This window comes from Rhinolophus sinicus, chromosome 16, assembly GCF_057876585.1.
Source record: "Rhinolophus sinicus isolate RSI-liver-muscle chromosome 16, RSI-T2T, whole genome shotgun sequence".
Taxonomy (NCBI): Eukaryota; Metazoa; Chordata; class Mammalia; order Chiroptera; family Rhinolophidae; genus Rhinolophus; species Rhinolophus sinicus.
Window position 1 is genome coordinate 78541071 of NC_142516.1, and position 72089 is coordinate 78613159.

At 41.7% G+C, this 72089-nt stretch overlaps 1 protein-coding gene and 1 pseudogene across 1 annotated transcript; both read left to right on the forward strand.

The window, feature by feature from the left end:
- The first annotated feature begins 29852 nt into the window (after nt 1-29852).
- On the forward strand, nt 29853-36277 carry LOC141571259 (NUT family member 2G-like). The gene is made up of 7 exons (XM_074331513.2): nt 29853-29886; nt 31929-32646; nt 33330-33458; nt 33690-33826; nt 34286-34581; nt 34854-34970; nt 35498-36277. The coding sequence occupies exons 1-7, from the start codon at nt 29853-29855 to the stop codon at nt 36275-36277; spliced, it is 2211 nt and encodes a 736-aa protein (XP_074187614.2).
- Nucleotides 36278-57157: 20880 nt separating this feature from the next.
- Nucleotides 57158-58523, forward strand: LOC148755051 (uncharacterized; annotated as a pseudogene).
- Nucleotides 58524-72089: the final 13566 nt, after the last annotated feature.

Sequence of the window (72089 nt, forward strand, 5' to 3'; positions counted from 1 at the left end):
CTTTAGGTGGCTACAGAATATGTAGTGATATCTTGTTTCATTTTTCATACTGGTAATTTGTGTCTACTTGCTTTTACTTAGTCTTGCTAGAGATTTGCCAGTTTTATTGTTTTCAAAGAAGCAGCTCTTAATTTCACTGATTTTCTGTATTTTATTTTCAATTTCATTGATTTCTACCTTTATCACCATTATTTCCTTCCATTTGTTCCTTCTGAGTTTATTTTGCTCTTATTTTTCTAGATTCTTGAGGCAAAAGCTTAGGTTACTGATAAATGTTGATTAGATTCTGTTGGTTGATAGTGTTGAGTTCTTACTGATTTGGGGTCTGATTATTCTATTAATATCACTGAGAGAAGGGTGTTGAAGTCTCCAATCATTGATTTGCCTTTCCCCTTTCAAATTTTCTGTTCACATATTCTGAAGCTGTTATTTGATGCACACACAGTGAGGATTACTGTGTCTTTCAGGTGAACTGACCTATTCATCACCCTCTGTGACTGGTGACTCTCTTTGCTTTGAAGTCTACCTAACTTGATACTAATATAGCCACACTTGCTTTACTTTGATTAATGTTTGAGTGATGCATCTTGTTTTTAGACTTTTACTTTTGCCTACACTGTATTTGAAGTTTCATTTAGGTAGCATTTGGGTATTTTTTTAATCCACTATGCCAGTATCACTTTTAGTTGGTGTATTTAGACAATTCTACATTTGTTTGTTCTTTTTGTTTCTCAATTTTCTTATTACTGGCTTCTTATGGGTTACTTGAACTTTTTAGAATTCTATTTTGATTTATCTACAGTGTTTTTCACTGTATCTCTTTGTATAGCTTTTAAAGTGGTTGTTACAGGCACTACATTATGTATACATAACTTATCAGTCTACTGCTCTTGTCATTTTACCAGTTGAATGATGTATAGAAACCTTACCTCCCAATATATTCTCTTGCCCTTCCTGCTTAAAATTTAATTTTCTTAAGTATTTCCTCTGTATACATTTAGAATAACATCAGACTATGTAATAATTTTAATTATTTCAAAATTAGGTTAGAAAATTTATGTGTAGGAGTACCTACTGTATTTACCCATATTTTTCTTTACTGTGTTTTCGTTCACCCTGATTGTGTCAAGGATCCCCTCAGGTTTGATGTTCATTAAGAGGACTCACAAGACTCATCATATAGTTGTACGCATTGCTATAATTACAACAAAAGCATGCAAAGCAATATCAACAAAAGGAAATGGTATTCTCAAGAAACAAAGTCCGGAGGAAACCAGGAACAAGCTTCCTAGAATCCTCTCCCAGGGAAGTCACACATGGCCTATTTAATTCCCCCAGTGATGACTTCTGACATGTGTTAAATGCTTTCTAGCAATGAGGCTCAGTACCCAACTTTTTTGGTGGGGACTAGTCACACAGGCACCTTCTGCCCGACACATACCAAAATTTGAGACCCCAGAAGGAGAGCAGGTGGTCAGCATAAGCCAGTTTGTGTAGTTTTAGGCACAGTAAGCTATTCACATCCGTTCTGGGAATGGTGCCAACCATCCTGAAATGCAAGATCCTGATGCCAGCCAAAAGTTAATCTAGCAAGCAGTACTTTCTAAGGAGAGCAGTCTTAAGCCTGCTATGTTAACTCTTCACTGCGCACAGGTGTTTCAAGGTTTCCTATTTTATTGTTCCCCTTTTGTTTATAAAATCGCCTTGAATCTTTCTCCTGGAGACAAATTCTCAGTTTTCCTTCATCTGAGAATGTCCTGATTTCCCCTTTATTCCTGAAGCTGGATGCCAGCCATTGACGCCGACTGCCAGCTGCCAGCCAGCGCAGCCGCTCACGGTAGCACACAACAGCACACAGCAGCCCACGGCAGCCCATGGCAGCTCACACTGAGCTCCAGCTGTTCACAGCAGCCCCGCTCCAGGGAGAGCCGTTGTTCACAGTCTTAGCTGTACAGGGAACATTTCATGGGCCCATGTGGAATCGAACCGGCAGCCTTCGGCGTTAGGAGCACGGCGCTCCAATCGCCGGAGCCACCAGGCTGCCCTTCTTTCTTAACATATGCATTTACAGCTATAAATTTCCCTCTAAGTACTGCTTTTGCTATATTCCATAAATTTTGGTATGTCATGTTTTCATTACCATTTGTCTCAAGATATTTTCTACTTTCTCTTGTGATTTTTCCTCTTTGAAGCATTAAGAGTGTGTTACTTAACTTCCACATATTTGTGAATTTTCCAGAGTTCTTTGTTATTCATTTCTAGTTTCACTCCACTGTGGCAAGAAGTTACTTTGTATGACTTCAATCATTCCAAATTTATTAAGATAACTTGTCGCATAACATAGGGTCTATCCTGGAGAACATCCCATGTGCAGTTGAGTGGAATATATATTTGCTGTTATTGGGTGTTCTCTCTCTCTCAGTCTCTCTCTCTCTCTCTCTCTCTCTCTCTCTCTCTCTCTCTCAATCCATATATATATATATATATATATATATATATGCAATTATTTTACAGTGTAGTCCAAGTTCTTTTCTTTTTTCTTTTTAGTTTCAGGTGTACAAAACAATGCAATAGACATTTTACCCCTCACAAAGTGATAGCCCGCTCCCCCAATCTATTGCCCCTCTGAAATTGTATATATCTATTACAATTCCATTGATTCTATTCCCTATGCTATACTCCATATCCTGTGACTATATATAAATTAAATTATAGTTGATATACAATATTATTCAGCTTCAGCTTCAGGTGCACAGTGCAATGGTCAAGCATCTACACCGTCCATGAAGTGATCTCCTTAATAAGACATGTGCCCATTTGACACCCTACAAAGTCTTTACAACATTATTGATTATATCCCCCAAACTGTCTTTCATATCCCCTTGGCAATATTGTAGTTACCAAATTATTCTGTCTAATCCCTTCCTTTTCTCCCTCATTCCCACCCCACGCCCTTCTAGCAACCATCAGTTTTTCCTCTATATCTCTGACACTATTTCTGTTTACTTTGCTCATTCAGTTTTTTAGATTCCACATATAAGTGAGATCATATGATATTTGCCTTTCTCTGACTGACTTATTTCACTTAGGATAATGTTCTCTAGGTCCCTCCATATCATTGCAAATATTTCATTCTTTTTTATAGCTGAGTAATACTCCATTGTATAAATGTACCACAGTTTCTTAATCCAGTCATCCACTGATGGGCATTTTGGTTGTTTCCAAGTCTTGGCTATTGTAAATAGCGCTGCAATAAACATAGGAATGCATATATTTTTTCAAATTAGCGTCTTGGATTTCTCTGGATAGATACCTAAGAATGGAATTGCGGGGTCATAAGGTAGTTCCATTTCCAGTTTTTTAAGATATCTCCATACTGATTTCCATAATGGCTGCACCAATCTGCAATCCCACCAACAGTGCACCAGGGTTCCCTTTTCTCCACAACCTCGCCAGCACTTGTTTTTTGTTGATTTATTGATGATAGCCATAGTGTAAGTCCAAGCTCTATATTTCCTTGTTGATCTCCCGCCTTCTACCCATTATAGAAAGTCAAGTATTAAAGACTCCAACCATTACTATAGAACTATTTTCTTTCTTTGATTCCTCTCATTTCTACTCCATATGTTTTGGGACAATATTGTTAAGTGTGTATATATTTATAATTTTAAAATCTTCCCCCTGTAGTGAACATTTTATCAACATATGATGACCTTAATCTTTTATAACCTTTTCTTAAAGTATTTTGTTTCATGATACAGCTATCCCAGCTTTCTCTTATGGTTCATATTTGTATGGAATATCTTTTTCCATCCTTTTACTTGCAACATTTTTATGTCCTTATATCTAAAGTGAGTCTCCTATAGGCAGCATGTACATAGATCTTGGTTTTTTGTTTTTATTTTCAATCCAGTCTGCTAATTTGTGCTTTTTGATTGGGAGTTTATTCCATTTACATGTAATATGATTACTAAAAAGGATTTACTTCTGCCATTTGGCTATTTGTTTTCTGGGTCTGTATGTCTTTTGTTCTTCAGTTCCTCCATTGCTGCCTTTTAAAATATTTATTGAATTTTTTTTTATATATAGTGTAACACTTCTTTCCCTTCTTTCCTTTTCTGTATATTTTTCCTAGTGGTTGCCTTGCAGATTACAATTAACATGTTGAACTTGTAAAAATCTACCAAATTAGTTTCACTAGTATACAAACACTCTGCTCCTATACTTTTCCATCCCTCTTCCCTTATTTTGTAATTATCACAGATTACATCCTTATATGTTGTATGCTCATTAACATAGTTATAATTTTTGTGTTTGCCTTAAATTATAAAATTTAAATTATAAAATTATTAAAAAAGCAAAAGTTATAAACCAAACAAAAAGTAAAATATTGGCTTCAATATTTACTTATGAAGTTACCTTTATTAGTGTTCACTTTTCTTTCTTATGGTTTAGAGTTACTGTCTAGAGTCCTTTCATTTCAACCTGAAGCATTTTTGTGGTTAGCATTAATGGTTTTATCTAGAAACATCTTAATTTCTCCTTCATTCTTGACAGCTTTTCTGTTGACAGTTTTTCCTCCAAGACTTAAATATGTCATGCCACTGACTGGTGGCCTCCATGATTTCAGATGACACCAAGTCAGCACCCTCACCTCTACACAGAGAAAACTGATGTGACCAAAGGCCACTGGCTGCTCCAAGCTTCCCACATGGTGAGGAACAGCCTGCCAGTCACCCAGTGTCTGAGCCTAAGCTCCCTGCCCCATTCTCACAGGAATACCTTACCTCAGCTGTTCAACTTGCTAAGTCCATCAGGAGCAGCTCAGTCACCTCCTCCCTCAAAAGGCTTCCTTCACTTTGTTAAAAAGCATTCCTTCACTTTGTTAGGCCCTGGGAATTGCTGGGCACATAAGCATGAATGTGTTATATTTGTATTTCAACTGTGCTGATCACAATTTACTACTTGATGAATACCTGAGTCATGAATGAAACAGAGGAATCTGAGAAAAGGCTACAGGTAAGACAGGCCACACCTCCAAGATCAGGGCTAGAATACAAGCAAGGCAAGTCCAGGACAAGGAAAGGTGATGGTCCATCCGGCAGGAGCTAGAAATAAATTTCAGGACTCACCTTGTCCCTGGTTGTCAGGAGCCCTGGGGCCATATTCCTGGCCTGCTGAATGCTCTTCCTAGAGAACAGTCAAGTTGCAGAGGCAGAGCTGGGGAAAGAAAAGTGAGGGGATGCCTAGCAGGAGTTCCATCTAACCTCCCAGTTCAGCAGGAATGAGGGGAATACATGTTGCAGAGAGCATCACAGCAGCTCAGTTTTAACCAGTGTCCTGTAAATAAGACCCCCAACAGCTGGGTGAGATTTTGTCACTGTGTGGACTCTATTAAGAGGACAAGAGCCCCAGAGTGGTCAGTGGTGAACATTCATGCTGAGAAATAAAGTCACTATCATAGTGAAAACAGAAGTTCCCCATCCACATCTGCCCTGAGGCCAAAGGACAAGGCCCAGGAAATTCAAAACAGAAAGTGATAAAGGCTCCACAGAATGTACATTTTGGAGGTAACTTGAAGCAGGGTAGAAGCCATAACCTGGTTTCACAATCCCCTCCACTTACATATGCAAGACTAGGTTCCCAAGATTTACAATTTAAGAATGGGCAGTCAGCAAATGACCAGGTCTTCAACAAGTAAATTCCATAAGGAAATATTTAAGAGGGGAGATTTTCCTTAATGAAAGGTACTTAAGAGATAAACCATTCTTTAGATGTGAAAGAACAGAAACTTATTTTCTCATAGTTTTTGACACAAGAAGTCCAAGATCAATGTACAGACATTTTGGTGTCTACTGAAGCCTCTCTCCTTGGCTTGAAAATGGGACTTCATGCTTGCTATGTCCTCACATGGCCTTTACTTGTGTGCGTGCTTTCCTGGTATCCCTCCCTCTTTTAAGGACACCAGAGATATTGGGTTAGGGACCTCATAACATTTACCTTTTAAAGATCCTGCCATTAAATAACTCACATTGTAGGTTATGGCTTCAACATATGAATTTGGAAGAACATTCAGCCCATAGCAGTCAGCCTGCTGAAGCCCCACATTCATATTCTCACATGCAAAACACATCCACTCTGTCTTAAGAGCCCCAAAAACCCTAATACATTCCAGCATCAACTGTATGTCCAGAATCTCACCTAAATCAAGTGTGGGTGAGACCAGAGGTGCATTTCATCCTTAGGCACAACTTCTCTTCAGCCGTGTTACCTGTAAAGCAGACAAGTTACCTGCTCCCAAAATACAGCGGTGAGACAGGCCTAGAATTCACATTCCCATTCCAAAAGTGGGTTGGAGGCTCAAGAATGATTTCTGATTAGATCCTCTGCCCTGTGGGCCCACGAGTGGCAGGGGTGGTACCGGGCCCACTAAAACCATGGAGAAATACTGGACCCCAGACTCCTACTCTCGGGGCCCACTGTGGCACCAGCAGACCTGCTCATCTCTGTGTCACCTTTGGGGTCATTCTCCCCTCTCGATGCATAACACGTTTGCAGCCGGATCATTCTGTTCTCCTTCCTGTTGAATTCCTTCGTTTTATCCCATCTACCTCACTGTTAGTCCAACCTGTCAGTGTTTCTGCTAAGATAGTTGACTGGTTCCAAACTAATCTCTATCAAATGATTGTCTAGCCATACTGTGGTGCTCTCTCCAGAACATGCTTCCTCATATTTTGCAATATGGATAGGCTGAGAATTTTCCAAATCTTCAAGTTCTGGTTCCTTTTTGTTTAACAGTTCCTCCAATTTATAATTCTACTCTCACATTTTCCTGTGAGGAGAAGGAGAAGCCAGGCTGCACCTTCACCACCTTCCTTAGTAATCTCCTTAGCTAAACATGTCACTTCTGCCCTCTGGATACGCCAATTTCATATCTGGCCAACAACTCTTGCCATAAAGGGGTGTTCTGGCCTTCCCTTCCCTTTCCCCATGATTGTGACGATGGTAGAAATTACTAGGAAATGTTCTGCTTCCCTGAAATGGAATGGAGGAAAAACAATGTCGCTTTCTTTCAGTGTTCGTAAGATAGTTGGTTTAGGGCTTACTTTCTAAGCAGCAGTCCTTTATGTTTTATGTTCTTTCATTTTCCGTAACTGCTTCTTTACAAGTTTGCACACCTGATTGTGTGCCTTATTCTGTCAAGAACCCCAAATTATTCAAGATCTTGGGGGACATGGGCAAGTCACTCTACATTTGTTCTAGACTCCGGTTCTACAGGAGAACAATATTATAATGGCCTTCATCCTCACCCCTTCCTAAGTCCTCCAGCAGCCGTGTGAGATCCCAAACCACATACTCAGCCTCCCCCAACAGCAAAGTGAAGGGCACCTATTAACACCTGAGCTTGCAGCCCAAGGCCCTGTGCCATGAGTTGTGAATACGTACAAAGATCCAGCCTGAGCATTCAGGCCTTCAGCCACAACACACCCTCGTACACAGCACCCACCTTCATATGCAGGCAAGACACTGCCCCTTTAGCCATTGCATTTGTGCTTTCTAATCCCCAGAGCCTACACATACCAGCACAGGACTGGCCATGTCCCCTTGCCGTGGGTACTGAATGTTCACTAGAAGATAATATTCACCAGGCCCAGATGCTTTGCTGGCTTAAAATCCAGAGATAATAAAAGATTAATAACGTTTAATATACAAAAAACAAACAAACAAAAAACAAAAAAAACTTTGCATGGCAAAAATACCGTATCATTAAAAGACAAATGACTGGAAGAAAATTATAAAACATATAAATCAATATATCTCACATAAAGGGTTAATATCCCCACTTTATAGGAACTTTTAAGTGTCAAGGAGAAAAGAACAGAAAGCCTATAGAAAAGTGGGCAAAGGACCTGATCAGCCAGTTTAGCAAAAAGTGTATAAACAAAAGAAAAGACATCCCAGCCTCACTCATGATAAGAGAAATGCAAATTGCAATTTCACTGAGATTCCATTTCTCACTCATCAGCCGGTAAAACTTCAGAAACTCGACAGTACTCCGTATTGGTTGGTCTGTGAAGAAACCAGCATTTTCATACACTGTTGGTGGGAATGCAAAATGGTAAAGCCTTTTACAGGGATATTTGGCAATACTTAGACTGTAACATGTACCTATTGACACAGCAAGCACACTTCTAAGAATCTATCCTGCAGGGTCAATTGCAATTTTATGACTCTACACAACATGCACATGGTTATTTTTCACAGCATTATTTATAGTTGCAAAATATTGAAAACTGCTTGAATGTTTAAACATAGTCAATGGTATAAACTGGAGCATAGACACAATGGAGTAAAATGCATCTGAGAAAAAGGCTGGGGAAGAAGATACTAATGAAACACTATGGAGGAAATGTTATTAACTGAAAAGAGCCAAGTGCCAAAAGCATATATAGCTTGTTACCTTTTGCCTGACCACGGTGTTGTATATCTGAAGCTGAAGGTGAATACTATTGAATGTCAACTATAGTCAAATATATATACAGAGTGTCAAAAAAATTTATACACATTTTAAGACAAGAAAAACTTATTAAAATTGTCATAATATATACCGATAACAAAAGATGAATCCAAGTCATGTGTGTACAATTTTGGCATATATATGTGTGTGTGTGTGTGTGTGTGTGTGTGTGTGTGTATTTTTTCCAGGTATGTGGAGTGCAGCATGGGGAATAGTGTCGATGGAATTGTAACAGCTATTTATGATGTTATTTATGATGTTAGAGGGATAGTAAATTGGGGGAGAGGGTTATCACTTTGTGAGGGGTGTCTAACTGTTACATTCTTTTGTACATCTGAAACTAATAAAACATAAAAATGACCAAATATATTTTAAATAGACCATATTAAAAGAAAAGAAAGAAAGAAAGAAAGAAAGAAAGAAAGAAAGAAAGAAAGAAAGAAAGAAAGAAAGAAAGAAAGAAAGAAAGAGAAAGAAAGAAAGAGAAAAAAAGAAAGAGAAAATAACAGTATTTGACCACATATCCTCAGTCTTGGGCAGCATCTATTTTTATATGTGTATTAGAATTACAAACAAATCCTAAACTCTTTCGTAGGTTTGTTTCTTGTAGCAGTATGTGAAGCAATTCTGAAACTATTTCGGATGGCTTACAGGACTGAGCAAATGTGTATGTTGTTGGGAGCCAGGGTCTCTCTGCGCAAGGAAAGCCATGTAAATGCAGAATTGGACAAAGCAAGGAAGAATCCTGTGAGGATGGACTGGGATCAGAAGTTCAGAAGTACTGGTGTGAATTTAAGATTGCTAAGATTTGTGCATGTGTGTCTGTACATGTTTCTGTGCTCGTGCATATTTGTGTGTATGTGTATATACTTGTACATATTTCCTACCTCTGTCTGCTGAAAAGACCAAGAAGCAAGGACACTCCAGTAGCAGTGAGCACGCCTGCCATCCAGATCTTAATCCTAACACCATTTTTCCATTAATGCAAACCCCGGCTTCTTGGATTAAGGGCTCCTTCCAGAGTTAGGGCAGTGAAGGTATGCGATGATCCTGTAACATACCGTAATGCCAGAAAGTAAGGAAGTGCTAAAAAAGAACATGATGGAGCATGGAACCAGTTTGCAGGAGTTCCCACTCACTGGACAAATCTGGGAAAATTTGAGCACCAAACTAATTGAGTACACTGAGTTATAAACCACTGGGAAAAGAGGAAACTTATGAGTCTACAACAATAGCAGTATATAATTAAATGAAGTCTGCTGCTTATACTTGTAGTACAATGTCAACAGCAACTGGTAACTTCGCTTATTCCTCCTAATAGTAGCCTCTTATATAATCATAGTGCATTTATTAAAGTTAAGGAATTAACATTGGGACAACACTATTAGGAACTGCACAATGTATTCGGACTTTCCACTATTGTCCTTTTTCTGATGTAGAATCCGATCTAGGACCCCACATTGTTTCTGGTCATTATCTCTTTAGTATCCTCCTATCTGACAGTTTCTCAGTCTTTCTTTGTCTTTCATGACCATAACACTTGAAGAGAGCTGGTCAGGTATTGTATTGAATGCTCTTCAATTTGGGATGTCTGATTACTGGATTTGAATTACGGACATTTTGGAAGAAATCCATAGAAGTGCAACGTCCTGACTATATCTCATCCAAAGGTACATGATGCCAACAGGACTTATTCCTGGTGATGTTAATGCTGATCACTTGGTCAAGGTGATGTCTGCCAGGTTTCTCCACCATAAACTTAACCATTTACTCTGCAGACCCCATTCATTAAAAGTAGTCAGGCAGTCCAGCCCATGGTTTAAGGGTTGGGAATTAAGCTCTCTCTCCTGGAGAGTGGCCCTTGTGAGTACAAGAGCAACATAGTGACAGTGCTTCTTTCAAGCCCCACAAAAGAGAGTGGCCTGGTGGTTCTTGGATCCCAAATTAGCAAAGACAGTCCAGGTGGGTCATTCCTGCCTGGATGGAGCATAAGTTCTGCTGATAACACCAGGTGAGTCCAGCAGCACCAGAAGATGGAATCGAGTAGGATCCCTGCTACCAGTAAGTGGTGAAGGGACGTGCTCTCTTTTCTCACAGGATTGACAGTCCTCTCATCTAGAGACAGCAGGCAGTTAGGTGCACCAGCCACGGGGTTCCTGCCACAGAAATACCTGTCCCCACAGACCTCAGACTCCCCACCTTATTGCAAGACACCTGGCAGCCAAGTGGTACCGGAAATGACATCCTCCCTAAACAGTGCAGTCCAGGAAGGGACTGCCCTGGCCCCAACTGACAGATATCAGGTAGCCAGGAGGTACTGGGAATGGGAATCTTGACACATCAGTGGCTCAGTCTGTGAAGTTTTACCTCCACTTCGGGCTAGAGCTTCCATTTCCCTATCTAGAGACAAAGCATCCCGTTTTGTGAAGTTCCCAACACATTCCCCAACAACAGCAGGGAAAAGTGCAAGCAATAGTGTCACCACATAAGCTAAGGAGCTAACTAGGTGACGTCATAGGAATGGCGGCAGTGAGGTGGTCTTCTTGAGTTCTCCTCTGGAACTTACCACAAATTGGACATCTATAACCCACCTAAGGACTCTGCTCATCACACAGAACAGCTAAGAGACTCGTACGAGGATTACTTGAAGGTGGGCAAACTGGGAGAGCAGGGGAAGAGGGAAGGGAGTAGAGTGGAGACACAGAGGGTCCCAGGACAGAATGGAGATAACAAGAGCCAGGAGGTGGGCTCTTTCCCTGAGTCCCACAGCTGATCTCTCCTGCTGAGAGAGCAGCATATCCAGTGTTTGAGGCAGTAATGACAGCTGAGACCTCCAGCTGGGCCCTAGGTCGGACAAAGGACATTAACACCTTATCTGGGCCCCTCCCCCCATCTCCCAATCCTACCCTTGCCCTTCCAGAGACCCAAGCTGGCCCTTGAACTGAGAAGTAGTGTCAGATTACAGAAGAACAGTAGCGCTCAGGATCTAGGCGGACCCGGTTTGCAGCTGCTGTGACCCAGGGAAGAGGCTTTGAAGAGTATAACATTGCTGGGCTGGGAGAAAGAAGACTGCTCCATCCCCAGCCACCACCCTTTCTGGCCTGCCTAGGGCAGGGCAATTACAACTGCAGAGACACTCCCAGGGGTCAGCGGCAGGTAGCAGAGGCAGCTCGAGGCTTTCAGCAGCTCAGAAATGTCCCCCCCCCCACACACACACACACACAAGAAGTGCCCTAAGACTCAGGACACCTGGGCACAGGGCTGGCTGTGTTACTCTCAGTGCGCATATGTGCAGGCAAGAGCAGAAACTGCACTGACTGTAGAAACCACCATCCAGACCCCATAGCCCCACCCATCTAGAACTGCAGTCCAGGGTCACTCTGGGCACCAGGTGACCGGCTCTGCCTGCACAAGACCCAGAGATCTCTTTGGTACAGCAGAGATTGCTTGGTGAGCTTAAGCCAAGACTGGCGCCGCTTTTTTTGTTTTGTTTTTGTATTTTTGATATTTTTGCCTGTGTTGAGTGTGGGTTATCGGTTGTTTTTACATGTGAGTGTGTTTGGTTTTTTCTTTGTTGTTGTGCTTGGTGATTTGCTTTGTTCTGAAATTGCCCTACAGCACGGTCCTGCCCAAGACGCACCAGATTCAACACCCCCAGAGGCCAACTCCAGACCAAACCAGAGTATTACGGGGTTTGACCTACAAGTGACACACCCAGAGGGCATTCTCTACAGGCAGAAAAGCCCATAGGGGCCAAGCTTCATTTGAGAGGTCAACCCTCACAGCAGATCACCCACTGTGGGCAGAGCCAAGTCTCACAACTAGTCAACCTAGGAATCAATCCCACCTACTGACAAGCGAAAATCAATTAAAGTTCAACTTTAACAGGACAATGTACACAATACAAGGGTCACCTTTGGAGCACATGCACAGGAGAATAGGGAAGTGGTGCAAGTCAAATATAAAGGACACATATTACATAAGATAATCCAGCAAAAACCAAGAACCCTACAGGATCTACCTAATACATCGAAGCAAACACAGAGAGTCAGCCAGAATGGGGAAACGAAGAAATATGTCCCAAATAAAAGAACAGAAGAAACCTCCAGAATTGGAACAAAATGAAATAGAGGCAACGAACCTATCAAAGACAGAGTTCAGAACAATGATGATAAAAATGTTTAAGGAGCTTAGTGACGACATAAAGAAGGATAGAGAAATCATAATAAACAACCTGTTAGAATTAAAGAATACAATAACTAAAATAAAGAACACACTTGAAAGAATTACCAACAGGTTAGATGAAGCAGAGGATCGAATCAGCGACTTAGAAGACAAGTTAGCAGAGATCACCCAAACAGAACAACAGAACGAAAAAAGAATAAAAAACAATGAAGATGGTTTAGGAGACCTCTGGGATAACATCAAGTGCAACAACATGCGCATCATAGGAATACCAGAAGGTGAAGAGAGGGAGCAAGGGATTGAGAACATATTTGAAGTAAGTGACCGAAAACTTCCGTAACCTTGGTAACCTGGTGAAGGAAAAAAACATACCAGTCCGGGAAATGCAGAGAGTTCCAACCAGGATAAACCCAACAGGTCCACACCAAGACACATTATAGTTAAAATGGCAAAGGTTAAAGACAAAGAGAGAATCCTAAAAGCAGCAAGAGAAAGACAGCGGGTTACATACAAGGGACTATCAAATAACTTTTTTACAGAAACTTTGCAGGCCAGGAGGGAGTGGCAGGAGGTGTTCAACGTGATGAAAAACAAAGACCTACAACCTAGATTGCTTTATCCAGCAAGGCTATCATTTAAAATTGAAGGAGAGATAAAGAGCTTCCCAGAAAAGAATAAGCTAAAGGAATTTATTACCACCAAGCCAGCATTGCAGGAAATATTAAAAGGGCTTCTGAAAACAAAAGAAAGATGAAAACAATCTAACTACAAATAAAAAAATGGCAATATTTATGTACCTATCAATAATCACTTTAAATGTAAACGGATTAAATGCTCTAATCAAGAGACATAGGGTGGCTGAGTGGATAAGAAAGCAAAACCCTTGTATATGCTGTATACAGGAGACTCACCTCAGATCAAAAGACACACAGGCTGAAAGTAAAGGGTTGGAGTAAGATATTTCATGCAAATGGAAAGGAGAAAAAAGCTGGAGTTGCAATACTTATATCTGATAAAATAGACTTTAAAATGAAGAAAATATTAAAAGATAAATATGGGCACTATATAATAATAAAGGGATCGATCTGACAAGAGGACATAACCCTAGTAAACATCTATGCACCCAACATAGGAGCACCTAAATATATAAAACAGATATTGGCTGACATAAAGACAGAGATCAACAGTAACACTATCATAGTAGGGGACTTCAACACACCTCTGACAACAAGCGACAGGTCTTCCAGACAGAAAATCAATATGGAAACAACAACCTTAAATGATACATTGGACCACTTGTATTTAATCGATATTTTCAGAGCATTTCACCCCAATGCTGCAGAATACACATTCTTCTCAAGCGCACATGGAACATTTTCCAACATAGACCATATGTTAGGCCACAAAACAAGTCTTGATAAATTTAAGAAAATTGAAATCATACCAATTGTCTTCTCTGACCACAGTGCTATGGAATTAGAAATGAACTACCGGAAAAAAAACGAAGACACAGAAATTCATGGAGGCTGAATAACATTACTAAATAATGAATGGGTCAAGCAGGAGATCAAGGAAGAAATCAAAAGATATCTCGAGACAAATGAAAATGAAAACACAATGACCCAAAATCTATGGGATGCCGCGAAAGCAGTCTAAGAGGGAAATTCATAGCATTGCAGGCTTACCTAAAGAAACAAGAAACATCACTAATCAACAGTTTATCTTCACACTTAAGGGATCTGGAAAAAGAACAACAAAATAAGCCCAAAGGGAGTACAAGGAAGGAGATAGTAAAGATCAGAGTGGAAATAAATGAAATAGAAACCAGAAAAACAATACAAAAGATCAATGAATCCAAGAGTTGGTTCTTAGAGAAGATAAACAAAATTGACAAACCTTTAGCCAGACTCATTAAAAAAAGAGAGGACCCAAATTAATAAAATCAGAAATGAAAGAGGAGAAGTGACAACAGACACCGCAGAAATACAAAAAATTTTAAGAAATTACTATGAGCAACTATATGCCAACAAATTTGACAATCTGGAAGAAATGGACAATTTTCTAGAGGCGTACAACCTTCCAAGGCTAACTCAAAAAGAAACAGAAAACCTGAATAGACTGATTACCACCAGTGAAATTGAAGCAGTAATCAACAATCTCCCAACAAACAAAAGCCCTGGACCAGATGGCTTTACAGGTGAATTTTACAAAACGTTCAAAAAATAATTATCACCTATTCTCCTCAAGCTGTTCCAAAAAATCCAGCGGGAGGGAAGACTCCCAAACACTTTTTACGAAGCCACTATCACCCTGATCCCAAAATCAGACAAAGACACCACAAAAAAAGAAAACTACAGGCCGATATCGCTAATGAACATAGATGCAAAAATCCTCAACAAAATACTAGTGAACAGAATTCAGCAATACATTAAAAAGATCATACACCATGATCAAGTGGGATTCATCCCTGGTATGCAAGGGTGGTTCAACATCTGCAAATCAATTAATGTGATACACCACATTAATAAAATGAAAAATAAAAACCACATGATCATATCAATAGATGCAGAAAAAGTATTTGATAAAATCCAGCAGCCATTTATGATAAAAACCCTTAAGAAAATGGGAATAGAGGGATCATATCTCAACATAATAAAGGCCATATATGATAAATCCACAGCTAACATCATACTCAATGGGGAAAAGCTAAAACCATTCCCCTTAAGATCAGGAACAAGGCAAGGTTGCCCACTTTCTCCACTTCTATTCAACATAGTGCTGGAAGTTCTAGCCACAGCAATCAGACAAGAAAAAGAAATAAAAGGCATCCAAACTGATAAGGAGGAAGTAAAATTATCATTACATGCAGATGACATGATACTATCTATAGAACACCCTAAAGACTCTACCAAAAAACTGTTAGAATTGATAAATGAATTTAGTAAAGGATACAAAATTAATATTCAGAAATCAGCTGCATTTGTATATACCAATAATAAAATATCAGAAGGAGAAATTAAGAAATCAATCCCATTTACAACTGCTTTAAAGACTATAAAATACCTGGGAATAACTTTAACCAAAAAAGTAAAAGACCTGAACTCAGAAAATTATAAGACACTGAAGAGAGAAATTAAAGAAGGTACAAAGAGATGGAAACACATACTATGCTCATGGATAGGAAGAATTAATATCATTAAAATGTCCATAATGCCTAAGGCAATATACTGATTCAATGCAATTCTTACCAAACTACCAAGGACATTTTTCAGAGAAATAGAACTTATAATCCTAAAATTTATATGGAACCATAAAAGACCCCGGATTGCCTCGGCAATCTTGAGAAATAAGAACCAAGTGGGAGGTATGATGATACCTGACATCAAATTATACTACAAGCCTATAGTAAACAAAACAGCATAGTACTGACATAAAAACAGACACATAGATCAATGGAACAGAATAGAGAGCCCAGAAATAAATCCATGCCTATGTGGTCATTTAATCTACGACAATGGAAGGAAGAATTTACATTGGGGTAAAGACACTCTATTCAATAAATGGTGCTGGGAAACCTGGGCAGACACATGCAAAAAATGAAGCTGGAACACCTCCTTACACCATATACAAGAATAAATTCAAAATGGATTAAAGACTTAAATGTAAGATCTAAAACCATAAAACTCCTAGAAGAAAATATAGGAAGAAAGTTTATAGACATTACCCAGAGTAAGATTTTTACTGACATATCCCCTTGGGCAAGGGAAGTAAGAGAAAAAATAAACATGTGTGATTACATCAAACTAAAAAGTTTTTTCACAGCAAAGGAAACCATCAATAAAACAAAAAGGGATCCTATTGAATGGGAGAAGATATATGCCAATGATATATCCGATAAGGGGTTAATATCCAAAATTTATGAGAAACTGACTCAACTCCAAAAAAAAAAACAAGCAACCAAATTAAAAATGGGCAGAGGACATGAGGAGTCATTTTTCTAAAGAGGACATACAGATGGCAAACAGACATATGAAAAAAATGCTCAACCTCACTAATCATTAGAGAAATGCAAATAAAAACCACAGTGAGATACCACCTCACCCCAGTCATAATGGCTATCATCAATAAATCAACAAACAACAAGTCCTGGCAAGGATGTGGAGAAAAGGGAACCCTTGTGCACTGTTGGTGGGATTGCAGATTGGTGTATGGAAAACAGTATGCAGGTATCTCAAAAATCTGAAAATGGAACTACCTTATGACCCAGCAGTTTCACTCCTAGGTATCTATCCAAAACTCTAATTTGAAAAAAAATTATGCACCCCTATATTTATTGCAGCACTATACACAATAGCCAAGACATGGAAACAACCGAAATGCCCATCGGTAGATGACTGGATTAAGAAACTGTGGTACTTTTATACAATGGAGTATTATGCAGCCATAAAGAGGAATGAAATCTTACCATTTGCAACAATATGGATGGACTTAGAGAACATTATGTTAAGTGAAATAAGTCAGACAGAGAAAGACAAATACCATATAATCTCACTTATATGTGGTATCTAAAGAAAAGAATAAATGAATGAACTAATCAGAAACAGTCTCAGAGACAAAGAGGAAAAACTGAGCATCGCTAGATGGGGTGGGTGAGGATAAGGGGGAAGGTGAGGGGATTAGAAAGCACAATTGATAACCACAAGATTGCCATAGGGATATGAAAGTCAATTTGGGGACTGTAATCAATAATGTTGTAAAGATTTTGTAGGGTATCCAATGGGCACTAGTCTCATTAGGGAGACCACCTCAGGGATGATGTAGATGCCTGATCACTGCATTGTACACCTGAAGCTGAAGCTGAACAATAATGAATGTCAACTACAATTTTATATATATATATATAATTTTGGACATTTGGATATTATATATATAGTGACAAGAAGCGGAGTACAGCATTAGGAATAGAGACAGTAGAAATGTAATGGCTGTATGTGATGTCAGCGGGGTAGTAGATGGGGGTGGGGGTATCACTGTGTGAGGGGTATAAATGATAAATGTTTAACTATTACATTATTTTGTACACCTGAAACTAATTTTTAAAAAGTTAGAAAAATAAAAAATAAAGAATTTTAAAAAAAAAGAACTAACTAGCATTCCAAGAGCTCTGAAAACAACCCACAAAAGTAGAAGATCTGTGTGCTAAACCTAAAATCAGGGTGACTTCCTGTTAAAATGAAAGATTTAGATAGGACCCAGAGTCTCTATATAATAGGTCTTTCTTCTCATTGCTTTCTTTATATGAAGTGAATTTTGTGCCAACTTGGCTGGACCACAGTGCCCAGATATGTGGTCAAACAGTATTCTGGATGTTTCTGTGAAGGTGTTTTATGGATGAGATTAACATTTAAATTCTTGGACTTTTAGTAAAGCAGATTACCCTCCATAATATGCGGGGGCTTCATCCAATCAGTTGAAGGCCTTAATATAACACAGACTGTGACAACAGTCACAACAGGCCTGTGGATTAAATGTAAAGTGCTTAGAATAGTGTCTAGCATTAGGAAGTGCTATATAAATGTTAGCTGTTATTTCAACTGACAGAACTCCAAATCATGACTCTTCAGTTAACATAGATTACAGGCTGCAGTTAGGGAATGTTCTCTTAGCAAAGCTATATTTCTTCCTTCCGTGTCTTCCTGCAGACTGGTTGGCTGAAGTCTGAAATGATCGCTGCCTTCAAGAACTGCACTGAAAGAGGCAAAAATAACAAACCCAAACTAACATTCTAGATATTTTCCTACCATTTCTCTTTACCCTATATTTTTGTGGCCCACGGTAAGTATGTACCATTTTGATCACACATTTCATCACCTTTTAATAAAGATCTCTAATTTTCTTGCCTGATTTCAAAACATTTCACGATAGGTGATTGGATAAAGAAGATGTGGTGTATATACACAATAGAATACTATTCTGCCATAAAAAAGATGAAATAGTGCCATTTGTGACAACATGGATGGATCTTGAGATTATTATGCTAAGCAAAATAAGTCAGACAGAAAAAGTCGGTATTCATGATTTCACAGATATAAAACTGAAAGCAACAAAGGAACAAAACAAACAAAGAAACAGACACTCACAGACACAGACAACTGTTCAGTGGTTATCAGAGTTTAGGCGGGGAGGGGGATGGTAGGTGAGGAGAAAAGGGATCAAATATACAGTGATGGAGGGAGAACTGACTGGGAGGTCAATACACAATGTGATATATAGATGATGCAGAATTGTACACCTGAAACCTATGTAACTTTACTAACCATTGTTACCCCAATAAACTTTAATGAGAGAGAGAGAGAGAGAGAGAGGGAGAGAGAGAGAACAGGTAGATTACATATTTAAGTGTTGAAAGGGAAAACCTCTTAACCAAGAATTCTATATCTGGGAAAACCATCTTTCAAAAATGAAGGAGTGATGTAAGCAAGATGGCAAAGTAGAAAGCTTCAGGCTTTATACCCCCCACGACAACATCAAGTAAACAATGGACAGCATAAAAGTATCTTTGTGGGAGCTCTTGAAACCAGTCAGTGATCTGAGGCAACCAAGCAAATGTCCAATAAAAAAGCCACATTCAAAATGATAGAACATGTCATGGCAGTTTTATTCACTTTTGTCTTAATCCATTTCTGGCTCAATATGGTGCAGCAGGGTGAAAGCTACCCAATTACTGGTTCTCTCTTGGAGAAAAGTAAAAGAGTATAAATTGATTGCAATATTTGGCTTGCCGGGGGCTGAGAGACTGATTTCTGTCTCACAGGACTCACAGCTGAAATGGGAATGGTGGGGTATTTTGTACGTCAGACAGGTAACTGTGAAAGCAGTGATGGATACCATGGCACCTGAAAACTATGGCAACTAAAGACTTGCACACACCTGGAGGCCAGAGATTACAGGAAGAGAATATGACAGAGCATTTAAGCCTCAAGAAACCAGAGGTGAGACTCTTAGTGAAATTAAGACATTTAAAGCAGCTGTGTATGTGGGAGAATTGGTGGTCGGGAGGAAGCACACATACAAGAACAGGGACGATGCATCCTCAGAAAAGTCCTAAGGAGACCTTAAATCTTTACACTGGGCTGATTAGTGAAGGTCTTCCTCTGCACACATCCAGTCTGCAAGACTAGATGAGGGAACTGTTTTTCCAAATGTGAAAATTTTGACAAAAGCCCACAAAGCATAGAAAGAAGCAAGGAAACATGGCCCATTCAAAAGAACATCGTAAATCTCTAGAAAGTGACCCTAAAAAATACAGGCTTCACTGATGATTAGTGATGTTGAGCATTTTTTCATATGTCTATTTGCCTTTTGTATGTCCTCTTTGGAGAAATGTCTCTTCAAGTCCTCTGCCCATTTCTCAGTTGGGTTGTTTTTTTTTTGTTGTTGTTGAGTTGCATGAGTTCCTTGTATATTCTGGATACTAGCCCCTTATCGGAGGCACTGTTTGCAAAAATCTTCTCCCATTCAGTTGGTGGCCTCTTAATTTTGTCAATGGTTTCTTTTGCTGTGCAGAAGCTTTTAAGTTTCATATAGTCCCATTCGTTTATTTTAGCTTTTACTTCCATTGCCTTTGGAGTCAAGTTCATAAAATGCTCTTTGAACCCAAGGTCCATAAGTTTAGTACCTATGTTTTCTTCTATGCAGTTTATTGTGTCAGGTCTTATGCTTAAGTCTTTGATCCATTTTGAATTAACTTTGGTACATGGTGACAAATAGCACAAATGAGAAACAGAAACTCATAGACACAGACAATGGTTTGGTGGTTGCCAGAGGGTAAGGGGGGTGGGGGTGGGGGGTGGGAGATGAGGGTAAGGGGGATCGAATATATGGTGATGGAAGGAGAACTGACTCTGGGTGATGAACACACAATGGGATTTATAGATGATGTAATACAGAATTGTACACCTGAAATCTATGTAATTTTACTAACAATTGTCACCCCAATAAATTTAATAAAATTTAAAAAAAAAATACAGGCTTCAGACTTCCTAGATGAACACTTTAAAACAGCTGTCTTAAATATGCTCATAAAGCAAAAGGATAACACAAATAATGAACTAAAGGAAATCAGGAAGAGGATATATAAACAAAATGAGACTATCACAAGAATTTGTTAAAATAAAAACAATCAGAAATCTGGAGCTAAAAAATATAACTAAATTGAAAAACAAAATTCACAAGAGGAACTCAAAAGCAGACTCAAACAGGCAGAAGGCATCAGCAAAATTGAAGACAGGTCATTTGAAATTATCAGTTCTCAGAGGAATAGAAAGAATGAAAAAAACATGAACAGAACCTAAGGGAATTATGAGAATCTGCCAAACAGACTAATATATGCATTATGGGAGAACAGTAAGAAAAAAAAGAAGAGGCAGAGAACTTACTTGAAGAAATAATGGACAAAAACTTCCCAAACTTTGTGAAAGACATGAATATAAAATTTGAAGCCAAGCAAACTGTAAATAGGATGGAATCAAAGAGACTCACACCGAGACACATTATGATCAACTGACAGAAGTCAAAAACAAAAAAATCTTGAAACCTACAATAGAAAAGTGACTCATCATGTACAAGTGACCCCAAATAAAATTATTAGCGGGTTCTCAGCAGAAACCTTTCAGGCCAGAAAGCACTGGGATAATCTATTTAAGGTGCTGAAAGAAAAAAAAAAAACACACCCTATAAACAGAATTCTATATCCAGCAAAACTGTACTTCAAAATAAGGGAGAAATTAACGCATTCTAAGACAAACTTGAGGGGACTCATTATCCCTAGGCCTTCCCTACAAAAAATGTTAAAGGGAGTCCTTCAAGTTGAAATGAAAGAGTGCTAGACAGTAACTCAAAGCCAGAAGAAAATGTAAAGGTCTCTGGCTAAGGTAAATACATGGAGAAATATGAAAAACAAAAACAAAAAACCCAGCAGTATTACCACTTGGGTTTGTAATTCCACTTTTTATATTTAAGGTGATTAAAATTTTAAAATTATAAATCTATGTTAATGGGTACACAATATACAAAGATGTATTTTTAAACACCAGTCACATAAATTGGAGGGACAAAGCTGTGAAGGAGTAGAAATTTTGTATGTTATTGAAGTTAAGTTGTTATCAGTTTAAAATATATTGTTATAACTTTAGGATGTTATATGTAATTCCCACAATAAGAACAACAAAAAAATATTTACAAAATATACAGAAAATGAAGTGAGAAGGGGATCAAATGTATCACTACAAAAAAATAAAAAAAACGTAAAGGAAAGGAATAAGAAAGTAAATCAGAAACAAAATTTTATGAGCATACAGCAAGCAAATATCAAATGGCAAAAGAAAGTCACTCCCTATCAGTAATTACTTTAAATTCAGTGGATTAAACTCACCAATCAAAAGATTGACAGAATGGATAAAAACCAGAATCCAACTATAAGCTGTCTACAAGAGGCTCAGTTTTGATTTATGGACACAAAGATTGAAAGTAAAGAATGCAAAAATATACCTTGGGAAATTGGCACTATATCAGACAAAGGGAGCACTAACATCAGTCAAAGTAGACTTTAAGTTAAACCTTCTGAAAGAGACAAAGAAGGAATATAAATAATGAGAAAAGAGTAAATTCTCCAGGAAAAAAAATACAAATTATAAATATATTTGCACCAAGTATCAGAGCTCCTAACAGATGAAGCAAACATTGACAGGAGGGAGAAACAGTAATAAATGGAGACTTTCATACTCCTCAGTCAGGAATGAATAAAACAACTAAAGAGAAGATCAATAAGGAAATAGAAGACTTAAACAACAGTATAAATCAAATGGACCTAACAGACATATATAGCCAGCTCTTCACCAAACAATAGCAAATTACACATTTTTTCTCAAGTGTACATGGAACATTTCCAGATAGACCATATGTTAGGACACAAAACAATTCTTAATAAAGACTATAAAACCACACAATTTTTCTATCACATGGAATAAAACTAGAAATCACTAACTAAAAGGAAACTGGAAATTTTACAAATATGTGTAAATTGAACAATATACATATTTTTTTAAAATGGAAGGAAAGGATACTACTAATCCTCCATCTTGGACCATCCACCCTAAACAACACACTCTAAACCAATAAGTGAAAGAAGAAATTATAACGGACATTATAAAATACCTTGAGACCCATGGAAACAAATACAGGATCCAAAATTTATAAGATACAACACAAGCAGTGCCAAGAGGGAAAATTATAGCTGTAAAGGCTTACATTAAAAAAAGAATGATGATCTCATATCAACAATCTAACTTTTCACCTTAAGGAAGTAGAAAAAGTAGAACAAACGAAACCCAAGGCTAACAGATGGATGAAAATAATAAATATAATAGCATAGACAAACAAAATAGAAAAACAACAAGGAAAATCAATGAAAACAAGAGTTGGTTCTTTGAAAAGATCAACAGGTACATCACCTATATGGTAATGTAAGAGACTTCTGAATTTCCCTCCTTCCATGGACACAATGAATATACAGCCACACACAGATCAATTTCTGCTGAGAGAAATCCAGAAACTAGCTGAGTGACTCCTACATATTGGGTGACTGAAAAAAATACCCACATTGAAATATGCAGGAAAGGGTGAGACACACTCTTACCAAAAGTCCCACCGCAGCACAGGGCCTTACAGTTGATAGGGAACCCCTGACTTTCAGCTTCTCCCTAAGGAGTGAAGCATTTGGACCAGATTTCTAGCACCCCAACTTTTAAGGCTGCCACCTGAAGGACATCCCTCAAATCACCTAGCTCAGACAGCCAATTCAGTTTCCATTCCCAAGTACCACACAGCTCCCAGGCCTTTTATGGGTTCCCACCAAGGGGTGGCACCTCAACCCATCTCCCTCCCTCATGAGATGACCAACAGGCTTCCCTATATTTTCAGCTCTGGAGACCAGGGTTGGCGGGGAGGTGGGGGGACAAGGGGGTGGTTCCTCCACTGACTTAATCTCTGGACAGCACCAACACCAGTTAGTAACCATTGCTCAGGCATTGTGGGCTCTTGAGATACTGTCAGCCCCATTCCACAGGCAGATGGATTGCCTCTTGGAATGCCCCAGCAGGATGTGGGATCCTGTACTCTGACCTTTGCCAAGGCCCTTGCCTTAGGGACCTGGAAATTCCCCAGGGGAAAATTGCCCACATGCTTCTTTAGTTATCCATTGGGACACACATAAACAACTTTTTCACAGATCTCACTGACACAAGAGCCCAAATTACAGTGCTTCCTGGGAACTTACCCAAACATAAGCAAGTACAGGGCATAACAGGTAGGGTATGCATGAAAGGTGTGCAACTTCTATTGGATGTCACCATCAAAACAATCTTGATTAAAAATCTTTCAGTGGTGGCAGCCTCTTTGGCCCACCCTTTATTGTTACAGGTATGGCTGCCTTGACACCACACCAAGTCATCTGGAACAAACCCAATTCCTGGCCTTTGCAGGGAAAGCTCCAAATTGGGAGCCCATAAGGCTGCCACCGTTGATTAAGACAGAAAATACACCCCAATATCATTTACCACAGAGGACTTTGGCATTGCAGCCCATAATTCAAGTTTATTTAAAGAAGGAGTCCTTAAACACACCATTTTTCCTTTAATTTCCCCCCCAGTTAGTTGATGTTACAGCCAGCTACTAATGAATGGTACCTTATAGTCAACTACCAAAATTTAGACATTCAGAGTTTAACTTCTACTCTGCCCAATCAGGTTTTCTTTTTCTAACCCTCACAGGTGTTGTTTAGTAAACATCCTGTTCCTTAAACTGTCTCCAAGTCTGCTTTCCTAAGAATCCAAATCATGAAAACAATCACCATTTCTTTACCTAACAATGATTTATCAAGTGTCAATGTTGTGGTAAAAGCTTCCATTTGGATCTTACATTCTGGTGGAGGAAATGGATAACCAACTCCTTAAGTATATGAGGTCTGACAATTAAGCTCACGAACTTCTTGCAATGATGTTGGTAACCTTTTTGACAGTATCAGAGGGATTATTCGTTATGAATTTGTACCAACTGGACAAACAGTTAACCAAGTCTACTATTTGGGAGTGCAGAAAAGGCTCTGTGAAAAAGTTAGACAACCTGAACTTTTCACCGACAATTCTTGGCTCTTGCATCACGACAATGCACCAGCTCACACAGCACTGTCTGTGAGGGAGTTTTTAGCCAGTAAACAAATAACTGTATTGGAACACCATTCCTACTCACCTGATCGGGCCCCAATTACTTCTTTCTTTACCTGAAGATAAAAGAAATATTGAAAGGAAGACATTTTAATAACATTCAGGACGTCACGAGTAACATGACAACAGTTCTGATGGCCATTCCAGAAAGAGAGTTCCAAAATTGCTTTGAAGGGTGGACTACACTCTGACATCAGTGTGTAGCACTCCAAGAGGAGTGCTTCGAAGGTGACTGTAGTGATATTCAGCAATGAGTTATGTAGCGCATTTGGTAGGATGAGTTCGTGAGCTTAATTCTCATTACAACACAACACTCTACAAATACAACACTCAGTCCCACACACTATCATAAAAAACACAGGCATGACTTCCCCTTAGTCACAAATGTCCACAGACAAAACAAAATGACATATTTGAAAACACACAAGATTCCCACCAACTAATTAAACCCCATCTATGCTTGCTATTCCGTCATGCTTTGACACAGACTTCCTTATGATTAGATTTAGCAAAGTCGCTCACCTCAATGACAAGAGTGCAATTTGAACATACCCCCCCCCCCCCCCCCGTAATGGTTGGTTGATATTTTCATGGTAAGAAGGAAGAAAGACATTAGCGAAATTATGTGGATGTACATGAGAGCTTCACTCCTTTCCACTCAAGCTCAATGACTTGAGCTACTCTTGCTGAACAGCATGACAATTTTCAAATCGGGAAGACCTGCCCCTTAGCTCTGGTATTACTCATAATGGGGGAGACACAGAATGACCCTCACAGAGTTTAATAGCGCACACGCATTACCAGCCTCCACTGCAGCCCCCCCCCCCCCCCCAATCACTAAACCTCCCATGCAGCCGGTTCCCAGTGGTGCCAATTCCCTGGTGTAAACAGCACCGGGCGTGAGCCATGTGGGGCCATGAACCCACACTGTGGGGCATCACCCCACACAGACCCGGGAGGCAAATAGCCCACAGTCTGAACAGCAGTGAAGAGCAGTGATACCTGGGGGGTGCAGAGTCCGGCCATCCGTTACCTCCATGTTTACATAACTGACTCCGGAGGCCGCCATGCGAGGCACCGCCCCGAGGCAGGAAGGCCGTTGGGCCCACGCCCAACCGGGCTACGCATGCGCATCTGCCACAGCGAACCAGTGCAACGAACCCTGGGAGCTGTTGCAGGACAGCGGTCCACGCCCACGAGGGCCCCAGCCCCAGGGGCCGTGCGTGTGCGTCCGGGCACGAGACAAGCCAGGAATTGGCCTGCACTGTGCCTGCGGGAGAGGAAAGAAAAGGACGTGCTGGGTGCCCTGCGAAGCTTCTCGGGAGGCGTGTCCTCCTCACAACCGTCCTTGGCCATCCCTAAACCACCGCGTGTGAACTGAGCCCTTAAAACCTTAAAATTGCGATCTTGCAATCCATGTCCTTAGATACGAGCCTCCTCAAAGTTTTGGAGAGCTCTACCTAAAGTACCTATCCTCGAATTGAAGCAAGTGCTTTCGTGCCCTTTGGACGGCATTTCAGTGGTTTCTAAATTAGTAGGCCATTTTCCCTAGCAAGACGGAAGGTTCCATTAAACAATTCTGGCAAAGAATTTTAGACCTGGGAAGCACTCCAAGACATACTCACCCCTGACTCCATTCCTAGAGTTTTCCCAAACGCATTTACTGTATTAGAATGTTTTCCTTGGTGTGTTCATTTAGTGTACGGAGGGTTTTCAATAAATGTTGCTTCACAGATGTTTCCTTTGCAAGGTTTTTATTGTAACGTTGATCAAGAATGAACAGTCTGGGCCAGTTTCAGTGGACGTTAGCAGGCAGTACGGGAACAATTTTGTCCTCCTTCGGTTTTTTTGTTTTATTTTGCATATATTAGCCCAATCAACTTGCCGACTTGAGTTTGTAATACTTTCCAAAGAAATTTCAGATCGTCTTTCTGGTCATTGGCAAGATTAGAGCGTTTCTCACTTCATAGGATAACTCTCTGGACCACTCACACCTAACAGCACTAAGCTTCTCCAAGTGCACAGACTGAAAACTCCACAGGACACAAACATGGTGTCTCACTGTACCTCCAATGTTCCATGTTTGGGTGGAAGATCCTCTATCGTCTGAGGCCTGTGATTCATATTCAGAAATGTTTTTTATCAGCATTAAATGCCAGCCCTCGACCTTGCTGCTAGAATACTCAGAGCTCTGGATCCAAAGCACATTTAGCTACCCCCTTGCATGACCAGTCTTCCCCAATTCCATTTGAGGTAACCTGTTACATCTTCTTCTTGGGTCTAGGACTTTGACGTAGTACATAAGGGATCGCAGTACTGGAACCGGATGATTTTTCCCCAACACAATTTTTGTCAGTGACCCTGAGAACACTCATTCAAATCCTATCAGAGCCATGAGTGAGAATCTTGTAAATAATTGATTGACTGACTAGACAAGGGGAGGAAGCAACAGGGAAGCCTCCCTTTCTTGAGTGAGTGAGTACCTGAGAACAATCTTTTGCCTCACCATACCTCTGATAAGAAGTTACTAGTTGAACATTATGTAAGAATTCCTGATGATAAAAGCTCAAGTCCGGAGAAATATATTCAAGTTGTTTATTCTTTTCAATCTCCAACAGGATTTTTTTTTTTCCCAAAAATGCAGTTCACTGTGATTTTCCTTGAATGGCTCTCACCTCATCTTCTCATTTTCTCTCGAGACAATTTTTCCTTGCAAGGGGCAAGAAACTTCTTAAGCGCCAATAGTAGTTCTTCTTGGTGAATGTTCAGTGTGGAACAGTCCTTCTAAACCTCTCCTCCCTTCTCCAACGCCCTACCATCAGTAGGAATGCTGCTGCTACAGCAGGGAATGAAGCTTGTCTCCCAAAGGTTTGGTTGCAATCCCCTGAAATTGTCACCCCGGTGTCCCTTGACCGATTTCCTGACAATCCTTTCCTGTCACACCACAAAACACAAATGCTCTTTTATATCATTTTGACAGGGATAAACTAACACTTATAAACAATATGAAAATGAGAAACAAGTGTTTTTAACAGGCTGCTACCATGCATCATATGAAGATGGGACCCCATGCGATGATGGGCCTCGATTCCAGAGAGCAAGGGACTATGATGCTTACAGGAAATTCAGAAGCTCATCAACGGTGCTTTCATGCTCAGGCTTGGGAGCTACGACTTGGAGGGAAGCAGGTTTGTGTGAATGGTGATTGAACATGGAGGCTAGCACTCTGCCTTTGTATTAGGTGCATATTCATCTCACGTGTACTGGGTTTTTAACACCTAGGAAAACCAGAACCTTAAGATGTTAAGCCCCATTAGCGTGGGGCTCAAGAAGAAGATTTTCTGCCTTCCTCTCCTTTACTTCTGTCCTTACCCACACTAAGCATAGACATTCAGTGCTGGATGACGGCTCTTCCAAATTTCATATCATCCAAAGAGCATGTAGAATCAAGAGTGTGTGCAATTATGTTTTGCAGTAGAGCTACGATGCACGCGTGAATCTCTTTACAGGGGTGAGTAACTCATGATAGCTTAATATATTACTTTTTTGTAGACTTGCCAGATAAAACACAGGATCCCTGTTTCAGAAAAACAGCAAATAAATTGGCAGTAAGAGTATGTAAAAAAAAAATTGCATGGGACACAATTACCCTAAAAAGACATCCAGTGCATAACTGAAATTCGGATTCACTTGGCATTGATTATGTTCTACAAGTGGCCAACTATCCTTTCAGGTAGTGTGAATTTTAAGGGACTGGAGAACTTCTTGTTCTAGGAATCTAGCCCCCAGAAATAAAAAGAGGAGCCACATTACCAGTACAAAGACAATCATTATAAATACCTGCAAATATATCAGAACATACATCAATCTTTAACCTGAAAAAAAGTGACAGCATTTTAAAAACTGAAAATAGCTTGCATTTGCTTTTCGTCACATAATACATCTCTGGAAAGATTTAAAGGAAACAGATAATACTGGCATGCTGTGGGAAAGAGGTCTGTGCTGCCGGTGGAAAGGGTAAGAGGAAAACTCGTCACTGCCTTTTCCATTTTGCACAATTTGATTGTGAAGTATGCAGAAGCATTACTTATTTAAAACATTACGTTAAAATCATGTAAATGATAAAAAATTTTAAATATTTAACAACACGGTACTCTGAGAAACAAACAGGAGTAATTTCTAGTCTTGGCCTGACTTTGGTGGACTGGAGCAAAAGGGATAGTTAGTAAGGCTGGGCCTGTTGGGGTCTGCAGAGCTTCCAGCACTGGTCGCTACTTGGGGCCACAGGACTCGTTTCTAAAGAATGATGTGCACCCAGCAACCGAACATGCAGGGTCTGCTAAGTCAACCCTAATTTCAAACACTGGGCTCCATGTGGCCATCAGTACCCATGGATTTATGACTATGTGTTATGAATTTTGTTCAGAAAGTGTAGCCTTTGTTGAAAGAAGCCGAGAACCAGGTAGAAAGCATGTTGAGGGACACAAAACTACCAGTAGGATGATGGACAAAGAATTGAAACAGAGAACATCTAGTAAAACATTGGTGCTCTGAATCTATAAAAGCAACGTATAAATTGCCTCAAGAGGCACACACCAATTGTGTTGCCACTGTCCAATTTGAAAGGTGCTTCTGGTTCTTGCCTACCTGCCAGAGGCCTTCACGGAATGTCTCCCCACCCCCACCCAGGCCCACTTCCCCTCCACCCCTCCCCCACTGCAGAATGTCTTGAGCACCACATTCTACTGTTTAAATTCAAACTTTTCCCTCCTTCATTTGGATGCTGAGCATCTGCTGGAGCAGGTCACTCTCTCTGGGTCTTGGACTTGACTTTTTTGATTGTGGAGCATTACTAGGCAGTGCGGTCAATGTCTCGGTCTGCGGGGATGACTTCAAAAGGAGGTAAGCGGGTAGGTTGGAGGGGGGCATGTTTAGAGATTCTGCCATCCCTCCAATGGTTGGGATATAGGTGTGACATAGTTTGGGTAGGCGAAACAGAGTTTGGACTGAGTAGAGGAAGGGGTTAGCACTGGACCTCCAAGGACACGTCACCTGGGGAGGCTGGGAGCCAGTGGAAACCTGTGACAGACAGCGCAGGACAGGAGAGCTCCTAAGAGGTGGATCAGGACAACTCGGGGGAAACGTCTGGCTATGGAGAAAGGACGGCAGCGGACACACTGATTCCTTCTAGAGGGGAGACAAGCCACTTGGACATGCGTGTGTGGGGTGTAGTGGGTGATGTCGTGCTGGTGGCACCGGGAGGGTCACGGGGAAAGCCGAACCCTGTGTCCTGTTCTTCAGGCAGCTGGAGCTTGCCCCACAATAGCTTTCTAAGGGCTGTGAACTGAGCACACTAGATCGAATGGGGAAGTGGGGAGAGGTGGTCTTAGCCGGAGACTTGTCCAGTGGGGCTGCCTGTGGCCCGGTCTACAGTGAAATGTTCCTCGCCGAGGGCCAAGCTGGAAGGCACTCTAACTGCTGCAATCCAGAGCATTTTCACTCTTTCCTGCCCAGAGCTCACTCCTTCTCAGTCCAGGTAGCTGTTGTCTTGGATTCAACAGGGGCAGGGTCACCGTGTAACTTCCATCAAGATGGGGCTGGGTTCCGTGAGTCGTTCTGAACTGTTCTCCCTCGGTGTAAATCAGTTCTTCAGACCTACTTGATCATGTTGCGTCTCCTCAGGCCTGCGTTGCACCTTGGAGATGAGGGTTTGCTCTAATTCCATGTCACTGCTTCATGGACAGGGAACAGATGGGGATGGTAGTTGGTTTTCTGGTGGAACGTCTGTGAAGGTGGATTGCTTTTCTCAGGGGGCTAGGAGAGTAGCACAGAAGCAGGAAGACGATCTTCTATCTTATTATGAAACGTGCTAGGACACCTGTCCTGATGAGTTAGGTGCATGTGGTGTGTACCTTGTTCTCCTGGAACAGGGTCTGCATGAGTTCCTCTGAACAGGAATGTGTCCCAGATAACTCTGTCCCAGTGACACCTGGTTTACTGTGTGTGCACTTTTCACTGTTGGGAGCTGGGAGGGGAAGGGCCACGGACAGTCTGCAGACCTACAACCAATCTAACGTGACAGCAGCTATGGAAATCTCTGGAAACCTCCACTGACAGCCCCACTGCTCTCCATTGCCTGGCCCTTTTCTAATCCTCGGCAGCCATTGCTGGCTGTGAAATGACAGAATCTAAGGGACACAACGCCTACTTCGCAGACCCCTCTCCTGGGCACAGAGCTGCTAAGTGGTGGCAACGACTCTGAGCATGGGGGATAGAGTGGCAGAATCTGTCCCATGTTAAGTGTTTGCTGTGGTTGGTTCTGAGTTGTGCGTACAGGCCAGGTTGGGGTGTTTAGGGGTTATATCAGGGCTCCTGGGTCTTCCTTGTGGAGAGCCATTACTCAAGAGTTTTGTTTTCTGTGCTTGGCCAGGGAAGAAGGAGGGTGATTTACATCGAGCCTCTGGAAAAGGAAGACTGAGGGGGAGATGGGGCGCTAATATTTTAGACACTGCCTGTTCACGAAGGCACTTTGGGTGCCTACAACTTACCTTGGAGAAGGTCCCTATCTTCTAATGAGTCTGTCTATGGCCATTTTCCACAGAGCAGATGTCTGCCCAGTTTCATGACTCGGGAGACAGCCTCTGAGGCTGGCAGGGTCAGAGGTGAGGGAATCCTTAGGAGGCTCCGAGACTCAGAGCTGGCGGGGTGATTTCAGGGAGCCTTGGTGCACAGGCGCATACTCCCCAGTGGAATAATTCTCAAGCTGAGGTCAGAGCATGAAAATCACCCAAGGGCATTTGCAAACTGCAGCTTCCCCATACAAAGGGTCCTTACCTGTTGAGACTCATCGCTCCGAGTCCCCTGTGGCTAAAGGGGACGCAGAGCGCCTCTGTCCTGGTTACTGACTGTCCTACTCCATTCACCCCTTTCGTTTGTCTCAACAGCATCTGCAGGGCTCAGACCGGCAGAGACCATGAGCCCTGGTGCTTCCATGTCTCCTTTCATGGCGCTGCCTTTTCCGCCACCCACTGCTGGCCTCGCATACTGGCCACCCGGGGAGCATCACCTGCCGCCCCTCATGACACCGTCATTTCCTCCTGGCCAGCCCGTGGTGCTGCCGGCTTTCCTTGGGACACCTTCGGTGGCAGGAGATGCTGGCCATGGCCCCACAGGGACTGGGGCCGGCAACATCATTGTCCAGGTCAGATCAGACGTGGGGCGAGCAGAGCTGCCCCAGACTCAGACCTTGGTCCTTACTCAGGCCCCGCTCAACTGCAGTGCTCCGGGGGCCCTCGGTGGGGGTGCTGTGTGTCCTGCACCCCAATTCTTCACAGCCTCTGCGCTGCAGACCGTTATGCTCACTCCGGCTATTGGGGGCACCCAGGCTGTCCAGGGCAGCTGGTGCCCAGGCCTTCCTCCTCAGGCCCCACCACCAGCTGCCCCGCTGGCTTCCATCATTTCCCCAGTGAGTGTTGGGCCATGGCCAAATGGGGCTCCCAGAGAGGGTGGCCTGGCCACCTCCCAGTCGAACGCCATGCCGGACAACTCATGTAACCCCAAGAGTGTGTATGAGAACTTCCGGTGTTGGCAGTACTTCAAGGCCCTGGCCTGGAGCCTCCTACCCCAGAGTTCCGACGCAGAAGCTCTTTCCTGCTTCCTCATGTGAGTGCACTGGGTAGGGGCACGGGGAGCTCGGCTGGAGCTTTCACATAGAGGGAACGGCGGTTGGGCATGCAGGGCGCCTTATCCTGGGACACAGCAAGGAAGGTCTGAGGGTGGTGTCCACGCTCTGAGAAGGCGCATTCTTGGTAATCCGCATCACATGTCCCGTTCATGACCTCCTCTGAGGTGCCGTGTCTCAACTGACCCCAGCAGCCTGAGTCCAGCTCCTACTATGACTTGATTTGTTACCCTGGGAGGCATTTCCTGCCACACCCTTGGTCCCTTGTAAAAAGGGGACAATTCTATTTTATTCAGAGGACTGCAGAGGAGACTCCTTGGGTTAGTCAATGAAGTGTTCTCAGATTGCCTGGCACAGGCCATGCCTCATTAATGATAGTGATTATGCATGAACGGGCAATCTTGAAGAGGAAAAGACCTCCCAAAGCCAGAGTGTCCTTGCTATAGGGTGCGAGTGCACGGTCAGCCTCAAGTCATGGCTCATGGGCTGGTGTGAATGTGAGGCAGCAACGACAGTAGTGGGGGGCTTCTCTTTGCACACCCAGACTCCTCCTGTCACCCCTGCATCAGTCATGCTGTGGGGGGCCCGGGTGCACTACAAAGCTGGGTGGGTCTGGCGGGTGGACGCCGGGCTGTAGACGGTGACTGAGCTTGAGGGCTTACAGCCCAGTGCTCCGGTCCCTGTCCCGTCTGAATCCCACCATGACGTTGGAGAACGGACTGAAGCGGGCCATGCGGGAATGGCAGCACACAAGCAACTTTGACCGGATGATCTTTTACGAGATGGCAGAAAAGTGAGCCAGCATCTGGGGTGCCAAGGGCTGCAGGGCGGGGGTGGGCTGATTTCAGGCAGGGTCCGCTTTGGTGGTGCTCTTCAGAGAGGGTGTTGGGAGGAGGGGTCTCGGCCAGCACAGGGCCCTCACAGCGTCAAGGCACTTGCTCTGCCATCCCTCCAACAGCTGCTGCCTTTGCTGGGCTCCGGGCCGGTGTCCTCCTCAGCCGGCTCATGCCTCCCTCTCCCCCAGGTTCATGGAGTTTGAGGAGGAGGAGATGCAGATTCGGAAGTTGCAGTGGATGAAGGCGGAGCAGGGCCTGCCTCCCGCTGCCCCACCAAAGCCTGATCCTTGGGAGCCCCCAGCCCCACTGGTGGGCTCGCAGCCAGGTAGGTCTCCGAGTTCCCATGGCCAAAGGCAACTGGGGCTCAGGGCCAGCCATTGTTCCCACATCGGTCCTTTTCTTCAAAGGGTCATTGTTCTCTCAATCACAACAGCCACGGGAGCCAGGGTCTCAGGTGCCCTTTGCCACCACGGGGTCTGGACCTGGTCAAGTTTCGTAACCCCTCTCCCAACTCCCTGTCACAGGATGCTACGTGAAGTCAGCTAAGAAGCGAGTTGGATGGGATGCCCCTCAGAGTGTCTGTGGCTGCACACCTACTCACATGTGACTCTCTTACATGCTTCCCTGTCCCCTCCCACAGTCACAGGACTTCAGGTGGTCCTGACCCGACAGCACTCATGTTAGCATCCCCCAAACACTGCTGTCCCACTGCTATCACCATCTCATGCTCAGGAGGTGGAAGCTGGAGGCCCTCATGCTCCCTCCTCCTTCCGCTCCTCCCCAGCGTGCGTTCCCAGGACGGCCATACCCAGAGCCCATCCTGCCGGCCCGCTACCACACAGAGCCCAGCGGCCCCGGGAGACCAACGCACCAGAGGAGATTCCCCCTGAGGCCGTGAGAGAGTACATGGACATCATGGATGAGCTCTTGGGGTCGGCCCACTCAGCCACCGGAGAGCCAGGTGGAGAATGGGAAGAAGACAGAAAGGAGCCGCAGCAGGATGACGATGGGACCTACCCGGCCCTGGGTCTCCTGAGCTACATTGACGAGCTGTGTTCCCAGGAAGACTTTCTCACCAAGGTGGGCTGGCTCAGAGCTCTGGGGTCTAGAAGATTCCAGGGAGTGGCACTCTGGCACCCAGCTCTGGGTTCCTGATTTGTGTGCGGGCGTGGGTGTGAGTGTGTGTGTATGTGTGTGTGTGTGTGTGTGTGTGTGTGTGATGACCATGACAGTGTAAAACACTCATCTTCTGCATGAGGATGCGGTGGGTCCTAGGTTTTTCACTTTTCCCCCGGTCCTGCTGACTCACAGGTTACTCCAAGACTGCTCACAGCTTCTTCCTTCTGTTCCAGGTGGAGGCGGTCATTCACCCCCGATTCCTGGCATGCTTGCTTTCCCCAGAAGAACAGCTGGATCCCTTGTCCCTAGCTGATGAGTTGGAGCAGGAGGAAGCACTTCCACCTGCCCAGGTGAGCCAAGAGAGGGAGGCACCCTAGGTAGTTGAGAGAGGCCTCCAGGTAAGCCAGGTTACTTACAGGAGGTTGAGACCCCATGCAGAATTGGGAAGGGAGGGGCCTAGGTTGAAACGTGGATGGAGCGACCCCAGGTATGGGGTCGGGTCAGGTGAGCCATGGGAGGGAGCACCCAGGTAAACCAGGCCAGGGAGGACCCAATGACTCTGCCCACCCCTCCCGTGCCTGTAGGCACAGTGTGCAGGGGCCCAGCTCTGGCGTGGGTGCCTTGCAGGAAGACAGGAAGGAGAGGACTATAGGAAAGGGTGGATGGGGTACCCAGAAGAGGAGGGGAGGACACAAAGCTGGGAATGTGGCACAGGATGATGGCAGGAGAGCCACAGGTGTGTCTTTGCATTTGAGTCCCAAGGTCCCCCACTACCCTCCTCTCTCCAATGCCACTGTCCCATCAGCCCTGCTGCTGCTGCTCCTCCTCCTCTCATAAATGTGTGCAGAGCAGTCACTGTCTGCCTCTTCTCTCCCAGCTGGTAGAGAAACGATTGCTGATGTTGAAGGAGGAGGAGAGTGTGCAGGCACTCCTGTGTCATGGTGCACCCCGATTGGACTCACCTCCTTCTGTATCTGAAGCCAGTGAAGATGCCAGGAGGCATGACTATGGCCCCCAGCTGGGGGTCAGTGACATAGCCTGCCCACCAGAGGCTGACTTCAAGGACCCTCAAAGGCACTGTCGAGCAGACGCCCACCTGTCCAGGCCCAAAGTCTTTGATGTGTCTTCAGGATGTCAGGAGTCCCCAGCACTCCGGCCTCAATGGCCCCCCTCTCCTCCTGAGGGTCCCAGGCGCACTGCCTCACGGCAGGGACCCAGGGATGCCTCCATTCTTGGAGAGACCTCTCCTGTTATGGAGACTCACAGGCCAGTGGACTGGTCCAGTGAGGATGAGGAAGAGCTCCCCAGCCTGTCCTTCCTGTTAGGCTCTCAGAATAGCCTTCTGCCCTGGCAGCTACCCCAGAGTCCTGTCTCTGCTTCAGGTCTTGTCTTCCCTGGAGGTCGAGGCGACCGGGGAGCTTCCCAGTCCCTGTCTAGTCAGAGACTAGGCCTCAGCCAAGTTGACCCTTCAGCTGCCAAGTCTAGGAAGCGTGCTCTGGATGGAGACCCAGCTCCTGCTGAGAAGATGCTACTCCCAAATGAAGACCTTGGGGTCTCTGGGAGGCCAGCATTGGCTCTGGGGCAAGTTTGCTCCTTCCAGCCTCAAAAGAGAAAGTGTGATCCTTTTGACACAGGAAAGAGAAGGAAGCTGCACTGAAGCCAGTAGGGAGCATTGGGGAGTCCCCTTGGTGCCAGCCCCCCAGAAGGCCCAGACTAGATGTGACCTGGCTGTTCCCTACAGGAGACAAAAGGCTGATCCTGGCTATTCTACTGACATGGGAGGGAGGGAGGAAGGGTGGGAAAGCCAGGCCATTAGGGTGGACCTAGTGGAGGGTGGGGGTAGGAGCAGCACCTTTGGGGTATCCTGTGTAAATTATGAATAAAGATGGTTTTGTTGAGAAATGTTCTGGGAGCTGCTGTCTCCACGCTCGGGTCTGTGCTGCTCCATGGAGAGGGACCTGAGAGGAAGGAAGGATGCGGAAGTTCATGGGCACTATGGATACACAGGTGACCCTCTAGTCCCTTCCTCCAGGTTGACAGGACCTCCTGCAGACTGCTCCTGGAATCATACAGCTCTCTAATCACCAGGAACCCCTCGTAGCATCCCTACTCCCAAGACCAGGCTGGGTGAGGGATCTCCCATCATCATCTGCACCCTGAACCCTCTGGGGATGGGGGACCTGCTTTTGAGGCTTTCATCCCTCTGGACCATTAACCAGTTTTCCAGAACAGAGTCAGCCCTTGTGTTTAGGGAGCTTCTCTGTGCCTCCTGGATGTAGTCAGACTACGGGGCTGGGCTATCCTCAGCTCTTCCAGGGTTTCCTGTGTGGGTGGCCTGGTCGGAGAGGAAAAGGCTGGGCCTCAGAGGACAGGCTTTCTGCCTCTGTGCCTCATTGCAGGTGAAGCATCCTCCGATCTCAGTGGGGTGATTGAATATGGAGGGAGGTGGAGGTGGTGAAGACGGAACAAGAGGGAGTGGACTGAGAAGAGAGAAAGGGGGTTCCTCCTTAAGGTGTGTACGCCGGAAATGACAGAGGGCGAGGAGGATACCAAGTCCCTTGAGGGATTTCTCTTGGGAGCATCTCGTCCAATCCAGGGAGGAGGACCCATCTGCTGGGGCCGGGGGTACTGGGCTCAGGGCCCAAGGGTCTTCAGGGACACCCCACAGCTGCTGTCCCTTCTCTCCCAACAATGGCCGGACTCTTGTGTGACTAGATGCAGACACACATTTATATTCGCATTGAAGACAGTTCCTACTAACAAGCTGCGAGCTAGTTTCACAAGCACAGCACACCCAGCAGGGAACGCGGGAGGGGGTCGAGGCGTGTGCACCCTGGGGCTGAGTGCTGTGGATTCAGGCTGAGTGGAGGGGAGGCCTCAGTTGACCTGCTGTGGGCACTAGTACAGACCCTACGGTGAGATCAGGGCAGCTGAACCCCAGCTGTTAGAGAGAGATGAACAAATGGTGAGGGACATGTGCTGAGCCAGGGAAGACACCCTACTGTCTCCCATAATGGCCTTTTCCAAGCCCTAACCTGACTCTCTGTCCCACATGGACACACCCTGGCCCTGACCCCCCTTTCCTCTGGGCCAAAGCCTCTTCTCCAGGTTCTAAGCTCTGATTCCTTATCAGGCCCAGGAGGGGTCAGGACAGCTCAGTCACCCCAAGTGTGGCCCCTGCTCTGCCCAGCATGCAGAGCTGTGGGCCATGGCAGTGGTCCATCAGCAGTGATGGGATGGGACTAAAGCCACCCAGTTGCACAGGCCCTCTGCTCGACCCCCACACAGAGAATGGACTTGTGTCGGGGAACCCGTTCACCTCCCATGGAATCATAGGCCAGCCCAAAGGTCCTCCTCTTTTACCTTCTCCCCTCCCGGACAGTGGGCAGCACCCACATCTCTCAGGGCTCCTGGACCCTTTGAGAAGGAGATTTCTCTTCTTGGCCACGGAACCCAGCTGCTGGCCCCTCCCTGTCCAGCTGGGCGTCAACACAGAGAAACAGGCTCAGAAGCGCCAGACTCCGAGTGTGTTGTGGGGCTGGTCCAGATGCTGCCACCCCTTGTGGGTGAGTATACTCCTATTCTCCCACCCTCTGTGTCCCTGTCCAGGGCGGTGCCCGTGGCAGGCAATGGAGGCAATGTGGTGAGTGACGGGCAGAGCCTGGACCCTCCGTTCACTGATTCCTCTTAGTCCCATGACTTCTCTGGTTTCAGGGTCTTTGTGGCGAAACAGGGTGACAAACCCCCCTCTCAGGTCGTTAGGAACACTGAGTGAGTCGTGTTTGAAGGGAACTTGCTTGGTCTTCCCTGTGCGAGCTGGGCCCTCAGACTAGGATGGGAGTCATCATCATCAGCTTCACACCTGGTGCTCACACGTGGCTGCTCCTGTCCTCACTCGCCTGGCTGTTCCTGCCCCTGGAGTCCTTGTGAACGATCAGTTCCCAGGAGGAGGCAGAACCGGTGCTGCACCCACCCTGAGCTCGGTGAACCCTGAAATCTCCCCTGCACCTGCAGAGTGGGGCCGACTGCAGGTCCATCGCCTCTCCTTCCACGACGAGAGTGCAACTCCATGGGCCACATGGAATCTTGCAGAGATTTGCACATTAGTCTTTGGAAGACACTAAGGTAGGTGCAAGGGGAAGGGACAGGAGGAGATATCTCAAATTTTCATTGCAGCCAACCTTCTTTATTACAGAAAAACAAACTTGACGTGACCTTGTGCAAGGACAGTGTATGTGGTAGCAATCAGGAAGGAGTTAGTAGTGACTGAAGTAGCATCTGTGAAGAGGACAATGTCATCCCGTCAAACCTCCAAGGGAATCAGGATGCTCATAACAGCAGATGCTCCCCGTGTGCTCGGTGCTCTCTGGTGCTCTACTTCCTTGGAGCTCATTGTGTCTCCACAGAGAGCTGGAGCGAGGCACGCATCACCCTTTTTTTGTGACGAATAGTGCTCAGGGAGGTCAGGGGGCTGAGTGCCGGTCACACACTAGGAACTGGGGAAGCCTGGTCAGCACCATGCAGGTTTGGCTCCAGAGCCCTCCTCCTTCACCACTTGGAATAAATCCCCTGAAGAAGCCGTGGCATCCTTGGGAAATGCCAGTGACGTAGGAGCAAGACCAGTCACCCACCATCCTCGTGGTTCTGAAATGGCATGTCATTATGGGTTGGGATTGAATTTTCCTGGTGTTGAGCATATTTTCACGTATTTATTGGCCATTTGCATATCTACTTTGGAGAAATATGTATCCATTCTTTGCCCAGTTTTAGTTGGTCTATTTTTTAAAATTGAAATTTATTGGGGCTACCATGATTTCAAGTGTACAATTCTGTAATACATCATCTATATATCACATTGTGTGCTCACCACCCGGAGTCAGTTCTCCTTCCATCACCATGTGTTTGATCCTGTTTTCCCTGATCTACCACCCTTCTCCCCACTAACCCTTGGGAACTACTAAACTATTGTATCTATGAATTTTTGTTTTGTTTATTTGTTTGTCTTGTTCCTTTGTTGCTTTCAGTTTTTGAATTGTAAGAATTCTTTATATTAATATATTCTATGTAAAAGTGTCATTCCAGAGACATGATTTGCAAAACCATTGTCCCATTTGAGGGTTATCGGTTACTTTCTTGACAGTGTTCATAAATGTGAAATGTTTTTACTTGTGATGAAGACCATTTTATTCATTTTTACTATTGTTGCTTTTGTTTTCAGTGTCATATCTAAAAATCTGTTGACAATCATGTGCCATGAAAATGTATGCCTATGATTCTTACTTTTTTTATTAAAGCATCTTCACCCTTTTTAAGCACATAATTTTGTAGTGTTAAGTTTATTTACATTACTGTGCAACTGATCTCTAGAAATTTTTCGTCTTTCAACACTGAAACTCTGTACACATTAGACACTAATTCTCCTTCCTCCTCCCTAGAACTTGACAACCACCTTTCTACTTTCTGTTTCTATGACTTTGACTAATTTAGATACTTCATATGAGTGGAATCATACAATATTTGTCTTTTTGTGACTGGGTTATTTCATTTGTATAATGTCCTAGAGGTTCATCTATGTTGTAACATGTGACATGGTTTCCTTTTTTTCAAGGCTCATAACATTCCATTGCATGGATGGACCACAGTTTCTTTATCCATTCATCTGTTGATGGGCATTTGAGCTTCTCTTGGCTGTTATGAATAATGTCACAATGAATGTGGGTGTGCAAACATCTCTTAGAGACCCTGCTTTGAATTCTTTTGGGTACATACCATGTTTCCCCAAAAATAGGACGGAGCCAGACAATCATCTCTAATGCGTCTTTTGGAGCAAAAATTAATATATGACCCGGTCTTATTCTACTATAATATAAGACCGGGTCTTTAATATAATGTAATGTAATGTAATGTAATGTAATGTAATGTAATGTAATGTAATGTAATATAATACTGGGTCTTATATTAATTTTTGCTCCAAAAGAGGCTGTAGAGCTGATTGTCCAGCTAGGTCTTATTTACGGGGAAACAGGGTATGCAGAAGTGTGTTGTTGGATCACATACTAGTTATATTTCTAATTTTTTGAGGAAATTACATGTTGTTTAACTTTAAGGGTTACACCATTTTACATTCCCTCCAACAGTTGGAAAGTAGCCATTTTGATATATGCTCTGTAATTTTTCAATTACTTATGATTTTTCATTGAACAATATACTAAAAATAATTTATCAGTTGTATTCTTGGTAAACTTTTATAAATTATAATATTACAGGGTAATCAGTTCTAGATGCAATGTTTTTCCTTTCATGGCTCTGAAAAATTATTCTGATAAGTCTTTTGTTTTGGCTGTTGAGAATTATGCCATCATTTTTTTAAATTAAAATTTATTGGGGTGACAATGGTTAACAAAACTACATGTTTCAAGTGTACAATTCTATAATACATAATCTATATATTGCATATGTGTTCACCACCCAGAATCACAACTCCTTCCATTACCATATATTTGACTCCCTTTACCCTCTTCTACAATTCCCCTCCCCCAATCACAACTCCTTCCATTACCATATATTTGACTCCCTTTACCCTCTTCTACAATTCCCTTCCCCCCTTACTCTCTGAAAACCACTAAACTGTTGTCTGTGTCATCATTTTAATAACCCTTTCATTGTAGGTGATCATCTTCCTTGCTAATTCTTTTTAGGATTGTCTTTTGTCGTTTGAGTTCTACAATTTCAAGAGGTGCGAGTAGTTTGACGTTAAAAATTTGTTCTCCAGAAATAAAACCACATAAATATGGACAGATAATTTTTGACAAAGAAGCTAAAAACATACAATGGAGCAAAGACAGCCTCTTCAATAAATGGTGCTGGGAGAATTGGATAGCCACGTGCAAAAGAATGAAACTGGACTGCTATTTGTCACCATGTACCAAAGTTAATTCAAAATGGATCAAAGACTTAAGCATAAGACCTGACACAATAAACTGCATAGAAGAAAACATAGGTACTAAACTTACGGACCTTGGGTTCAAAGAGCATTTTATGAACTTGACTCCAAAGGCAATGGAAGTAAAAGCTAAAATAAACAAATGGGACTATATGAAACTTAAAAGAAACTTAAAAGAAACTTCTGCACAGCAAAAGAAACCATTGACAAAATAAAGAGGCCACCAACTGAATGGGAGAAGATTTTTGCAAACAGTGCCTCCGATAAGGGGCTAGTATCCAGAATATACAAGGAACTCATGCAACTCAACAACAAAAAAACAAACAACCCAATTGAAAAATGGGCAGAGGACTTGAAGAGACATTTCTCCAAAGAGGACATACACATGGCAAATAGACATATGAAAAAATGCTCAACATCACTAATCATCAGAGAAATGCAAATCAAAACCACAATGAGATATCACCTCAGTTTATGTCACAGTTTGGTGCCACTCCTTGATCTAGATTAAGATGCTAGCAGTTCTGCCACCATTGCTTTTGCATAATCACTGTATCTGTCAACACAATTGTTCCAGGATGAATCATGAAACTCAAAAAAGTTAACCATAAGGAAATTAGAAAAAAAGAGCTAAGTAAAACCAGTGCATTCGAACAGAGGAAATTATAATATAATATGATCAAATGGAGTTTGTTCTAGGAATGCAAAGCTGGTTCAATATTAAAAAAAATATCAATCTTTTTTTCCCTATTTCTCTGAGTCTATTTCTGTTTTGTTTGTTCATTTATTCTATTCTTTAGGTTCCACATATAAGTGAGATCATATGGTATTTGTCTTTCTCAGTCTGACTTATTTCACTGAGCATAATGTTCTCTAGGTCCATCCATGTTGTTGCAAGTGGTAAGATTTCATTCTTTTTTATGGGCAAGTAATACTCCATTGTATAAATGTACCACAGCCTCTTTATCTAGTCGTCTATCAATGGGCATTTTGGTTGTTTCCATATCTTCATGGACTATGTAGATGCCAGACCACTGCACTATACACCTGAAGCTGAAGTTGACTAACATTGAATGTCAACTATAATTTAAAAAAAAATAAAATATATATATACACACACATTCATAGGATGTGGAGTACAGCATAGGGAATATAGTCAATGGTATAATAACAGCTATATACAATGTCAGAGGGGTAATAGATTGAAGGGGGTCATCACTTTGTGAGGTGTGTAAATGTCTAACTATTACATTGCTTTGTTCACCTGAAACTAATAAAAAAATTATCAGTGTAATCCACTGTAATAATGGTATAAAAAACGATAACCCACATAGTCACATCAAGTGAGGAAGAAAAAGAATTTGACAAAATTTGACACACATTCATATTAGAAACTCTCAGAAAACTAGTAATACACAGGCACTAACTCAAGCTAATAATAAGCATCTACAAAAAAAAAACTACTGCTAACATCATAACTTTAATTATGAAGTTCTCCTCCTAAATTCAAAAACAGAATATCCTTTCTCTTCTCTTCTTTTAAATTTAGTACTACAGATACTAGCCAGTACTGTCCATATTTATAGAAGATATAACTGTCTACATAGAAAATCCCAAGAAACATATAAGAAAATGCCTAAAAATTGACAATTATTTTGTCAAAGTCTCAGGATGAATGATCAACAGCGAAGCATTAATCATATTTTCAAATACTAACAATGAACAACTGGAAACCAAAACTAAAAACACAATGCCATACACAACAGTTTCAAAAAATGAAGTCTTTGGTTATAAATTTTTAAAAAGAAATAGAAGATCTATATGACAAAACCAATAAAACAATGACTCTGATTAAAGGTATCAAACAAGATCTAAACAAATGGAGAGACATATCACAATCATAGATTAGAAGACTCAACATAATAAAATGTTAACTTCCAACAGAAATTTTTTTTTGTCAACATGGACAAGCTTATTCCAAAATATATAAAGGAAAGTCAAGGTATAGAAACCGGAATAGCTAAAACAATTTTGAGAAAGCAGAATAAAGTTGGAGGGCATTAAGGCTTACCATAAAGCTATAGAATAAGGCAGTGTGGCATTAGTGGAGGGATAGATGTGTAGTTCAATGAATAGGATAGAGAATACAGTAATAGACACACACCAATACAGCAAAATGGTTTTTTACAAAAGTGAAAAAGCAAAATAGTGGGAAAGGGATAGTGTTTTAAACAAATGTTAAAATTAACTCAATATGGATGACATATTTAAATGTAAAACATAAAATTTTGAAGCTTTTACAAGATAAGCTAGGAGAAAATCTTTGGGTCCTAGAGCTTGGTGAGAGTTTTTAGACATTAGGGCAAAAGTGCCACCCATAAAAGCAAGAATAGAAAATTGGACTCTATATCAAAATTAAAATTTTTTCTATATAAAAAACCCTGGTAAAGATGAAAAGAAGTTACTGGTTTGGAGATACTATTTGCAAACCACATATCTGACAAAGTTTCATATCTAAAGTCCATTAAAAATAAACAGTAAAAATAAGAAGAATTCAATTAGGAAGGGGGCAAAAGATATGAAAAGACATTTCACCAAAAAGGACATATGTTTGGCAAATAATCTATGAAAAGATGTTCAACATCACTAGCTATTAATGAAATTCAAATTAGGAACACAATGAGAATTATCACAAGCCCATTAGAACAGGTGAAATAAAAATTAATGACACTATCAAATGCCAATGAGGATGCCAAGAAACTGGATTTCTCATAGTATTACTAGTGGAATTGTAAAGTGATACAGCCACTCTGAAAAATAGTTCAGCTGTTTCTTTAAAAAACTAAATATATACTTACCATATGACCTAGCAATTACATTCCTGGCTATTTATCTCAGAAAAATAAAGACTTGATGTCCACACAAAAATTTATGCATGGTTGATTATAGCAGCTTTATTTGTAATAGGCAAAAATTGGAAATAGCCAATATTTCTCCTAATAGGTGAATGGTTAAAGAAACAGTGGTTCATCCATCCCAGGAGTACTACTCAGCAGTAATAAAGCACAATTTATTGATACAGCAACAACTTGGATGGATCTCAAGTGTATGATGCTGAATGTAAAAAGCTAATCTCAAAAGGCCACATACTTTATGATTCAACTTATGTAATTCTCACAATGACAAACTGTAGAGTTTGAGAGCAGATTAGTGGTTGCCAGGGATTAGGATGGTGTTGGGGAGGAGTTGGGTATGACTGAGAAGGAGCAGTGTAAAGACCTTTGTGGTGATGCAATCTTTATTTGGACTGCAGTGGTGGTTACTTGAATTTTCATATGTGATAAAATGACACAGAAGTCTACATACACACTGTACCAAGGTCATTTTTCTAGTTTTATTATTGTCCTGTAGGTATGTAAGACGTAAGCACTGTGAGAACCTGGGTGAAGCACACAGAGGATATTTCTGTACTCTTATGAATCTATAATTCTGCAACTTCTTATGAATCTATAATTATTTCAAAATAAAAATATTAAACAAAACAAACAAAAGGGGCAACCAGTGAGTTGACTCCTCTATGCACTTGGTGAAAAGTGTTATACTTCAAGTATTTCTTTTTAGTGTTTCTGAAATGTTTCTTGGCACATGGAGGCTAAAGTACAACCATTCCTGTCTTAGAGAGTTGGGTTTAATGCAGTGCAATTTGGAAATTGGGTTGTCTTTTTACTTTTCTTGTAGACAACATATAGTTGGGTCTTGTTTTTATCTGCTTTGACAATCTCTGTCTTTTAATTGGTGCACTCAGACCTTTGATGCTTACATTGATTATTGATATAGCTGGATTAATGTCTACCATATTTGTTACCATTTTCTATTTGCTGCCGCTGTTCTATATTTCTTTCTGTCTTCTTTCATTTTTATACATTCTCTGATTTTAATCAAGTGTTTTATGTGACTCCATTTTTCTCCCTCTTAAAACTTTGAATATATTTCATTTTTTACACTGTTAGTGGGTGCCCTTGATTTTGCATTATATATTTACAACGAATCCAAGTCCAGTTTCAAATAACATTATACAGACATGCCTCGGAGATATTGTAGGTTCAGTTCGAGACCACTGTAATAAAGCAAATATTGCAATAAAGCGAGTCATGTCAATTTTTTTTTGGTTTCCCAGTGCATAGAAAAGTTATGTTTACACTATACTGTAGTCTACTGAGTGTGCAATAGAATTATGTCTAAAAACAGTGTACATACCTTAATTTAAAACATTTTATTGCTAAAACGTGATACCTATCATCTGAGCCTTCAGTGAGTCGGAATCTTTTTGCTGGTGGAGGGTTTTGCCTCAATGTTGATGGCTGATGACTGATTAGGGTGGTGGTTGCTCAAGGCTGACATGGCTGGTAATTTCTTAAAAGAAGACAACAATTAAGTTTGTTGCATCATTTGTCTCTTCCTTTCATGAACAATTTCTCTGTAGCATATGATGCTGTTTGATAGCATTTACCCACAGTAGAACTTCTTTCAAATTTAGCGTCAGTCCTCTCAAACGCTGCTGCTGCTTTATCGACTACGTTTGACACGTAGTAAAATACGTAGTATTTTAAATCCTTTGTTGCCATTTCAACAATCTTCACAGCATCTTTACCAAGACTAGATTCCATCTCAAGAAACCACTTTCCTTGCTCATCCGTGAGGCGCGGCTCCTTATCCCTTAAAGTTTTATCATGAAATTGCAGCAATTTGGTTACAACTTCCAGCTCCACTGCTAGTTCTAGTTCTCTTGCTATTTCTACCACTTCTATAGATACTTCCTTCACTGAATTATTGAACCCCTTGAAGTCATCCATGAGGGTTGGAATCAACTTCTAAACTCCTGTTAATGTTGATATTTTGACATCTTTCCATAAATCACAAATGTTCTTAATTGCATCTAGAATGGTGAATACTTTCCAGAATATTTTCAATGTACTTTGCCCAGATTGATCAGAAGAATCACTATGTATGGCAGCTATCGCTTTATGAAATGTATTTCTTAAATAATAAAACTTGAAACTCAAAATTACTCCTTGATCCATGGGCTGCAGAATGGATGTTGTGTTAGCAGGCATGACAACTACATTAACCTCATTGTACATCTCCATCAGAGCTCTTGGGTGACCAGGTGCATTGCCAGTGAACAGTAATATTTTAAAAGAAATCTTCTTTTCTGAGCAGTAGTTCTCAATAGTGGGCTTAAAATATTCAGTCAACCATGTTGTAAACAGATGTGCTGTCATCCAGGATTTCATTTATAAAATACAAACAGAGTAGATTTAGTGTAATTCTTAAGGGCTCTTGGATTTTTGGAATGGTAAACAAGCATTGGCTTCAACTTAAAGTCACCAGCTGCATTAACCCCTAACAAGACAGTCAGACTGTTCTTTGATAATTTGAAGCCAGGCATTGATTTCTCCTCTCTAGCTATAAAGTCCCAGATGGAATTTTATTCCAATATGATACTTTCTTGTCTACATTGAAAACCTGTTGTTTAGTGTAGCCAACTTCATTAATTATCTTAGCTAGATCTTCTGGATAACCTGCTGCAGCTTCTCTATCAGCATTTGCTGCTTCACCTGGCATTTTTATGTTATGGAGATGGCTTCTTTCCTTAAATCTCATGAATTAATCTCTGCCAGCTTCAGACTTTTCTTCTGCAGCTTCCTCACCTCTCTCAGCCTTCACAGAATTGAAGAAAGTTAAGACCTTTCCCTAGATTAGGCTTTGGTTTAGGGGAATGCTATGGCTAGTTTGCCTACTTACACCTCTAAAACTTTCTCCGTATCAGTCTGTTTCACATTCATGTGTTCATGGAATAGTTTTTTAATTTTCTTCAAGAACTTTTCCTTTGCATTCACAATTTAGGCAACCATTTGGTACATGAGGCCTAGCTTTTGGCTTGTCTTGGCGCTTGATATGCCTTCCTCACTAAGCTTAATCATTTCTAGCTTTTGATTTAAAGTGAGAGATGTATAACTCTTAATTTGACTTGAACACTTAGAGGCCATGTTAGGGTTATTAATTGGTCTAATTCTTATATTGTTGTGCTCCAGGGAATAGGGAGGTCTGAGGAGAGAGAGAGAGAGAGAGAGATGGGGGAATGGCCAGTTGGTGGACTAGTCAGAACACACACATTTCTAGATTAAATTGGTCATCTTATACCAGCACAGTTTGTAGCACCACAAAACACAATAGTAACATCAAAGATCACTGATCACAGATCACCATAACAAATATAACAATAATTTAAAAGTTTGAAATATAGTGAGAATTAGCAAACATGATAGAGACATAAAGTAAGCAAGTGTTGTCAGGAAAATGGCACCAATAGACTTGTTTAACATTGGGTTGCCAAAAACCTTCAGTTTGTAAAAAACAAACACAAAACAAAAACAACTCAATATCTTTGAAGCACAATAAAAGGAAGCACAATAAAATGAGCTATGCCTGTACTGCTTCACAGGGAATGCAAGTACCTTACAACAGAGCATTCTCAATTCTTCTGCCCAGTTCCTTATAATATTGTTGTCATTTATTTCACTTATTCATAAGCTATAGCCACTGAATACATTGTTATCATTATGAACATATTGCTACTAGATCAATTAAGAATGAGAGGAATTCCAGTAAAGATAGCACAGTAGGTAAATGCTGTGCTTACCTTCGCTCTTGACCACATCAAAATTACAACTGAACTAGAGAAAACCATCATTGAGAGTGCCTGAAGTCTAGCTGAACCAAAGCACTACAACTATGGACAACAAAAGAAACCATCTTGAGACTGGTAAGAGGGGCAGAGACATGAAATGGGCTGGTCCCATACCCATGTATAACCATTAAAAACCAGGAGGGATAACTCAGCTGCAGAGGTTCCCCCCCCTCCACCCAGAGGAGCGAGGGGTCCCAGCTCCTCCCGAGTCCAGGGTTCTAGTGTTGGGGAGAGAAGCCCCCATAACTTCTGGTTGTGAAAACCAGCAGAGATTGTGACTCGGTGAAACGGAGGGTGGTTGCTCTCTCTGGTGCTCCTCTTAAAGGGACTGCACATTGACTTACCCACCAACAGAATCACTGGCTCTGAGCTCCAGCACTGGGACAGCAGCTGGAGAGACAGCAGGGACATACAAGAGGGAACTGAGTTGTCCGGCTTCAGGAAACTCCATTGTACTGCGTGCAGACACAGACAGCTGCCTTATTTGAGTCTCTATCAAGCTGGCTAAGGCCATTTGTTCACCACATGCTGGTGATTGGAGACCTGTCTTGCCCCAAGCTGCTTCCACTGACACACCCAAGCTTCTTCCACTGGCTTTTTCATACAAACTGCCTTCCTTGGCTCATTCTGCAGACTGTCTTAGGGTCTCGCAAAGATTCCCAGAACACACACAAGGAGTATCCGGCTTGAGCATGTCCTGTACCTCTGGCTGAGCAGCCTTAAGCCCAGCACTAGCAGCAGCTGATCTCGGCTTGCCACTTGGCCTCTCAAGTCACCTCCAAGAACAGCATGGGTGGCAGCCATCTGTGGATTGCTTTATGGCTCCTACCAGCTGGCCCCAGGTGGGGCACAGGCTGCAACTGAACTTGACTTCCAGTGGGTCCCCTCCAAGGTGTCCCTGGGGCTGGCACGCCCAGTGGCCAGCTTCAAAACAAGCTGGAGCATCAGCAAGCTGCCTTCAAGGACAACACATCAAAGAGGCAGATTGGGCTGACACCAGAGCCCTACTGAGGCAATTCCTGCTCTGTAGAGTCAGCCCCTGTACCACAGCTCCTCCATCGTAGTCATGGCCAATCCTCACAACCAATGAGCCTGAGAGTCAATCCCTCCCATTGACATGCAAATAGCAACCAAAGCTCAACTACAAGAGAAGGGCACATACCACATACACAAGGGACACACCTGGAGTGTGCAGCACAGTGACCAGGAAGACTGCACCACTGAGCCCCACAGCACACCTACTACATAAGGCCATTCTACTAAGACTGGGAGACATAGCAGCCCTACCTAATACATAGAAACAAACACAGGGAGGCAGTGAAAAGGGGGAGACAAAGAAACATGTCCCAAATAAAAGAACAGAACAAAGCTCTGGAAAAAGAACTAAACAAAATGGAGACAAGCATGTTATACGACACAAAGTTCCAGACACTGGTTATAAGAATGCTCAGTGATCTCAGGGAGAACTTCAACAAAAATATAAGAAACATAAAAAGTGGAGAGAGAAAACATAAAAAAAGAACCAGTCTGAAATAAAGAATAAAATAATGGAAATAAAGAATACATTACAGGGAATCAACAGCAGATTAGATGAAGCAGAGGATTGAATCAGCGATTTGGAAGATAAGGTAGCAGAAAACACCCAATTTGAACAGCAAAAAGAAAAAAAAATTCAAAAAAAAAAAAATGAGGAGAGTTTAAGGGGCCTCTGGGACAACATCATGTGTACCAACATTCACATTATAGGGGAACCAAAAGGAGAAAAGAGAAAGCAAGGAATTGAAACCCTGTTTGAAAAAATATTGATGGAAAACTTTCCTCACCCGGTGAAGGAAATAGATATACAAACCCAGGAAGTGCATAGAGTCCCAAACAAGATGACCCCAAAGGGGCCACCACCATGACACATCATAGTTCAAATGCTAAAGCTTGAAGACAAAGAGAGAATCTTAAAAGCAGCAAGAAAAAAGCAGTTAGCTACCCACAAGAGAGCTTCCATAAGACTATCAGCTGATTTCTGAACAGAAACTTTGCAGGCCAGAAGGGATTGGCAGGAAATATACAAAGTGATGAGAAGAAAGGACCTACAACCAAGATCACTCTACCAGCAAAGCTATCATTTAGAATCGAAGGACAGATAATGAGCTACCAAGACAAGAAAAGCTAACAGAGTTCATCACCACCAAACCAGTATTACAAGGAATCATAGAGGGAAAAAGATATGAAAAATATGAAATATCTTAATATGAAAAAGATAAAGTCAAAAATATGAATAATAAAACGGCAATAACTACATACCTATCAACAATTATTTTATATGTAAATGGATTAAATGCTCCAATCAAAAGATAGGGGGCCTGAATGCATAAGAAAACAAGAGCCTTACATATGCTGCCTACAAGAGCATATGGTTTCTTCAGATCTAAAGACACACACAGACTGAAAGTAAAGGGATGGAAAAAGATATTTTATGAAAATGGAAATGAAAAAACAAACAAAAAAATCTGGGTAGCAATACTTATACCAGACAAAATAGATTTTAAAACAAAGACTATAAAAAGAGACAAAGAAGGACACATTAATCTCACTTCTGGTTATTTATCCAAAGAAACCCAAAATGCTACATTGATGGGATGTGCTCACCCATATGTTCATTGCAGCATTATTTACAATAGCCAAGATATGAAGTCAACCTGGATGTCCCTGAATGGAAGAAAGGATAAAGAAGGGGTGGTACATATATATACAATGGAATATTACTCAGTCATAAAAAAGAATCAAATCTTGCCATCTGCAACAACATGGATGGACCATGTGCTGAGAATAGTAAATCAGCACAGATGAATGCAAAAGATGAATGTCACATGATTTCACTTATAAGTGGAATCTATAGATCAAAATAAACAATAAAACAGAAACAAACTCATAGATACAGAGAACATTTTGATAGTTACCAGAAGGGAGAGAGGTTGAGGGTGGGTGAAAAAGGGAAAGGGATTAAGAAGTACAAATTGAAATTACGAACAATGTCATAAAAATGGTGGCGTGAGGTGAGCCTCTTGAAATCTCCCATAGAATTTACAACAAATTGAGCAACTATAACTCCACAAAGGACTCCCTGTGCAGCAGACAGGCAAGACTAAGAGGGGTACTACTGAAATCACCTAAAGGTGGGCAAATTGCGCGAGCGGGAGAGGTGGGAAGGGAGAAGTGCGGAGACAGGACCTCATGCCTGCAGGACACAGACTTAGTGCTGTGAGCTTGCTGCATTCCGGAACTACCCCAGCTGCGAGAGAGGGAAGAACTTGGACTGCTAGGGCTCCACTTATGGCCCACAGGGCTGAGGGGACAGCATATAACACGGCTGAACCCAACGCTTACGGCAGAGACATCGGAGCAAAGACTGAGGGAAGAAGGCTGAAAATCATGGTTCAGACCCTCACTGCTGAGCAGAAAATGGAAGCCTTAGACACTGAGCCCAGCCGCCACCTCCCAACCTTCCCAGACATCGCCCCATCCCCACTTGCCCAGTGCTAGAAGCAGACCAGTAGCGGTGTCAGATCAAAAGAACAGAATATTTGCAGTTCTGAGAATTGTGGTCCGCAGACACTGACTCACAGCCCAACTAGTTCCGGTAAAGGGGAGGGAGCTGCAGAAGCAGGACTGGCTGTGGTGGTGGTCGCCACCATTGTTCTGGGCCACGTCTCACAACGCACCCCGCCCCTGTCCCCACCTATCTGGGCGGATCCCTGCAGGAGTAAACAGAATTGCTGAAAACACAGGCTCTGAATCTGGTGCAGGAAGAGCTTTGGAACCTCAAAAGCTCTCTGCATACCCACACGGACACTGCACCCTGTGACCCAGGCAAACTGTTCACAGAGGAGAAGCCCGTCTCCCAGGGAATGCCCCCATTGTGTGAGAAGCTGGAATAGTGCAGAAAAAACACAGCATTACAGTGTGAGAGAGAAAAAAAGGCTGCAGTCGGAGGGAAAATAAAACAGCCTACCAACAACTAGAGCTCATGCTCTAACCAACTGAGGCAACCAACCGACCATGTATTAGTTTTATCATAATAAGAATATTTAAAGACAACACTGCATTTTAGTGTATAGATTGCCCTGTGATTATTTTCACTTTTTTTCCTGTGTGTCTGAATGATAATCTGTCTCCTCAAGCGGACGGAAGCTCTTGGAGCAGAGGCACAAAGCCTCCTATCTCATGTGCATGGTTGCCTTTCGGTTAGGTTCTCAGTGTCCATCAGTTTCTGGGTGGACACATTTGCTGCCCAGTCTGCTTTCTCTGAGCAACTGAAAAAAATAGAATCTGAGAGACCAAAAGTTGGGATTGACATGTAAGGTCAGCGAAAATATTGATTGCCAAATTTTATCTTAGAAGTCTATACAATCTTCTCTAACCCCCTTTCCCAATAAAGCCCATAAGATTTTAGACGACCATTCATTCCTGAGAGACCCCTGCTAGCTCTGGACGTGGCAGATCACTTTCCTTGAAGTGAGGCTGATGAGTCCAGCAAAGTAGCTGGGAGCAGACCGCCTTTGCAGTGGGTACCAGGTCATTTTCAGAAGTAGAGGATTGGGGGGTACTATTGAACAATGAATAATTTTATAATGGAATGCTGCAGAGCAAAATCAAGTATGGATTCAAAAAACATCATGTTGGAGCTTTTAGAAAACTATGGTGAGCAAAACAGATAGGTCTTTATTTCATGGAACTCACCCCGTTGATGTAGAGAAAAATCCTCTCAACAAATATATAACTTAGTGGTATTTTCTCCAATTCCATGATGCCTCATTGTTGATAGGTGGCTACAGAAAAAGACAACTTCAAGCTTAAAGTCACCTCATTTCCTATCTTGCTGCATCGCTCATTCACTCCCTCATTCATTTACTCATACAGACAAAATTCAGAAACATCTGCAGGCACCTTCTGTATAACCGTTAAGGCATTGGGGGGGGGGGGATAGGAAGTAGCATGTTTGTGCTGACATCTCTCACGAAAATCATCACCCACTAGACATCATGCTTCTGATCAGCGATGCATATTACCTGGGTTCCAGAGTTTTTCCAGTCCTATTATTCCTCAAATTAAAATGGCTAAATAACTTTTTCTTTTGCAATCTGTTAAATAAAAACTGGAAAGTAGTTTAGAACACATGCATTTTGAATGTACCAAATTTTAGTATGTAGGACTCTTTCCATCTCCAAATAACTGAGAAATGAGGAAATAAGATTTCCTTCTGTATATTAAACTTTAAATCAAAGTAACGAAGATCCCCATTTTCTGACCAATGGGGACTGACCTTGATGGCCACAGCTGGCCTTCTCCAGGTAATGCCCCTACAGTTGTCATGAGTTAAGTGCTGACAATAGAAATTGCACCATAGAGTACCAATTAAAGAATTCAGGAAAGTTAAGAAAACTTAAGAGGCCCAGAAGTGAAAATACATGTATTATTAGGTGAATAAAATATTTCCTAGAGATATTGTTTAGAAATACACTTCTTTGGTGAGCTCCAGTAGCTTTCTCTGCCTTGGTAACATTTAAAAAGAAATGGACTCTGGCAGAAGGTCTTACATCATTTTTCCTGCCGAGGTGCATTCTAAGACAGGCATGTTTTAGTAAGTGTCCTTGCTTGCAATAATTGCTTCTCTGGCATTGCAGTATAATGCTGCCATTTCCTTTAATTTAAGTTGTATATGTTTCGGTATCTGATCACTCAAGCTATTGTGATAAGAGACAGAAAAAGAAATTACTTTGGCCAGTTTCCTGAGATGCTAGAATAGATGCTGTCAATTACAGCCGCAGGTTAGGAGAAATCTTTTGAAAGGGCAGGGGGATCAGTCCCTGAAACCTTATCTGTTTTATTGCAACGTGATGGAATATGAACACCATCACATATTGTGTTGTCATCCACTGATTGACTAGGTCTTTGGTCCTAAGCGATAATGACAAATACAAATACTCAATGACTTACCAAGAGAAATAGGGATTTCTTCTCGGGCATCTTACAGAAAGCCCAAAATGCAATTTGAAACTGGAAAAAGGAATCCAAGCAAAGTAGAAATTGCCCATGATGCTCATGGGCCCAGCAATCATAGCTTTACATCTCCATTAAAAGGTACCTCTTTCTCTGTACAAGATGAGCAGCTGGATCACCTACCAAGGCCATGACTTCACTGAGCTTGTGCTTTATCCTCATGCGTGGCCTCAGGGATTTCCCTATTTTCGCAAATATAATTTGTCTAGGAATTATTTGGTGTTTCAATAGGAGATTTACTCCACTGGTATGCTGTGTGCCTAAACAACAAGGTGATTTTCTTTAAAAAGTCAAGTAATGGGTCAGTTCAGCAAACAGATCACTTGGGGCTGATGTCTGATCCACATTTATTTAAATTTTTCACGATCAAAAAGGGACATTTATTTCATTGCTAAATATCTTTCAAGGCCTTAAATTCTATACTAGGTGATGTTCTAGGCTCTGGAATTTTGATGTTAAAAAAGACAGATAAACTGCCTTCTCTCATGGTAGGTATGTTGGCGGAGAACCACAATAAATGAATTAACAAAATGAAATATGGAGGCAGGGAGGGAGAGCGCTAGAGAGAGAGAGGGAGAAGGTGAAGGCTGAGAAGGAAGAGAGGAAGGAAGGAATAAAAGAAAAGAGGGGAGGAGGGAGGAAGAGGAGGAAAGAAGGAAGGAAGAAAGGAAAGAAGAAAGGAAGGAAGGAAGGAAGGAAGGAAGGAAGGAAGGAAGGAAGGAAGGAGCAATAAGACTCTGAAGGAAATAAACAAGAAGTAGAATATATGTATGTAAACCATGACATTTACATACATCACAACTCTAGTTCAGAGGAACATTCAAATTAGAGCCATATGATTTTAAAGGTCAGAGACCTTTGATAACCCAGTAGGTCTGAGTTATTTCACTGGTGGGCCGTGGCCATGTTGGTCTCTTCAGTGTTGCTAAAATAATATAACATGGAAACAAGACCCCTCACAATAGTAAGGACCCCCACCCCGACAGTAGTAAGGACACTGAGTTGTCATTATACCCCCCTTCTTGAACAGTCATAATTTATATTACCATATGAAAGATTCTGGAAAGTCCTGCAATACCTATTCTATTAAGAATTCCCTAAATTATTTGGATATGGAAACTTGTTTCCTGTCCCACTTATTAACCTCCCACCTGATTTGTTGTTCTAATGGTCATCCCATGGGCAGGATGGCTAGTGGAAGAGGCATCATTAAACAGAAAGCTCAGCCTTACTAGAGAGTGGCCAAAGACAATGAAAAAGCAGTATCCACATCCTAGGAATTTATTTATGTATTTGTTTGTTTGTTTGTTTTTCACGTTTAACAAGGTTCCATTTATTTAAAAACAAACCAAACGAACAAACGAAAACCTGAAGTTATCGAAAATGAATACACACCTGAAAGTATTTTCTGAGAGAACTACTCAGCTAAGCTACGGTATTAATAAGCGCAAGGTCGTTTTATAGAATGATTGCTTGTAGATACCTTTTAAATGAACATTTTACATAAAAAGTTACTTTATTATACGTCCAAGTAATGCTTCTCAAAGGGCAGCACCATTTCTTGGCTGAGGGAGTGGAAACAAATCATCTTAGGGGCTTTTCAAAGTGCAACACTATGCACACTTGGAAAAAATTCTCATACACGTCTTTTTTTTTTAAAGCATCCTACAGACTTTAAATTCTAATAAATAAATATTGAGTCTTTAATATCTCACTTAAACAAACATTTCTTTGGGGCCCCCTTTTCTTCAGAGTAAAGGGGTCTTGAAACCCCAAACTGAGAAAACCACTGTAGTTTATCCTTAGCCACACATGGTCAGTTTCTGGCTCTGACCTCATAAAGCACCAGTGTGAGGGAACTACCCAAAGCTGCTATATAAAGCCCTGACTGGGCTGAGCTTTCTGTCCCTTATAGCCCAGGAAGCTGATTTGTGGTGACCTGTTGGACTTGGACCTTTTAGCTTGTTTTCCCCTTCTTTCCCCCCATTTTGTTTTGTCCCGTCACTCGTTTTCTTTGTCTCATTTTGTTTCTACTTATTATTTTTTTGTTTTTCTTTAAATGTTTTAGTATTTTTAATGTTGTTAGTACAGTTAGTGCATTTAGTCAATGTAGTTAGCATAGTTATTGTTTATTAGCACAGTTAGTAATATTGATAGTATATATAGTCTGCGTAGTTAGTATAGTTATTATTGTCTGTTAGCACAGTAATATTGTCAATACAGTTAGTCAGCGTAGTTAGTACAGTTATAATTATTGGCATAGTTAGTAATATTGTTGATAGTATATTTAGTGTAGTTAGCATAGTTATTATTATTAGCATAGTTAACAATATTATCGATACAGTGTAGTTAGTACAGTTATTGTTTGTTCACACAGTTGGAGAGCATCGTTAGTATCGTCAGTGAGCGTAGTTAGCGGGTCACCACGTCACGTGACTTTACAGACATCCGTATTGACCAGGAGCCCCCCAGTGCCCATTAGGAGCTCCAGGGAAGCCTCACAGAGGGCAGCTTTGCCAAGGTAGTGTTGGGCAAGCACATTCTCACGAAGACGATGGTGGCTGTGAAAATCATCGACCAACGGGTCTCTGAGGAAACGCACAGATCTCTCCTGCACAAAGTCCGCTGCATGGCAGACTTGCACCATCCGAACATCGTCCAACTATTCCACATGATCAGCTCGGCAGAATCCCTCTTCCTAGTCATGGAGCTGGTGCCCGGAGAGGACATGCTGAGCTACCTTCTGGCCACGGCCGCATGTCGGAGGCCACGGCCCCCCGCGTCTTCCGGCAATGGTGTCAGCGGTTCACTACTGCCACGAGAGGGCGTTGCTCACAGGGACCTGAAGCCAGAAAACGTGGTTAGACGCTCAGATGAACGCTAAACTTGCAGACTTCGGACTTGGCGCATCCTCCAATGCACATCAACTCAGCACGTTTTGTGGCAGTCTCCTTCATGCAGCCCCAGAACTGTTCCTGGACGAATCGTATGATGGTCGTGCCACGGATATCTGGAGCCTGGGAGTGCTGCTGTAAGAGATGCTTACAAATGCCGTGCCTTTCAAGGCAGAGGACTCGGAAGGGGTGAAGGATAAGGTAGTCAGAGGGCAGTATGTGGTACCATCTTATCTATCCATTGATGTGGAAAGCTTCCTCAAAAAACTGCTAACCCTCATCCCTGAGCAGAGAGAAAATCTTGAGGCCACCATGCCAGATCTTGGCTAAACATGGGCCAAGAGGAAGAACTGAAACCTTACGTTGAGCCACCCGGTGATGTCATAGATCCCGGGATAATAGAACAGATGGTGAATCTGGGCATTCATTGGGAAGATATCAAGGACACATTGTCAAACAAAACATACAATAACAACATCATGGCCACGTATCGCATGTTACACATACAAAAACCAAAACCCCAGTATCACACCATCAAGATAAAGCCCTTCCATCCTCCTGAGTTCCAGAGCCGCAGTCCTCCGCAGCCCAGAAGGTTCAATGAGAGTGGTCCGGTTTCCAGCAGGCAGAGCAGCAGCCTATGGACCATGCGCCAGGGCAGAAGCCCCAAGAGTCTGCCGGTCCTAGAGCCATCCTGGAGCACAGCACCACCGTTTCTGAATTCAAGACCACCACTTCTGAGGCCATCCGGGGTTCCAGGAGCGCCACTTCCAGCCCCTCCACTCCCAAGCACAGTTGGGGCTCCAGAACTGCCACTTCAGAGGCCAGCCGGGGCTCCCAGACCACCATTCCCAAGCACTGCTGGGGCTTCAACACCTCACCTCTGGAGAGCAGCTGGAGCTCCAGGACTACCACTCCTGAACCCTTCACTCCCAAGCACAGACCAGGCTCCAGGAACACCACTCCTGAGCACAGACCAGGCTCCAGGAACACCACTCCTGAGCACAGACCAGGCTCCAGGAACACTACTCCCGAGCCCAGCCAGGGATTCAGGACCGCCATTCCTGAGCACAGACCTGGCTCCAGGATTGCCACTCCTGAGCCCTCCACTCCCAAGCCCAGCTGGGGATCCCAGAATGCCACTCCTGCAACCAGCTGGGGCTCCAGGACCGCCATCCCTGAGCACAGACCAAGGTCCAAGACTGCCACTCCCGAACTCAGCCTTGGTTCCAGCACCACCATCCTTAGCCCAGCCTCCTAATATCACCCTGGGGACTCTCTCTCCAGCCACAGCATCACCAGCAACAGTGGAAACCCAGAAGACATCAAGCAGGGATGGCAGCCGGTGGCTAGGAGCTGCTTGAACTTTTTAAGGACGCTCTTCTGTTTTCCGCCCAAGACGGGGTACTGCAAATGCAGTCAGGTAAAACCCCGTTAGAATTTGGACAACAAAGGCAGGGCTAGAACAAGACTCCGGGGAGGTCCAGCTGGGCTCCCTGCATTTTAAAGGCTGAACTGGATGAAGCTGAGGTCCAGGGAGCCCAACCACGTGGTGCGGGAGATCGGCCAGAGGCCAGCAGTACAAGAAGTACACATGGAGTGTCCAAGGAGCAGTGGGCAAGACGACTTGGTCCCATGGACAATGGAGATGTGTACAGTGCCATGGTGTTCTCTGTATGGGATTCACAGCCAGGGTATCCAGCATTGCTGTGGCCTTCAGAAGTACCTCCTTGGAGGATGGCCTAGAGCTCCCAGGGAAAAAAGAGGAGGTACCACCCTCGCTGCAGGTCCACCACTTCGGTCCCCAGCTGGATGCAACTTCAGAGACTGGACTGTTTTTCCTGGGGCCCTTCTTCCCTCCCCTGCTCTGAGGGAAGGGATGGTTCTTATTTAAACTTGGTTTTCCAAACCTTTCAATAAGTGTCTTGCTTCCGAAAGATGTATTGGGTACTCTTGTTTTGCATCCTGCAGTTTGAGAAGCGCGCAGTGATGCAATACTTGGCCTTACTTGGAACAAATCTGCACTTTTGCATGTTGTACCCTCTTGGTCTTCTGTTCCCTTGGCTTTGAACCCTCAGCTCCCTTGTCCAATTCTCCTTTGTGGCAGGACGATGTTGCTTGCTCACATAGCACACATACTGCCTTCTTCCTGTGGATGCTCAACTTTCCATCCTAGGAATTTATAATATGAGTATGGGTCAGTTTAGTTCACTAGTACCCATTCTGTGCCAGTCCTGGGGACTGAGAGATGAATAAGATACAGTTTTTGCCCTCAAGAAGATACAGAAGTATAAGTATAGAAGGGAAAATTAATATGTATAATTCACAAGAAAATTAATATGTATAATTCAGTACTACTTGCTACAGTAGAGAGAAAGGCACAGGATACCAGAGAAGCACGCAGCTTACTTGGTTAAGTCTGGATAAGACCAAAGAGATATCATTGAGGACTTCCTAGAGGAGGTGACAGGAATTGCAAGTATAATGTTACCTAGAGAATAATTTATTGTAGTACATGATCAAGAACTGCATCATGTGGTTTAGATACTATATCCTGTAGGAATTCAGGAAGTGGTCATAGGCACCTGGTGGGTATGAGTTTCCATTAAGATAGTAGAACATGAGTGGGATCTTGAATGATATGGGGCCAATAATTATTTATAATTATCTATGGTTATTAATATTATTAGCTATCATTAACTGATTTCTTGGGGACCTTCTCTGTATCATACACTTAGCCAAAAATTTTTTTTAATTAAAGTTTATTGGGGTGGCAATTGTTAGTAAAGTTACAATGGATTTCAGTTGTACAGTTCTGTATTACATCATCTATAAATCCCATTATGTGTTCACCACCCAGAATCAGTTCTCCTTCCATCACCATATATTTGATCCCCTTTACTCTCATCTACCTCCCCTGTCCCCACTAACCCGCTGGTAATCACTTAACTATTGTCTGTGTCTATGAGTTTTTGTTTCTCATTTGTTTGTCTTGTTCTTTTGTTGTTTTTGGCTTATATACCACATATCAGTGAAATCATATGGTCCTCTGCTTTGTCTGTCTGACTTATTTCACTTAGCATTATAATCCATCCATGTTGTCACAAATACTCCTATATCATCTTTTCTTACTGCCGAATAGTATTCCATTGTGTATATATACCACAACTTCTTTATCCATTCATCTATTGAAGGACATTTTGGTTGTTTCCATGTCTTGGCCACCGTAAATAAAGCTGCAATGAACATTGGAGCACACATGTCTTTATGGATAAATGTTTTCAGATTTTTAGGGTCGAATCCCAGGAGAGGGATTGCTGGATCGTATGGTAATTCTATTCACAATTTTTTGAGGAACCTCCACACTGCCTTCCATAGTGGCTGCACCAGTCTGCTTTCCCACCAACAGTATATGAGATTCCTTTTTCTCCACAGCCACTCCAACAATTGTTACTATTTCACTTGTTGATAATAGCCATTCTAACTGGGGTGAGGTGATATCTCACTGTGGTTTTTATTTGCATTTCTCTGATGATTAGTGATATTGAGCATTTTCATATGTCTATTTACCATGTGTATGTCCTCTTTGGAGAAATGTCTCTTTAGGTCCTCTGCCCATTTTTCAACTGGGTTGTTTGTTTTTTTGTTGTTGAGTTGCACGAGTTCCTTGCATATTTTGGATACTAGCCCCTTGTTGGAGGCACTGTTTGCAAAAATCTTCTACTTGGTTATCTCTTTATATTGTCGACGGTTTCTTTTGCTGTGCAAAGCTTTTAAGTTTGATATAGTCCCATTCATTTATTTTAGCTTTTACTTCCCTTGCCTTAGGAGTCAAATTTGTAATGTGCTCTTTGAATCCAAGGTCCATAAGTTTAGTACCTACGTTTTCTTCTAGGCAGTTTATTGTTTCAGGTATTATGCTTAAGTTTTTTATCCATTTTGAATTAATTTGGGTACATGGTGACAGATAGCAGTCCAGTTTCATTCTTTTGCATGTGGCTTTCCAATTCTGCCAGCACCATTTATTGAAGAGGCTGTCTTTTCTCCATTGTATGTTTTTTCTTTCTTTGTCAAAAATTATCTGTCCATATTTATGTGGTTTTATTTCTGCATTCTCAATTCTATTCCACTGGTCTATGGGTCTATTTTTCTGCCAGTACCATGCTGTTTTGATTATTGTTGCCCTATAGTACATGCTAAAGTCGGGAAGTGTGATACCTCCAGCATTGTTCTTTTTTCTTAAGATTGCTTTGGCTATTCAGAGTCTTTTGTGATTCCAAATAAATCTGATGATTTTTTGTTCTATTTCTTTTTTAAAAATGCCACTGGGATTTTGATAGGGATTACATTAAATCTGTATATTGTTTTGGGTATTATGGTCATTTTAACTATGTTGATTCTTCCATCCACGAGTACAGAATGTTTTTCCATTTCTTTGTGTCTTTTTCAACTTCTTTTAAAAATGTCTTATAGTTTTCAGCATATAGGTCTTTTACATCCTTTGTTAAGTTTATTCCTAGGTATGTTATTCTTTTTGCTGCACTTGCTAAAGGAATTTTTTTTATTTCATTTTCTGAGATTTCATTGTTAGGCTATAAGAATGCAATGGACTTTTGTACGTTGATTTTTGTAGCCGGCAACTTTACTGTATTTGTTGATTGTTTCTAATAGCTTTTTAGTGGAGTCTTTAGGGTTTTCTATATATAGCATCATGTCATCTGCAAAGAGTGACAATTTAACTTCTTCATTTCCAATTTGGATGCCTTTTATTTCTTCCTCTTGCCAGATTGCTCTGGAGAGGACTTCCAACACTATGTTGTAAAGCAGAGGTGACAGGCGACAGCCCGTCATGTTCCTGAACATAGAGCAAAGGGCTTCGGGTTCTCACCATTAATTATGAGATTAGCTGACGGTTTGTCATTTATGATAAGGTATTTTCCTTCTATACTTATTTTATTAAGTGTTTTAATCATAAATGAATGTTGTATCTTGTCAAATGCTTTTTCTGCATCGATTGATATAATCGTATTATTGTTTTGTCCTTTATTTTGTTTATGTGATGTATCACATTGATGGATTTCTGTATGTTGAACCATCCTTGTGCCCCGGGGATGAACCCCACTTGTTCGTGATGCATAATCTTTTTAATGCACTGTTGCATTCGATTTACTAGAATTTTGTTTAGGATTTTTGCATCTGTATTCATCAGAGATATTGGTCTTTAGGTCTCTTTTTTTGTGCTGTCCTTACCAATTTTTGGTATCAGGGTATTGTTGGCCTCATAAAATGAGTTAGGGAGTACTGTCTCTTCTTCAATATTTTGGAAGAGTTTGAGCAGGATTGGTGTTAGATCCTCTTTGAAGGTTTGGTAGAATTCTCTAGTGAAGTCATCTGGTCCCAGCATTTGCTTTTGGGAAGGTTTTGGATGAGTGATTCAATTTCATTACGGTTGATCAGTCTGTTTAGATTTTCTAATTCTTCATGGTTCAGCCTAGGAAGGCTATATATTGTCCATTTCTTCTAGGTTATTGAATTTGGTGGCATATAGTCCTTCATAGTATTCTTGGATGATCCTTTATATTTCTGTGGCATCCGTGATAACTTCCCCTTTTTCATTTCTGATTTTGTTTATTAGTGTCTTCTCTCTTTTTCTCTTAAGGAGTCTAGCCAAGGGTTTGTCAATTTTGTTAATCCTTTCAAAGAACCAGCTCTCTGTCACATTGATTATTTCTATTGTCTTTTTGTTCTCTATTTTATTTAGTTTCACTCTGATTTTTATTATTTCCTTTCATCTGCTGACCTTGTGTGTCATTTGTTCTTTTTCTAGTTCTTTAAGGTGTAACATGAGGTAATTTATTTGGGATTTTTCTCGTTTCTTAAGATAGGCCTGTAGTGATATAAATTTCCCTCTTAAAACTGCTTTCGCTGCATCCCAAAAATTTTGGTAGGATGTATTTTCATTGTCATATGTCATATGTATCTTTTGATCTCTCCTCTAATTTCTTTTTTGACCTGGTCGTTCTTTAAAAGTATGTTGTTTAATCTCCATGTATTTGTGGTTTTTTCTGCTTTCTTTTTGTAGTTGATATCCAATTTCAAAGCCTTGTGATAAGAGAATATGCTTGGTATGATTACAATCTTCTTAAATTTGCAGAGGCTGATTTTATGTCCCAATATATGGTCTATCCTTGACAATGTTCCATGTACACTAGAAAAAAATGTATAGTCTGATGTTTAAGGATGAAGTGCTCTATAAATGTCAATTATGTCCATTTCATCTAATGTGTCACTTAGGGCTGCTATTTTATTATTTATTTTCTGTTTGAATGATATATCCATAGCTGTCAATGATGTATTTAGGTCCCCTAGTATAATTGTGTTTTGGTCAATTTCTCCCTTTAGTTCTGTTAGTAATTGCTTGGTATATTTCAGTGCTCCCTGATTGGGGGCATAAATATTGATCATTGTTATCTCTTCTAGTTGTATAGTTCCCTTTACCATTATGAAATGTCCATCTTTGTCTCTTGTTATCTTTTATACCCTGAAATCTGTTTCATCTGATATCATTATGGCTACACCTTATTTTCTCTGGATACCATTTACTTGAAGCGTCAATTTCCACCCTTTCACTTTGAGTCTATGTTTGTCCTTGTAGCTGAGATATGTCTCTTGGAGATAGCATATAGTTGGATTTAGTTTTTTGATCCAAAATTCTACTCTGATCCTTTTTATTGTTGACTTCAGTTCATTTACATTTAGGGTGATTATTGATATGTGAGGATTTCTTATCATTCTATCTTTAGTTTTCTGGTAAGACTGTGTCTCCATTGTTTCTTTGCCTTTTTGTTGTCTATTATTTCTGTGTGATGGTATTGTATGATTTTCTCTCTGTTTCTTCTTTTATTACAGTATATATTTCAGTTCTGGATTTTTTTGAGTGGTTATCATTAAGTTTATGTAAAAGAAAGTTTGATATTTAGAGTATTCCATTTTCTTCACCATGCTTGCTTTCTCCATTCCCACATTCCAGTTCATGCCTTTAATCTCCCCCTTTTTATGTTTTGCTTGCCACAAATTGTCCCTGTTGATGGTGGTCGAATAACCTCCTTTAGTGTTTCTTGTAGTACAGGTCATGTATTAGAAAATTCCCTCAACTTCTGTATGTCTGGAAAGATCTTTATTCCGCCTTCATATCTAAAGGATATCTTTGCTGAGTATATTATTCTTGGCTCATAATTTCTCTCTTTCAATAGTTTGAATATTTGGTTCCACTCCCTCCTGGCTTGTAGAGTTTCTGCTGAAAAATCTGATGATAATCTAATGGGCTTTCCTTTGTAGTTTACTGTCTTCTTTTCCCTGGCTGCCTTGAGGATTCTTTCTTTGTCGTTGATGTTAGACAGCTTCAATACAATGTGCCTTGGAGAAGGCCTGCTGGGATTGAGGTAATTAGGTGTTCTATTTCCTTCTTGGATTCGAGGATCCAGTTCTTCCCACAACTTTGGGACGTTCTCATCAACTATTTGTTTGAATATACTCTCTGTTTCCTTCTCTCTTTCTTCTCCTTCTGGTATGCCCATTATTCTCATATTGCTCTTTCTGATGGAGTCAGAAAGTTCTTCTAGAGTTCTTTCATTTCTTATAAGTCTCAAGTCTCTTTCTTCTTCCATCCATGTCATTTCCAGGTTTATATCTTTGATGTCACTGATTCTTTCCTCCATCTGGTCAACTCTACTACCTACGCTGACTATTTCATTCTTCATTTCTTCTATTGAGTTCTTAATCTCCAGGAATTCTACTTGGTTCTTTTTTGAAATTTCAATCTCTTTGGTAAAATGTTGTTCTTTGATTGTGCTTCTGAGTTCATTACGCTGCCTGTTTGTGTTTTCTTGTGTCTTGTTGAGTGTTTTTCAGAACTGCAATCTTGAATTCTCTGTCATTTCAGTCACATATTTCCATATCTTTAAGTTCATTTTCTGGAGTCTTTTTTCATTTTCTTTGTGAGCTATCTTGTTGCCTTGGTTATTCACAGCAATTAATGATTTATTATTTCTCTTCCTAGACATCTACAGGAGTAGGTTCTGCAACAGGTTGATAGGAAGAGGTCTTTATTTTGTTTTCCATGTGCATTGATAGAATGTTTTATTTTCTCTCCGACTGCAGCCTTTTTTCTTTCTAACACTGGAGTGTTATATTTTCTCTGCACTATTTCAGCTTCTCATGCAACGGGGGGGATTCCCTGGATGGTAGGTATCTCCTCTGTGACAGTTCGCCTGGGTTATAGGGTACCATGTCCATGTGGGAATGCAGAGACCTGATGAAGTTCCAAAGCTCTTCCTGCACCAGATACAGAGCCCGTATGTTTCAGCAGTTCTGTTTACTCCTGCAGGGATCTTCCCAGGTAGGTGGGGGAAGTGGTGGGGTGGGATGTGAGAGGTGGCCCAGAGCAATGGTGGTGACCACCACCACAGCCAGTCCTGCTTCCACAGCTTCCTCCCCTTTGCTGGAACTAGCAGGTTGTGAGTCCGTGTCTGCGGACCACATTTCTCAGAACTTCAAATGATCTGTTTTTTTTATTTCACACCTCTACTGTTCCGCTTCTAGCACTGGGCAAGTGGGGGTGGGGTGAGCTCTGCTGAGAGAGGGAGGGGGCTGCTAGGCTCCATGCCTAAGGCTTTTGTTCTCTGCTCAGCAGTGAGGGCTTAAACCACTGTTTTCAGCCTTCTTCCCTCCGTCTTTGCTCCGAGGTCTCTGCCATGTGCGTTGGGTTCAGCTGTGTTGTATGCTTTCCTCTATGCCTTGTGGGTCATAAACGGAGCCCTAGCAGTCCAATTCTTCCCTCTCCCACATCTGTGGTAGTTCCCGGATGCAGTGGGCTGGGAGTACTGAGCTAGGGCTGCCTCCTGCACCCGTGGGTCTCTGTCTCTGCAATTCTCCCTTCCCTGCTCCCCCGCTCATGCAATTTGCCCACCTTTAGATTATTTCAGTAGTATGCCTCTTAGTCTTGCATGTCTGCTGTGCAGGGAGTCCTTTGTGGAGTTATAGTTGTTCAATTTGTTGTAAATTCCAGGTGAGATTTCAAGAGGCTCACCTCACGCTGCCTTTTTATGACATCACTCCACTGTATTGACTTATCTTAAGCTCACAAATTCTTTTCTTGATTGTATCTAGTCTATTTGATGAGTCCATCAGGTGCATTCTTTTTTCTGGTTAGAAATTTTTTATTTTTAGCATTACTTTTGATTCTTTCTTAGATTGTCCATCTCTCTGCTTATATTAGCCATCTGTTCTTGCATGCTGTTCACCTTCTCCATTAAAGTCCTTAGTATATTAATTATAGTTATTTTAGATACCTGGTCTGAATATTTGAAAATGTCTGCCATAACTGAGTCTGCTTCTGATACTTGCTCTGTCTTTTCAAACTGTGTGTTTTGTCTCTTATTGTGCCTTGTAATTTTTTTGTTCAAATGTGAACATGATGTATTGAGTAAAAGAAACTGAGGTAAATAGGCTGTTAGTGTGAGATTTTATATATAACTTGTTAATAGTAAAACTGTGTTTACTATTTGGCATAGCTATAAGTGTCAGAGGCCAAAATATCCTCTGATGTCCTTGTTTTTCTTCCTGTTGTTGTTGGACTTCCATAGAGACTTCTTAAATAAGGTCTGAGACATGAATTTCCTTAAATTGGAATTCTCTATTATACAGGAGACCTATTGAGGTGGTGGTGAGGGGTAGGGTGGGAAGAAATATTCTATGATTAGGTCTCAGTCTTTTAATGAGCCCGTGTCCCTGGGCCATGACTTTCACAAGTTCTCCGTACCACCCCCTGCCTGTCCCAGGTGGGGCAGAAAGGCTATAGGAGGCTGAAGTTGGGGATTTCCCTTCTCCCAAGTGAGTTAGGCTATCAAAAAAATCCCAATAGATTAGGCTCTGGGAGACATCATCAAAATGGTGGCGTGAGTTGAGCCTGTGGAAATCTCCCCTGCAATTTACAACAAATTGAAAAATTATGACTCCACAAAGCACTCCCTGCACAGCAGACAGGCAAGACAAAGACTTTCACTACCGAATTCACTTCAAGGTGGGCAAATTGCGTGAGCAGAGGAGGAGAGAAGAGAGAAGGGCAGAGACAGAGTCGCGAAGGCGCAGGATGCAGACCTAGCTCAGTGCTCTGTGCTTGCTGCATCCTGGAACTATTGCAGCTGTGGGAGAGGGAAGAACTCGGACTGCTAGGGCTCCGATTATGGCTCACAGGGCTGAGGGCACAGCATATAACACAGCTGAACCCAAAGCTCATGGCAGAGACCTCAGTGCAAAGACTGAGGGAAGAAGGCTGAAAACAGTGTTTTAAGCCCTCACAGCTGCAGGGAACAGAAGCCTTAGGCACTGAGACCAGCCACCCCCACCCTACCCTCCCAGAGCTCACCCCGCCCCCACCAGCACGGTGCTAGAAGCGGAAGAGTAGCAGTGTCAAATCAAAAGAACAGAATATTTGCTGTTCTGAAAACTGTGGTCTGCAGACACAGATTCACAGCCCAACTAGTTCTGGCGAAGGGGAGGGAGCTGTAGAAGCAGGACTGGCTGTGGTGGTGGTCCCCGCCATTGTTCTGGGCCAATTCTCACAACTCACCCCACCCCTGTCCCCACCTATCTGGGCGGATCCCTGCAGGAGTAAACAGAACTGCTGAAACACGTGGGCTCTGAATCTGGTGCAAGAAGAGCTTTGGAACTTCATCATTCTCTGCATTCCCACAGGGATGCGGTGCCCTATGACCCAGCTGAACTGTTAGAGGAGAAGCCTGCCTTCCAGGGAATCCCCCCATTGTGTGAGAAGCTGGAAAAGTGCAGAGAAAACATAACACTACAGTGTGAGAGAGAAAAAAAAAGGCTGCAGTCGAAGAGAAAATAAAACATTCTACCAACACGTACTGGAAAACAAAAGAAAGACCTCTTCCTATCAGCCTGTTGTAGAAACCACTCCTGTAGATGTCTAGGAAGAGAAATAATAAATCACTAATTGCCATGAATAACCAAGGCAACAAGACAGCTCAGAAAGAAAGTGAAAAGTCTCCAGAAAATGAACTTAAAGATATGGAAGTATGTGACTTAAATGACAGAGAATTCAAGACTGCAGTTCTGGAAAAACTCAACAAGACGCAAGAAAACACAGAAAGGCAGTTTAATGAACTCAGAAACACAATCAAATAACAACGTGAACATTTTACCTAAGAGATTGAAAAAAAACACAAGGATTTCTGAAGATTAAGAACTCAAAGAAATGAAGAATGAAACAGCCAGCTTAGGTAGTAAAGTTGACCAGATGAAGGAAAGAATCAGTGACATCGAAGATAGAAACCTGGAAATGATATGGTAGAAGAAGAAAAAGACTTGAGACTTAAAAGAAATGAAAAAATTCTACAAGAACTTTCTGACTCCATCAGAAAGAGCAATATAAGAATAATGAGCATACCAGAAGGAGAAGAAAGAGAGAAGGAAACAGAGAATATATTCAAACAAATAGTTGATGAGAATGTCCCAAAGTTGTGGGAAGAACTGGATCCTCGAATCCAAGAAGGAAATAGAACACCTTATTACCTCAACCCCAACAGGCCTTCTCCAAACACATTGTATTGAAGCTGTCAAAAATCAATGACAAAAAAAGAATCCTCAAGGCAGCCAGGGAAAAGAAGACGGTAACCTACGAAGGAAAGCCCATTAGAATATCATCAGATTTCTCAGCAAAAACTCTACAAGCCAGGAGGGAGTGGAACCAAATATTCAAACTATTGAAAGAGAGAAATTATGAGCCAAGAATAATATACCCAGCAAAGATATCCTGTAGATATGAAGGAGGATTAAAGACCTTTCCAGACATACATAAGCTGAGGGAATTTTCTAATACACAACCTGCACTAAAAGAAATACTAAAGGAGGCTATTCACCCACCATTAAAGGGACAACATGTGGCAACCAAAACATAAAAAAGGGGAGAGTAAAGGCCTGAACTGGAGTATGGGAATGGAGAAAGTAGGCATGCTGAAGAAAACGGAATACTTTAAATATCATACTTTCTTTTACATAAACTTAAGGATAACCACTCATAAAAAAATCCAGAACTGAAATATACACTGTAATAAAAGAAGAAACAGAGGGAAACATCATACAATACCACCACACAGAAATAATAGACAACAACAAAAAGGCAAAGAAACAATGGAGACACAGTCTTACCAGAAAACAAAAGATAGAATGATAGGAAATCCTCACATATCAATAATCACCCTAAATGTAAATGGACTAAACTCACCAATAAAAAGGCACAGAGTAGAATTTTGGATCAAAAAACTAATGGGAGAAATTGACCAAAACACAATTATACTAGGGGACCTATATACATCATTGACAGCTATGGATAGATCATTCAAACAGAAAATAAATAATAAAATAGCAGCCCTAAGTGACACTTTAGATGAAATGGACATAATTGACATTTACAGAGCACTTCATCCTAAAACGTCAGACTATACATTTTTTTCTAGTGTACATGGAACATTGTCAAGGATAGACCATATATTGGGACATAAAATCAGCCTCTGCAAATTTAAGAAGATTGTAATCATACCAAGCATATTCTCTGATCACAAGGCTTTGAAATTGGATATCAACTGCAAAAAGAAAGCAGGAAAAACCACAAATACATGGAGATTAAACAACATATTTTAAAGAATGACCAGATCAAAGAAGAAATTAGAGGAGAGATCAAAAGATATATAGAAACAAATGAGAATGAAAATACATCCTACCAAAATTTTTTGGATGCAGTGAAGGCAGTTTTAAGAGGGAAATTTATATCATTACAGGCCTATCTCAAGAAACAAGATAAATCCCAAATAAATAATCTCACGTAACACCTTAAAGAACTAGAAAAAGAAGAACAAATGAAACCCAAGTTCAGCAGAAGAAACGAAATAATAAAAATCAGAGCAGAACTAAATGAAATAGAGAACAAAAACACAATAGAAAGATTATGTGTCCATCCATGTTGTCACAAATGTTCCTATATCATCTTTTCTTACCACCGAATAGTATTCTATTGTGTTTATATACCACAACTTCTTTATCCATTCATCTATCGAAGGACATTTTGGCTGTTTCCATATTTTGGCCACTGTAAACAAAGCTGCAATGAACATTGGAGCACACGTGTCTTTATGTATAAATGTTTTCAGATTTTTTGGGTAGATACCCAGGAGAGGGATTGCTGGTCATATGGTAATTCTACTCGTAATTTTTTGAGGAACCTCCACACTGCCTTCCATAACGGCTGCACCAGTCTGCATTCCCACCAACAGTATATGAGGGTTCCTTTTTCACCACAGCCTCTCCAACATTTGTTACTATTTGTCTTGTTGATGATAGCCATTCTGACTGGAGTGAGGTGATATCTCATTGTGGTTTTTATTTGCATTTCTCTGATGATTGGTGATGTTGAGCATTTTTTCATATGTCTATTTGCCATTTGTATGTCCTCTTTGGAGAAATATCTCTTCAAGTCCTCTGCCCATTTTTCAATTGGGTTGTTTGTTTTGTTGTTGTTGTGCTGAGCGAAATAAGTCAGACAGAAAAAGCAGAGAACCATGTGATTTCACTAATATGTGGTATATAAACCAAAAACAACAAAAGAACAAGACAAACAAATGAGAAACAGAAACTCATAGACACAGACAATAGTTTAGTGGTTACCAGAGTGTAAGAGGGGTGGGGTGTGGGAGATGAGGGTAAGGGGGATCAAATATATGGTGATGGAAGGAGAACTGACTCTGGGTGGTGAACACACAATAGGATCTATAGATGATGTAATACAGAATTGTACACCTGAAATGTATGTAATTTTACTAGCAATTTTTACCCCAATAAATTTTTAAAAAATGTGTAAAGGGAAAAACAAAAAAAGAAAGATTATGTGTCAAAGAGCTGGTTCTTTGAAAAGATTAACAAAATTGACAAACCCTTGGAAAGGCTCACTAATATAAAAAGAGAGAAGACACTAATAAACAAAATCAGAAATGAAAAAGGGGACGTTATCACGGACACCACAGAAGTACAAAGGATCATCCAAGAATACTATGAGGCACTATATGCTACCAAATTTAATAACCTAGAAGAAATGGACAAGTTCTTAGAAACATATAGCCTTCCTAGGCTGAAACATGAAGAACTGGAAAATCTAAACAGACTGATCACCAGTAAGGAAATTGAATCAGTCATCTAAAACCTTCCCAAAAGCAAAAGTCTGGGACCAGATGGCTTCACGAGTGAATTCTATCAAACCTTCAAAGGGGATCTAACACCAATCCTGCTCAAAGTCTTCCAAAAAATTGAAGAAGAGACGGTACTCCCTAACTCATTTTATGAGGACAACATTATCCTGGTACCAAAACCTGGTAAGGACAACACACAGAAAAAAGAGAACTACAGACCAATATCTCTGATGAATACAGATGTAAAAATCCTAAACAAAATTCTAGCAAATCGAATGTAACAATGCATTAAAAAGATTATGCATCATGACCAAGTGGGGTTCATCCCAGGGGCACAAGGATGGTTCAACATCTGCAAATCCATCAATGTGATACTTCACATAAACAAAATAAAGGGCAAAAGTCATATGATTATATCAATTGATGCAGAAAAAGCATTTGACAAGATACAGCATTCATTTATGATTAAAACACTTAATCAAATAGGTGTAGAATGAAAATACCTTAACATAATAAAGGTGATATATGACAAACCCTCAGCTAATCTCATACTTACCGGTGAGATC

Coding starts and splice junctions, on each gene's coding strand:
- LOC141571259 (XM_074331513.2), top strand. CDS start 29,853: ATGTCTCGGTCTGCGGGGATGACTTCAAAAGGAG. Junction 29,887..31,928: donor GGGGATGACTTCAAAAGGAG/GTAAGCGGGTAG, acceptor TTGTCTCAACAG/CATCTGCAGGGCTCAGACCG. Junction 33,827..34,285: donor ACTGGTGGGCTCGCAGCCAG/GTAGGTCTCCGA, acceptor GCTCCTCCCCAG/CGTGCGTTCCCAGGACGGCC.